Source organism: Jaculus jaculus, chromosome 3 (assembly GCF_020740685.1).
Source record: "Jaculus jaculus isolate mJacJac1 chromosome 3, mJacJac1.mat.Y.cur, whole genome shotgun sequence".
Lineage (NCBI taxonomy): Eukaryota > Metazoa > Chordata > Mammalia > Rodentia > Dipodidae > Jaculus > Jaculus jaculus.
In genome coordinates, this window is record NC_059104.1 from 64,065,122 (window position 1) to 64,129,704 (window position 64,583).

General features: G+C 43.8%; 1 protein-coding gene across 1 annotated transcript; it reads left to right on the forward strand.

Moving 5' to 3' along the window:
- Nucleotides 1-14,374: 14,374 nt before the first annotated feature.
- Nucleotides 14,375-43,685, forward strand: Serp2 (stress associated endoplasmic reticulum protein family member 2). The gene is made up of 5 exons (XM_045146037.1): nucleotides 14,375-14,420; nucleotides 20,612-20,669; nucleotides 20,905-21,022; nucleotides 27,066-27,138; nucleotides 43,244-43,685. Exons 1-5 carry the CDS (start codon nucleotides 14,375-14,377, stop codon nucleotides 43,282-43,284), a joined length of 336 nt encoding a protein of 111 aa, XP_045001972.1. The 3' UTR covers nucleotides 43,285-43,685.
- Nucleotides 43,686-64,583: the final 20,898 nt, after the last annotated feature.

Sequence of the window (64,583 nt, forward strand, 5' to 3'; positions counted from 1 at the left end):
GCTTAAATACTGATATCCAGATTTTATAATGTGAACATATGACTTTAAACATACAATTAAAGCTATTCATCATAATTTGCTATAGTACCAACATAAATTATAGTTATTGTAATTTTGGTGACCATTTTCCTCAGCAGCACCCATAGGGATTTCCAGTATCATGAGGGCAAGGCAGGTGGGAGCTACTTTCAAGGGAAAGTTTTTAAAGTAGTTTTTACAGATATTAAACTAAATCTTGCACACCGAAATCATCATAGTATGTACAAGACAAAGTAAGAGTATGTATTTTTATGTTTGGTTTGGTGTTTTGAGGCAATCTCACTCTAGCCTGGCTGACCTGGAAAACCTTATTTGGTACCAGTAGCTTTCCTTAGCAGCATTCTCATGGTCCTGGCATCTTCGTTGGGTCTCCACTGGAACCCAGTGGTTCATCCTTATGGCTCCATCAGGTCTCCATGCAGGCATCCAGCAAACCTGCTTCACACGGCCCATGGCTATTTCCAAAATACAAGACCATATTGAAAATTCAATGACCCTCTCTTTGCTGCATTTCTCATTCTCCATAATACCAGGTAGGTGCCAATTTGTTAAACCAGAGGAGAATAAAGCAGACTTTGAAGAACAAAACACTCTTTGAGCATTCAGGCCCCTTCAAAAGACTGCATTCTTTCTGTTGTCTCAATGCAGTTCTGCTGGCCCATTCTCAATGGTTGTAATCTCTCATACAATTGCAGCTGAATGGACAGCAGCTTCAGTCCATTTCTTCTATGCCATATCCCTCTGCTCCCACCAGTCCATTTTTATTCAGTGCAAACCTGAACAATGTCTTAGGACATGGGCATAACAGCAAGCCTCTCACACAAACTGCTTGTAGCCCAGTCCAGCCAAAGCTTTCTCACCCTCATAAGCCAAACCTCACAGTCCTTGGTTCTTACTGCATTCTGGTCTTTCAACCCTAACCAGAATTTTCCATAAAGCTGTATTACAGCACTGCAAGGTATCTGTTAGGCCAAAGTTTCAAATCCTTCCACATTGTTCTCACAAAATCAGCTCCAAAGGGCCAAATGTCACACACTCAGGTGTCTATCAGTAATGAAACCACTTCTTGGTACCAAATTTACTGTTGTAGTCAGGTTCACATTGCTGACAGAAATCACCCAACCAAGCACAGCTTGTGGGAATAAAAGGTTTTATTTTGGCTTACAGACTCAAGGGGCAGCTTGATGATATCAGGGGGAAATGATGGCATGAGAAGGGGGTGAACATCACCTCCTGGCCAACATCAGATGAACAACATCAGCAAAAGAATGTGTCAAAAACTTGCAAGAGGCTATAATACCCATAAGCCCACCCCCCAGCAATATGGTTTCTCTAGGAGGCTTTAATTCCAAAATGCCAACAGCTAGGGACCTAGCATTCAGAAAACTTAAGTTTATGGGAGACACCTAAATCAAACCACCACAGAGGTTTATCAGTAGAAAGAAAGCTATTTCAGGCAAGTTTAGCTTAAACTTAATGAGCAGGGCTCCTTGTTCACATGGTCGGCAATATATTGAAATGCCTTCAGTTAGCACACATTCAGTAACTCCGTGCTTGACATGACACTATGTCCTGGCTCCAGTCCTTTACCAGGGAATGTTATCTTCTGGTCAGCTTTCATATTGTTGTCAGTAGAAACTTCTAAAATCTTCTTTTCTCAAACTACCTTCCTTCCATTACTTTTTTGTTTGTTTGTTTGTTTGTTTTGTTTTGTTTTGTTTTGTTTTTTCGAGGTAGGGTCACTCTAGCTCAGGCTGACCTGAAATTTACAATGTAGTCTCAGGGTGGCCTCAAACTCATGACAGTCTTTCTACCTCTGCCTCCCAAGTGCTGGGATTAAAGGAGTGCGCCACCACGCCCAGCTCCATTACAGTTTACATCTGTCTTTGGGACTGATCTGTTCACCATGGCCCTGGCACTCCATGCACACAGACTGAATTTGCTCAACCATTCCCAATCCTGATGAATTCTTATTTGCACTCCAGTGTCCCAGCACTGGGACAGCACTTCACCGCTCCTTTCTGACCAGCTTGGCTTCACATTTATCACAAATGCATTCTTTTGCTCTTACTGCACCATTACATAAATCTTTGAAGGTTACCAAGAGGTGACGCACAGCATGCGTACCTCTTATTTCTCTCTGTGTTAAGGCACTTGCCTGCAAAGCCAAAGGACCCAGGTTTGATTCCCCATTACCTGAATAAGGCCAGATGCACAAGATGGCACATGTGTCAGGAGTTTTGTTTGCAGTGGTTAGAGGTCATGTATCATCTATTCTCTCTCTCTCTCTCTCTCTCTCTCTCTCTCTGTCTCTCTCTTTCTCTTTCTCTCTCTCTCTCACTCTCTCTCTTTTTCTCAAATAAATAAATAAAATTTTAAACAGGAAGGTGAGTGGACAAACCCCATACACACACAGACACACACATTTTGCGCACACACACACACCTTGTGCACGTGCACACACAACACATAGGCACATACATTAAAAATATAGGCATGCATGGTGGAACACACTGTAATATTAGCACTCAGGAAGCTGAGGCAGAGTTCCAGGTCAGCTTGAGCTTTGCAACAAGTCTGAGACCATCTAGCCTGAGTTACCAAAGAAGATCCTGCTAGAAATAGAGGAGGAGAAAAAAGGAAAGCAAGGAGAGGACGGGGAAGAGAGGAGAAGGAAGATAAGGGAAGGAGTAAATCTTAGGAGCTAAATATAAGAATATTTATTTTGTTTTGTACTTTCCAAAGTTCATCTATTTTATTCAATATGATCACAATTTCATAAATTAAGATAATAAATACTATTATTTTATACAGCATAAAAATAAGTGGGGTGTTCAGAAGCAGAAATGAGAGTATAATACAGATGTCCAAACTCCCTTTCTAACTTCCTTTTCAGTCTTCTCAGAAAACAAACAAAGGGCCTGGAGAGATGGCTCAGCAGCTGAAGGTGCTCACTTACAAAGCCTGATGGCCCAGGGTTACAGTCCCCACCTCCCATGTAAGGCCAGATACACAAAGTGGTACATGCATCTGGAGTTCATTTGCAGTGGCAAGAAGCCCCGGTGCAGGGCTGGAGAGATGGCTTAGCGGTTAAGCGCTTGCCTGTGAAGCCTAAGGACCCCAGTTCGAGGCTCGGTTCCCCAGGTCCCACGTTAGCCAGATGCACAAGGGGGCTCACGTGTCTGGAGTTCGTTTGCAGAGGCTGGAAGCCCTGGCGCGCCCATTCTCTCTCTCTCCCTCTATCTGTCTTTCTCTCTGTGTCTGTCGCTCTCAAATAAATAAATAAATGATTAAAAATATATATTAAAAAAAAGAAGCCCTGGTGCAACAAAACTCTCTCTTCCTCATTCTTTTTCTGTATGTCTCTTTCTGTATTGCTCAACTGAATTTAAAAAATATACTTTTTTAAAAGAAAAGCAATGAAGAGTCCTCTTGAGATGACATTATTCTGTGATATTGTATGATAGGCTTGCACACCAACTATCTTATTAGGCCTTTTGCTTTTCTGACCGTCCTCTCAACCTATGTCATAAGCATCAGTCTTGAATTCTTTTTCTATTTCTTCCCTTCTAGTTTAAGAGCTCATAAAACCTTTCTTTTTAATAAAAAAAACTTGATAATTTATCATGACAGCAAAAATTAATGTATTCATTTCCGTCATAGTCCAGCAATTTGCCTGTGTCTTCTGACATATCCTGATGAGATTACTACTCAACTTACAGTACCCTTCCTTACCACCCAAGTGAGTTCTGTTTCCCCATTAATCTGTGTTTTCATCTATCCAAGATGTCAACTTGATATCTTACTTTCCATCCTGCTTAAAACACTGGTAACAAGGTCTCTGAAACAATGCATTGAAATGGAAATCTCACCAAGAAAATGAAGTCATAAACATTTGTCAAGTAGGTCATGTGTCAGCCTTTTAAAATACAACTCAGATAGAATGATATACACCATCAAGAACATAACTGTGTTTTTACTTTCCAACCAATAATGAGAGATTCCCAGAACAGTAAAAGGAATGATTTTGATGTTTAACACATTATTGTTCTGGCCCTTTACAGTCACTCATCCATTACTTTTGTATGCAAAATTCATACAATAAAATTAATATATATTCTGTGGACCATCCAGCCAAAGCATTTGGTTACTAATTACTGGCTTTCATCCAATGCTTATTGTACACCAAGTATTATATACTCTGTGCAAGGAGAATAAGTATTATTAAACTGCTTTTTTGAAAGTAATTATGAGGCTCAGAGAACTTAAATAAACTTGATTTAAACCACACAACTAGTCAATAGAAATTCAGGATTTGAACTCAAAACCTACACCCTTAACTGCTCAGACATGAGTTTGATTTGACCAGTTCTTTCATCTTTGAAGATGGAATTGAGGATTTAGGAACCTGAAACTCATTGTAGCTTATTGAGTAGCTCTTTGAATAATTTTATTTTCACACATTCAGTAAAATGACACCATTTGCCTTTATTCTACTTGGTTCTGGAATGACCAGTGAGCAATAGGAAATATGCAACCCCCTCTTCTGCAGCCTTCAGCTGAGAGGGACACCAGCCCTAATCAAGCAGTCACACAAATAAAAGTAAAACTGAAAAAAAAAAAATAGAGAGTGATGAACACAAAATATAAACTTGGGGTGTAGCTGGAATTTATGTGCCCTCAAGGATAATCACGACTTATGGCTAAACCATCATCACTCTTTCTCTTAGTGCTTATACACACTTATCAGCCAGTGAACAAGCCTGTGAGGAGGGTGTTGTCAACACATGCCAGGATCAGGTGAGTGTCTCTGGGGCCCAACCAAGGAAATAATGCTGAGACGGTGTCAAATCCACTCTACGTCTTCTCACAGAGTACAACTCGCTTGGACATCCTGTTCTACACTTAATTCTCACAGCCACCTTTGGAGGAAGCATTGTTAGGCTCAGTTTTACAGATGGGAACACAAAGGCTTTCCTAGGTAACAGAATTCCAGAGCCCATGAATTCTGATGTCAAGTGTAGTGTTCTTTCCACTCTTACACAGCTCAAGAATTCTGCTTTGGGTAACATGAAGGGAATTCCCACAGGTGCTGGGGAGAAAGGTCATGATAGTATGAATAGAAAACAAAAATCGGTAGGGAGGGGAGCCTAGAAAGCTTTAGTGAGATATTTTCCCTTCTGCTAACAACCCCTGAAATGATGAATGAATCCTGCAGAGAACATTGCAGGGTTTGGTGTTGATACAATGACTAAAGATCAGAAGATCTGCATTTGGTGTTGATATGGTGACTACAGAAGATCTTGGTCCTCTATGAGCTCATCATAAAACTGGGGAGTAAGCTACACTGAAAAAAAGATAAGATTTTTTTTTTTTCCAAGAAAGGTCCAATCTCTATTGGGCTCCAAAGAAAATTGCACTAGAATGTCAGAGAAGCCAGAAGAGAAGTGTTACATGTTCAGGGAAGAAGATGGCACATGAACATCCTACCAAGAATGGTCTGTGCTCTGGCTTGTTTGTTTGTATGTCTGCACATTTATTTGGATCCTTTCTGGAACACAATGGGAGAAAATTTCCTTTCTTCCCTTTTACTCTCTGGAAAAAAGAAAGGAAAGATGACAAAGTACAAAATTGAATGATTACATGAAAGGCCTATCCAAGCTGAAGTGTTGGTTTAATTTTTTTAAATGCTTTATTTTTATTTACTTGAGAGTGACAGACAGACAGAGAGATAAAGAGGCAGATAGAGAGAGAGAAAGAATGGGCACACAAGGGCCTCCAGCCACTGCAAATGAATTCCAGATGCATGCGCCACTTTGTGCATCTGGCTTACGTGGGTCCTGGAGAATTGAGCCTTGAACTGGGGTCCTTAGGCTTCATAGGCAAGTGCCTAACCACTAAGCAATCTCTGCAGCCCTTAAAAGTGTTTTGAAAGGGGCCCAAAGGACCACACTCTGAGAAATGGAATCAAGCAAGGAACTTGTGATCTTTTAGAATGGGCTTTTTTCTTTTTTCTCTTTTTTTTTTGCAATAATTATGATTTTGATTTGTTTCTTAAGAAGGAATGTACCCTTAATGTGGCTGTATATGAAAATTGCTTCCTTGGGGTGTAAAATAATGTGACACAGAAAAGTTGGGGAGATGGCTAAGAGGATGAAGCCCTTAGTGGATGAGTACCTGAGTTCAAATCCCCAGACCTCACATAAAGCCAGTAACACAAATGTGTATGATCCCAGTGCTTCTATGACAAGAGAGAAGGTGGAGTCAGAGGACTCCCAAAGGCTCAAGGGCCAAATAGTCTGGCATTTGTAGAAGATCTAAAGATATCAAGATGTCAAGATAAAAGACAGAAGCTCTCAAACAAAGTAGGAGACAAAGACCTACACCTGAGCTTGTCCTCTGACCTGCACATACATACATGCAGTGGCATTCATGCATATACATACACACACACACACACACACACACACACACACACACACCAAAAAAATCACACCCCTAACTAGAAGCGCACTGGAATCTAAATCTCTATGTAAGAACTGCATAAATCCAGCCATGTCAAAAGAGATGCCTGAAATGAAAGCCAGAACTTTTCTCTCTCTTCCCTTCTGATGTGAAATCCCATATCTGCTATAAAATGGGGTCAGAGGCACAGTGAACTTCTTATTAAATGGGCCCAGGAGTTTCATTGAATGGAAATGTTCTGAAATGGATATTGGTAATAGTCTCACTACAAGGTGTGTACAGTCAATGTCATAGAACTTGTACCCTTAAAACTGATTAAAATGGTAAATTTTATGTTATGTGTAACTTTCTAAAAAAAATAAGTAAAAGGAATGTGTTTCAAAATCAGTTAATTAAGGATAAATGCATGGTGGCATTTACCTATAATCTTGTACTCAGGAAGCTGAGGCAAGTTAAAAGCTAACACCTTTTTTTGTAAACCCTTTGAAAAATATCCCAAATAAGTGGAAGGAAGGACAGAAACTTTGTAACACACAGTAAGAAGATGACTCAGACTGTGCTGGAAGTAATACTGTGAATAATTCAGGTGATTCAGGGCTGCTTCCTGAATTGCTTGAGGAATAATTCAGTTGTCCAGATGGATATACAGCAATCTAATAGAAGTACATCGGGGCTTGCAGCTAATATTTTCAGTTTAAGAAAATCAATCCTTCAAAATTACATTTCAGTACCTACAATGTACAACTCATAGACACAGAAGTAAAACAGATGTTACCAGAAGCTGGAGAAACATTAATAGATGCAAGGTTTCTGTTTGAGATGATAAGAAAGTTCTAGAAATAGTGTGCATGGCTACAAAACAATGGCTGTACTTTGTTTAAGTGTAAACTTGTCTTATTTTGTGTGATATATTTAATGCCACTAAATTGTACAATTAAAAATTATTAAATTTTTGTATATGTGTGTGTATGTATGTGTATATATATGTATATGTATGTATGTATGTATGTAGCAAAAAGACCACTCAGTCATTCAGACACTTGAAATAAAAACAAAATAATTTTTTTTTGAGGTGGGAAATCCTAAGGGAAAAGTCTACTGAAGAACTGGTGGGCTCTGGGGGAGGCCGAAGTTCAAAAATCAAGCTGCTATGGAAGTGAGGAAGTTTTAGACCACAGCTACCCAGACATGCATTCTTGGTCTTTTTTTCTAGCAAGACCCTCCATAGACAGAAGTTTCCAAGTGAACCTGTCCCTCTTCCATGGCCTCCTGGTTCCTTTCTTCTGTCTTCTTAAACCATTCAGAGCCCTCTAATTGGTCATTTTCTTCCTTTTATATTGGTGCACGCCCACGTAAAACAAATAAACCACATAGACTTGAGAGGGGTGGCAAGGGGGAGGCTCATTTCACCGAGTTAAAGCAAACATCAGTGAAGCTGTAGAGACCACAATTTGATTTAGACAAGTTCAGCTATGGAAATAAGTGTCAGACAAGACAATTGCTTCCAGATCTCAACAGGCCAGGGATGGAGAGAGTAACCATACCATTTGTCAGAGTAAGTTCACACAGGGTGCAGTTGAAGTTAAGGGAATGGATGGGGGGAAATAGAAGAGTTAAGGCCCCTTTTCATTAACTTGTCACTGAGAAAGCCAAGTGTGTAATAAAGCTCTGTTGAGTGCTGATTAGGCTGTGGGTTTGGGCAGGGAAGGGAAAAGGATATCCCAGAGAACAGCGGTGCAGCTAAGAAAGGATGACTTAATGCCAATTCTGAGTAGACACCTTCTCTATGACTCCCACTGGAGCCACAGAACGGTCTGAACAAAGGAAACACAGAGACCACACAGTCATGCACTGAGTGGCTCCAAGGCTGCCCAACTATGAGTGTCTACGGGGAGCACAGACTCAGATGGAAATATGGATCATGCAGAAATGAACTGACTGTCTCCTTGGCACTGGATCATCAGGAGAAAGAGACTGACAAGATGAATTGTGACTTTCTATAGCTCTTCACAGACATGGCAGTAGGGCAACCAGAACCTTAAAAAGTATCAGTTGTAGCTGACTGTGGCTGAGATCCACTAAGGCCTCAGCATTTGATAGAGCAGCAGAAGCCAGGCACATTGTGCATAAGTTCAGCCTTACCTTTTGAGAGCTATCAGTACAAAGGTTCAGCTCATTCCCATACCATGGAGTCAAATGTTGGCCAAAAATTTTGCCAATTTCACTCTTGTTTTTTGCATGCGCATACTATATGTGGTGTGATGGTGCTGTTGGTATGGTGTGTGTGTGTGTGTGTGTGTGTGTGTGTGTGGTACATGCAGCCATGCGTAGCTGTTTGTATGGGTTCTGAAGTTTAGAATTCAGTGGTCTCAGGCCCTCATGCTTAGGCAGGAAGCCCACCTAGTAATAGCAGAGCAGAGAATTCGGGCCACTCCACTCATACTTAACACAGGACAACTTGCTCATCAAAGCCTACATGTTTGTGCCTTTGAAAAATCTACTGCACCTTGAAAGCATTACAGGGCCACTAGAGAAAAGAAGTCATGCACGTATGAGCCAAATGGTGCACTCACAAAATGCCAGGCATAAACAAAGAAATAAAGCTCAAAAGGAGCCCCAGAGTTCTGAAAGATGCAGGGAAAACAGTTGAAATGGAAAGTCACAGTAACATCCTGGAGAGCCACTGTTACATATAAATTTGTGAAGGTTTGTAATCAATCCAGTAACTCTTGCATTACCTGTAATTAATATGAAGAGAATTTTTGCTCCTTCAGAGCAAAGAAAGAAGGAAAAGGCCCTCAGTAATGGCAGGCATATTTCCTTCCTTCTAGACTTTGTTCCTTTAGCTGCTAATTCTGTTTATGAATTTTACTAGAGAATTATAATTAGCTGTGTTGAAATGAAGAAATTTATTTTAACTACATGTCCTATATATTTTTGAAATGATAGAGAAAGCAGAGAGAAGGAGCCCCTCCCCCCACCAAACACGATCTCAAATTCATTGAGTACAATTTTTACATGTTAAATTATCACTCTATTACCAAGCAACCACTGTACTTAGGGTTTCTACTTACTGGTGGTTGTTTTGCACCCACTCTAACTGGGAACTGTACTGGACAATCTTCAAGGTCTGTTTCAGCTCCCAGTTCCCAAGAGTCCGTGAGGGATTTGGGATCCTGTTGTTAAACAGGGAGGTCTGACAAAGAGCCAGAAGTCACGCGAATCAAATCTTCACCTGATGTTGGCACTGATGTTAGACACTGTCCCTTCGTCCCTGCAAAGTAAGTCACTATGGGCAATGATGGTGGGGAGCGGTAGAGCACAGGTGAGCCAGGCGTGGTGACGCACACCTCTAATCCCAGCACTTTTTATCAAATCTTATTAAAATGCTGTGCAGACAATGCTTTAAGAAATTCCTGCCACTTTCTGCCTCACTTCTAACCAGTTTTTTGTTCCTCGGGTCCTCCTACACAGAAACTGCAGAACTCACCATCTGTGGGCTGTTAGAGTGGAATACTAACAATTCAGACCCAGCTCCCAGGAGTGGTGGTGTGAGGATCAACTAATTAAGCCCTGTAAGATGCTTTGAAGACTGGGCAACAGAACACTCTGCCTGTCAGAAAGTATTCACACTATTCCCCCAAGCCTGACCCGAGGTGGAGGCTGTAGCACATGTCACCCTTGGCTGGTATTTTGTCACACTTGGACAAAGGGCTCTGGAGTCAAAGGGCAGCTTAAACCACATGCCCAATATGAGGCTGAGAGGAATTCCTGGGAATCATTTATTGCCAGGATTGTCAACTGCCTGAATCACTTCCTTTCTTCCCACAGATTGGCTCTTTCCTTATTTCTGCTCCCAACTGAGCTGAGCTGAGCGCACATGTCTGCGGTGAGGGAGCCCCCAGCCTCACTCTGGCCCTCATTGTTCATGCTTACTTGACATGGGCTGGGTTCTGGTTTGTGGAATTTTTGTTTTGTTTTGTTTCGCTTTGGTTATCTAAGACGGGGTCTTGCTAAGTGGTCCATGCTGGCCCGCATCTTGCAATCCCCCTGCCTCTGCCTCCTGAGTGTTAGGATTAGAAGTATGAGTTACGCTTGGAAACATGAGTATTCTAATACTTCTTTCTACCATGAACTGGTAGGGACCTATAAGCTTTCTTTTCTATCCCCCTCCCCCAACTCATAACATTGCTTTGGGTTTCCTTGTGATATGCAGCCTTAGGACCACCCTCCGTGGCCCGGTTTTCCCACCATACAGTTCCCTGGGAGTGTTGTGCACTTCAAAAGCTACGGAAAGCAACTTCCCACGCACACCTGGGTTGTCCACAGATGACTGGCTCACCCTTACCCATCACTACCAACACAGTCGGCATGGAACCCTCCTAAAGCATGTTGATGTGATAGCTCTCTAGAATTATTAGATGCTGGCATCCAAGGGTGAACATGCTGACATTTGCAAAGGTTGACAGCATTCCTGCACACCTGCACAGCTCCTTTTAGTAGACTTGTGATGACGTCCTTGGATAGGGCTAGACGTGATGGGATAAAAATAAAACTATGAGCAATACATTAATTTGATCCATAGAGCCTCTATTTAATATATTTTAAAACATTAATTACTTTTCATGTAGGTGAAGGAAAAATATATATGCAATTCAACCTGCTTTGTGTATCTACTACCGGTTGACATTCTCTGAATGAATGAAATGCAAGCGCTTATGAACCACTTCAGAGCTACTTTGCGTAATGAATAGCTGAATCTCCTGGATTCTTGCAGGCTTTGTGTCATCATGTGGCCTCTGAGGACACCATGATGAACATTCATGTTCTGTATCTGACAGCCTGTCTGTGTCTTCTTCTCTGCCCCTATTGTGAATGGTGGCCTCTGAGGATAGCACAATAGTCAGTACCGTGACAGACTGTCTGTCTTCTTCTCTGTCCCCATTGTGATTTACAAACTGGGGGATAACATACCTTCAGTTAAGGATATGGCAAAGGTAACTGGCTAATGGACAAATTTATGACCTTGACCTCATAAAGCATAACACTCAATCTTAGTAGTAAACTTTATTTAAAAAGAAGAAATAATACAAGATTGTTTATCCACGGTCAAGCAGCCCATGACAAAGCAGTTATGAACACTTCAAGTACATTATAGAGGGACTATAAATTAGTGGCACTTCTCTGGAGGACAATTTGACAATATACTTTGTACTTTGATGCACACAGCCTATGAATTACCCTTGTAGTGGATTCTGCAATAAATATAGCATCCATGTATGCAAAACACATATAAGTCCATTTGTTGATTTAAATTAGCCAAAAAACCTGTATATTCATCAATAGAGAGTTGATTGGATCAGTTATAACATCTCCATACAAAGCAATACCATGCAGCCATTTTTTTAATTTGTATTTTTATTTGTTTTTTGATAAATGCATACATGCTTGTATCACTGTGGCCGCATGACAGAAGAGAATGACTCTCTTCCCCCAGCAGCCATTAACTGTCTTTAGCTCCTCAGGGAGGGGTGGGCCAGATGAGGAATGCGGACTGACCTTGCCCTGTGCAGGTCTTGTGTAGGCAACCACAGCTCATGCAATCATTTTTTTTTAAATAAAATATATCTTAGATGTAATAATATGGATCAATCTCCATGATATATTTTGTGCAAATAAAATATAACAAAACAAAAATTGGTGCATTGGGCTAGAGAGATGGCTTAGTTAACCAGCCTAGGGATCCAGGTTCAACTCCCCAGTACCTACATAAGCCAGATGCTCAAGGTAACACATGCATCTGGAGTTGGTTTGCAGTGGCTAAAAGCCTTGGCATGCCCATTTTCTCTTCTCTTCTCTCTCTCTCTCTCTCTCTCTCTCTCTCTCTCTCTCTCTCTATATATATATATATATATATATATATATATATATATATATATATGTGTGTGTGTGTGTGTGTATGTATGCATATATGACTGCCTTTTTCTCTCTCTCAAATAAATAAAATATTTTTAAAATAGATGTATATTGCTTTGAATAATATAATAGAACTTGTATATTTTATAAAGGGTCAAATATTATAGATAAATAAGCAATGATATATGTAAGTATATCATGCATATATGCTTGAAAAGTAATATTGGAGTTTAGGGACAAAAATGAGGGAGATCTACTTTTATCTATATCCTTTTGTTATGGTAATACTTGATTATTTTTGTGGTGTTTCAAGGTAGGGTCTCACTCTAGTCCAGGCTGACCTGGAATTCACTCTGTATTCCCAGGGTGGCCTCAAACTCACAGAGATCCTCCTACCTCTGCCTCTCAAGTGCTGGGATTAAAGAAGTGTGCCACACCTGGCACCAATACATGAAATTTTTATAGACTTTTTAAACAGTTGAGAAGACATACATGATAACTTGAAAAGATTACTCCCATGCCTGTGTCCAACTTGAATGGCTCCTTGGACCCACCTGTTCTTGCAACAACCCATAAGCAGTATGTAGTGTGTGTCTGAGAACCTTAAGGGAACTCCATAGTTCCTGGACTCAGGAACTGAGCCCACTTGCAGAGTTCGGTCTAGGCTGGGTTGGGTTCATTTGCTTGTTGAAATGAGGTTTCCCTGTAGATCTCAGGATGACCTTAATCTTGGCAGCAAGCAAGTTTCCTGCCTTGGCCACCCAAGTGCTGGGATTACAGGTATGCCCTAGCATGTCCCCCCCCCCTTTTTTTTTTCAAGGTAGGGTCTCACTCTAGTGCAGGCTGATCTGGAATTCACTTTGTATTCTCAGGGTGGCCTTGAACTCATTGGGATCCTCCTACCTCTCTGCCTGTGGAGTGCTGGGATCAAAGGTGTGCACCACTACGCCTGGCTCCCATTTGTTTTTGAACTTCCTTGGCAAATTACTTAACTTTTGCAAATCTGTTTCTCCAGTGGTAAAGTAGAGATTGTAATGACAGTGGTATCTGACATTGCTAGTGATAACCATTGGTACAGGCTGTTTGTTTATTACTTTCAGCATACATTATTTCATCTAATCTCTAAACAATCCTGTCTACTGTGTGTCAATGCAATCACACTCACTTTACAGATGAGAAAAGAGACTTAAAGCACAACAGCAACTACACAGAGGAGCCAGGACCAGCTGTTTGCACGATTTGTGGACTTACAGGCTTGGGTAGAAGAAGCAAGAAAGAACAGGGGAAGTGGCAGTCTTTGGCCCTCTTAGGAAATGCTAACTATGATTAATGCTTTTATTTCTTCCTTACTAGGAAGCTTTTCCAGCCATTAAAAATATTCACCTGACTGAGTGGAAACAAAGTGGCTTTTGTACTGAAGTAAGTGCTGAAATTTTAGCAGGGGCCTGGCCTCCTTGAGGTGGAACGTGTAGAAATGCCCCTTGAGTCTTCAGCCATGAGTAACCAGTTATAGGCAGTCACTGGAGAAAGTATTCTAGTGGGGAGTATTTTTCTTTCCTTTTGGGATACAATGGGTTTACTGTTATTACTAACAGATATGGGCAGACAATTACAGGCTTGAGCTAGGTAATCACATCTCCTGTTTTCAAGCTCAATCACCTCTCAGGTCAAGGAATCACACAGTATAATGGCTAAATGCTGCCATGTGCCACCATTTCACCACTGAAGGTCACCTGCAATGAGGCTTTTCTTTGCTTTGCAGGGTGCAAGTGTGCGTGCACTCCTATGAGGGATCCACCTTTCTGTGCCACCCTGGCTCCCACTCAGGCTTACCTGGTAACTTTCTTTTGACCAAAAGGGTAACCCAAAAGAATTAGTCCTGCTCTCAGCTTGGCTACAATTCCTTTGCAACTCTGAGGCTTTTACTTATTTGTGAATGCAGGGCACTCTCACAATGCGGACTTCTTCTTCCTTCTGCAAAAGGGAGGACTGCCCAGCAGGTAAGAGTGCTGGTCACAAGCACAAGGGCCTGAGAGGGCATAAGGCCACCTGAGTTGAATTCCTCAGGACCCTTGTAAACAGTTGGGTGTGGCCACGCATGCCTGATGCCTGTAACCTCAGTCCTACGGGACGCACAGCCTAGAGAATCAGAGAATCACCGGGGCTCAGGAAAACCGCAGCTCTGCATTCTGAGAAACTCATGGAACTAGGGAGATGAGCGTTAGAAGCCACTCAGCACTCTCCACTAGCCTCAGCACACACAAAGGCACACCTGCACATACAGGGGACGCACCACACAATCACCATAACTAACATGCACAAAAATAAATAAATGAGAGCAAGAAAAGCCTTAGAGCCCCAGATAGTATCTAGCATATTGCTGACTCTTAATAAACACACTAGTGAATGATAGTGCGCACGTTTCAGTGATAGCATAAGTCCATAAAACAATTACCCAGTGAGTTGAGTTGACTGCAATGCATGCATCAGGGAACATTGGCTGTCAGCATTCATCTTATTTCTGTCCATTGACTACTGAGATATCATCACGAACATTGCCAGCAGGATGTGAGTAGTATTTACAAAGAAAAACAATTGGAGATTTGCCAAATTTTCCTCTTCTCCAGCAGTATTAGACGTGGCTTGCATGAGGAAAAGAACAAAGTATTTGAAGTGTCAGTGATTGTTGACCTTAGTGAAGCAGTATGTGCCTGCCAACCACTGCCAACCATCCTAGAGGTACCCATGGCCCCTGTCTCTAACATCTCTATCCTCAGGCTCCTTTGGTGAGATAAGTAGAAGCCATTCACTGAAAACCTCTAAGTCTTCACACATGATGATCCTCCCAGATGTGGAGGAGGATCTGCTAAGGAGGCCCTCTGAATTGGCTTGTTTGCTTCAGTGTGCACCCAATTGCTTACAAATCCGCTGCAGTGACTTCATGTCTGCTGACAAAACCACAACTAGAGCTTCCACCGTGACCGCTACATCTGCCTGCCTCTGGGGACTCCTGGGCAAGGCTGAGTTAAAAAAATTCACTTGTTCTTTGATCACTTCATACATGTTTATACTTATTTTTATTATATTCACCCCATTACCCTTTCTTATTTCCTCTCCTACTTCACTGAACTCCTTCCCACCATTTACCAGCGGCTACACCCTTGAAAAGAATGGCTACTAGACCCAAGTAGCCATTAACTGCCATTATCTCCCTCATCAGAGGTGGGGACCTCATGAACCCCTCCCCTATCTGTGAGAGGATTTTGACGGGTCCATAGCTTGTTCTGGCAACCACTGCTGCTAGGTGTTCATGAATGCAATGCCATGGCATATCCAGATGACACAATTCCACAGCAACTGTCCTTACCCTCCAGTTCCTACATTCTTTCTACTCCTCTTCTGCAGTATTCCCTGAATCTGGGGCGGGGGAGTGTGATATAGATGTCCCAAATAGGACTGAGCGCTCAATAGTCACTTATTTTCAGCATTTTTACCAATTATGAGTCTCTATATTCACACATCCACTGCAAAAGAGCTTTTCTTGTTTTTAACTTTTTATTGAAACCCTCCATACATACACACAAAGTGCCCTGACCATAATCTCCTCCCTACAGTCTCCCTCATCCTCTCTGCTGAACCTCTTTTCTTTCCAGGTAGTCCCTTCTATTTTTGATTCATTTTTTTGCACTCCTCACTATCTACAGCATGTTGATGGCCCATTATTATGCATGTCTGGTGCAGGTATCAGCAGCCTCCGTGAGATCATGAATGCCATGGCCACTTAATGTCTGGGAAACAGTATTCCAAGGCACTCCTCCCCATCATTTGGCTCTTGCATTCTTTCTGCCACCTCTTCTGCAGTGGTTCCTGAACCTTGGAAGGTATAATAAAGGTGTAGCATTAGTGCAGAATGTTCAACTGTCACTTCTCACCACTTTGACGAGTTTTGATAATCATCACTATCTGAAAAGGGAAGCTTCTCTAACCAAGAGTGAGAGCAACACTAATATATGGGTGTAAACATAAAAATAAATATAAAGAAAGATCTAGAAATAGCCTGTGGGTACTTCTGCCTAAACGCTTTTTTTAAAAAATTATTTCTTAAAGTTAGGTAACAAAGAATTACATTTCTATGTGATTTATTCATAACAGCTTTAGTTTTGATTAACCCTCATCCCTTCTGGCAAAGAGCTTTTCTGACCAAGGATAACAGCAGTACTAATCTGTGGATAGAAACATAAATATTTATAAAGCAGTTTGACAACACATCCGTTTAGATAAGCAATAGTAATCTGCTCCTCTCGAGGGCCTGTGAACTCCCCAGCCATGGTTTTGGATCTGGTTTCAGTACCAGGCATGAATTCTCCCTTGTGGGGTGTGCCTCAAATCCACCTAGAAAGTGGTTGGTTAACCCCATAACAGTTCTGTCTGTACGGCACCAGTGGGCACACACAATGTTTTTTTAATATATTTTATTTTTATTTATTTATTTATTTATTTGAGAAAGAGAGAGAATGGGTGTGTCAGGACCTCTAGACATTGAAAACAAACTCCAGATGCGTGTGCGACCATGTGCATCTGGCTTATGTGGGTACTGGGGTATCAAATCTGGGAACTTTAATATATGAACTCCAGCCAAACAGGAGAGGAGTCATGAGAACTATAAGCACACTGAAGAGGGCCCCTAGGTAACAGGAGCAGGGACTAGGGGATATATATATATATAATAAAAATGTTTAAAACTGGCTACATATTAGAGTTCTCATGACAACTTTCCTGGTGTTGGACTAATTTGCTGGACTTACTCAGAGATCTTAGGGAAGCACTTTATTTTAAAGGACATGGCTGACAAAGGCTACAGATGGAAGAGGTTCATAGAACAAGGTATGGGAACACAGCCCAGAGCTTCCACACCCTCCAGGAACCTTCCTGTGTTCAGCTTGCTAGTGGCTCACTGACCCCAGCCAGTCCTTTTGGAGGTTTCATCACAGAGGATGACTGATTATATCATTAGCTCTCGGAGTCAACTCAGCCTTTAGCCCCTCTCTCCTCCCTGAATTGGACACGGGGCTGAAAGTCTCGGCTCTTCATTCCTTGCTCTTTGTGCCGATCCTTCTCTAGCGAGCTGACTAGTATACCCAGCCACCAGTCAACAAAAGCATACAGAAGACACTGCTCACTCAGACACGCCAAGGTTTTAGTAGTTTTGTGAGGAAATCTCATTAACATCAACTAGATACTTTGCAATCTTTCCCATAGGTATACTTGCATGAGTGCATACAGGTACATGTAGAGAGATAGTCAGTAGTATTGGTGACAGCCACAAAAGCACTGAAAATATCCATCAATAAAGTAGTTCAATATATTCCTTACAAAATACAACATAAAAAAATAGAGCTGATTGATAGTGGCATGACCCTGCTCTTGATACGTTAAGCAAGCAAAGCAAGTGACAAGACAGCATGATTCCATTTGTCTTCTACTTGTTTTCTTTGTGGAACAGTCTTGCTATGTAGCCCAGACTGGCCTTGAACTGGATACCCTCTGGGTCATCCTCCCGAGTGCTAGGATTGCAGACATTTACCACCAGACTTGCCATGCATACACACATGCGCACACACACATACATATGTATGTATATGCTATATATAATAGCTGAGAAGGTGACCTAGAAACTGGGAATCAGAGGAGTAGACTTTTTTTTAACTTTATTTTTATTTGGCTATTTACTGGGATCATGCCCTCTGTTTATAATTAAAACAAACAAATTAAAATGCTATAAAGTGAAAAGTAAAGCAGTAAATTGTTCAGTAACAAGCAGAAGTCAGCCCAAAACACTTCTGCTTAAAGTCCCAAAGGGAAAGGAGCTGCATAACTGCATTCTGAATGCTCTTCAGAGCCTGGCCTCTGCTCAGCTCTGGAGAACCTGCCCTGCTTCCTGTCCAGGCCTCAAGTGAGAGGGAAGAATCAGAGAGAATCAACTCCCATTTGTCATACCACTGCCAGGCTCAGCAGATGCCACCTGCAAGGGAGAGGTGCCTACTTACCCTCAAAAAAAAAAAAAAAGCCAGTGACTTTTAAAAGCATGGGACAGGCTCTGTGGTTCAGTGATGATGGTGACCACATTAGTGACCATGGCTGAGAGGCCAGTGATAGCTCCTTCTGATGAAATGAACTCTAGCGTAAAAAAGAATGAACAAATGACTGGAGTCAGTGCCAGCATGCAATTAACATCCATAGTGAGCAGTTGATCAGAGAGACCTACAAGGTTTCCAAAAAGAAGACAGATTTCTGTCAGAGCACTTGATGACCCACCAAAGGTTAGTGGTAAGACCCTACTGCTGAAGGCACCATACACTGTTGGTATGGAACATGGAATGACCTGGCTGGAAGCTAGAAGAGATACAATCTCCAGACTGTTAGCTTGTCTAGCGCCAGAAGGTGCTACATGAGTGACTGGGGAAAAATGACCAACATCTGTCCAAGAAACTCGTGGTCTATACTACTCATCAGCAAACAACCAATGTGATGCTCACACAAGTGCAATAGTGGCACACAGCCATGGTGGGTAACCAACTGCTCTTGATTTAGCTATTTGATCTGCTCAGTGGAATGGAACCCATAGCTGGAGCCAGGAAACAAGTCAGAACCACATCCAAAAAAATGAACCTGCTTTCCAATATCAAGCTCCCACCAATCATGGGCTACAAAGAGGGCCTACACCTATTAAATTCTCTCTAAAATAATAATGATTATCCCATTATCTAGCAATGACTTCACTCTCCACTGGAGAATTTTCTTCTCTTCTACAGATGAATGCAGAACCTGAGGACAGAATCAGCCCATCGCACCTCACCAGGGCCCCAGCTAAAACCATAGAGTCATTCGGAAAATGAGCAAGAGTTCTGCTTTCTTGGTGAACCTGGTACCAGCATAAGGGTGAAGGAGATAGACACAGAGAACACTCAACTCCTACCAAACCAGATATCCAGAGAAACAGAGGCTCCCAAGACCTCATCACTGAAACAGACCTAAAATGAACCCAACATAGCTCAGGGAAATTCACAGAAGAGGGGGCAAAAAGATTGTTAGGGCCACAAGTTGGGACATTATGCACAGACACATTGCCTCGTCTTCATACCTGATGGCCACCCCCTCCCCACAATGCACGACCCACGTTCCCCAACGGGGAGAGTTCCTTTGAAGGGGGGGAGGACAAGGAGGAGGCTAACAATGGTACCAACATGGCTGTATACATTCTATGTACATAGCTAATAAAAATAAAATAAAACAAAACTGGCAGGAGTGCCTCAGGTGATGAATTCTTGCTTCTGGGTTACAGCAAGCCATCTCCAACAGCTTCTGCTGAAGCTTGCATAACAAGGGTGTGGAGTAGGAAACCAGTTTATAGAAAGGTGTCAAAAAATATATCTTCCTAATTTCCCACAAACATAAGAAAATTTTGCCCATAGCAGACCCTGTGGAAGCCCTATCTTGGATGTGTGCAACAGCACCAGCCAAATGTGCTTGCCCACCTGACCCTGGACCACAGTTCCCACTATCCCAAATCTACCCGTCTCCTGAGCTTCTAAGAACTAACTCCAGTGAGAAAATGAGGCACTGAATACACCCCACTCCCAGTTTGGTCAATCTCTGCAGTCCCAATACATGGTCTAGAGACACAAATTTGTTTTTGTCCTACGGCTGGGAAACTCCCAGTGCCTGCTAGAAATCAATACTCAGCTGCCCTGGAACATGGCTGACTTGGAACAACATACAAGATACCCGCAGGCTGGGGAGGGGTCGGGGAAAGCCTGGTAAAGGTTTTTACTTTGGGGGGGGGGGTGATGACCATCATATCTGTGTGGGCTGTAGGCCTCAGACCCAACTTCCAGCGCGCAGTCCACTACCAAGGCAAAAAGGCCTGGCCCTCCTCCACCCTCGGAACACCTTGTTGGCATCTGTTGGGGAGACAGACTTCCTAACTCCCATTTACAAGTTACAAAGTGTTCCTTTACACTTCCCTAGAGAATGTCCCCTAGTGGGGCTCCCTTGGACATCTGAGGTCCGGTCATGCCCTCGCGCCCGGCGCTCCCATCGCCTACGCGCACACAAACGGCGCACAGGTCGCCCGAACCCTGGGCCCCTCCGCGTTCCACCGCGGGGCAGTGACCGCGCCCGGCTCGCCGAGGCTCCTCGCGGCTCTGCGGCCGCCCGCCTCCCGCCTCTCGCCTCGGCGGCCGCGCTGGGTAGGTAGCTGGGGGGGACCGGAAGGATAGCGAGGAAGTCGGAGATGGTTTCCTGAGATGAGAGATTACTTCCGTCCGGGCGCTGGCCTCTCTCTGGAGCCGGCTGGCTGGGTCTCGAGAGCGGGGTGCGCGGGGCTTGGGCGCGCCTTGCCACCTGCAGCGCCCGGGCGGGCCGCGGGGCCTCGGCGGGACGCGCTTCGCCCTGGGGCAGCGGCTAACCCGGGCTTCCTTGCAGGTGGGAGTCCCGAGCATCCCCAAGCGCCCAAACCATGGTGGCCAAACAGCGGATCCGGATGGCTAACGAAAAGCACAGCAAAAACATCACCCAGAGGGGGAACGTAGCCAAAACCCTGGTAAGGCTGGGGCGCCGCCCGCTCGGCCGGCCGTGCAGGCTGGACCCGGCGGGGCGGAGCCGGGCGGGCCGCGGGCACACAGCCAGGCCTCACGGGCCGCGCTCCCAGCTCGCCCCTCCTCCGGGGTCCCACGGAGTGGGGGATCCGGGCTGGGCAGGCGGTGGCGGGGGGAGCCGGGGTCCAATGCTTCATCGTGGGCAGAGAGGGCCCTGGTTGGTGGAGCATCTCCAGAAGAGAAAGGGCCACCGTCCTTGGGAAAGGCAGAAAGCCCCATCTTAGGGGGCAGTGAAGCCAACTGCATGAACATTGGGTTGGGAACATAGTAGGTGTTGTATGGGATGGATGGATGCATGGATGCAAGTGAGGTACTTACTATCTCAGGCCCCCAGACTCTTGCCAGAACTCCCTCTCTCGCATACACACCCTGTATAAGGTATTCTTTGCATCCTCTTTAGAATGCTGCCCTTGCGTATGTTGAAAACCCTCAGAGTAGCGCGGGAGACTTTCCTGTTGTTCACCCAGCCTCAGCCTGATGGTGTGACAGCACAGACCAATCAGTTGCCAGGGGTTCTATGCCCCCAAGAGCTGCAGATTAAATAAAGCCTTACAACTGGAATTTTGACTTAAGACTTGTGTTTTAGGCGCAAGGGCTTCTTTTAGTAAAGGAGATTGTCTTCAACAGAAAATGCTAGGCCCTGTGGACATTCAAAGGCTTGAGTTGGTTGGGCTGTTGGGCAGAGGTGGTTTCCAAGTCTGTGAGCAAAGCCGCCTGGAATCTATTATCCTGTACCGTTAAGTGGAAGTCCAGCTGAAGCTCCGGTTTGTCTGGAAATGCTTGCAGACTTGATGAGGCAGTGCCTTTTAGCCAAAGAAATTATATTGGTTTGATTAACTAAGGAGAAGACTGGATGTATAATCATCACCCCTAAATTCTTGCAAAACCAAGCAGAATTGTGGCTGAGAACCCTTAGATCAAACTACTCAGCTTTATACACAGCTCCAACTTTAATTAACCCTTAAAATGCACTCAGCTGGGAATAGATCATTCAGCTATGATTAAGGCAGCAAAATGTCAACATTCCATGGAATGGGGACCAGATTTTCACATAGACCTGCATTTCCCTGTTTATTCTACTCAGACAAAAAAGTTGCTGCTCACAGTCAATGTTTAAAGAGTTTTAAATTTTTCTTATTTGTGTGTGTATGTATGTACATGTGTATGTAGGTGGCATGATTTGTATATGGGTGCCCATATGTCACAACATGTGTGTGAAAATCAGAGGAGTGTTTCTCCTCTTCCACCCTCCTTTGACAGAGGGTCTCTCTTGCCAGTGCTGCTTGTGAGATCCCAGATTCTCCTGGCTCCATTTCTCATTGCCATAGGCATGTTAGGACTACAGTTTGTATACTCCTTTTTTTCACCTGGCTTTATGTAGGCACTGAAAAAGATGGTACTACTATTAGCAGACCTTCAAGCAAGTGCCCTTACCACTGAACCAACTCCCCAGTCCCTAAAATTCAATTTTAATTAACATTAGAACATGAAGGGTCTGGGGGCTGGAGGGATGGCCCAGTGGTGAAGGCACTTGCCGTCAGAGCCCAATGACCCGAGTTCGATCCCCAGTGCTCTTGTAGAGTCAGATGCACAAAGTGGCATGTGCATTTGAAGTTTATTTGCAGTGGCTGGAGGCCTTGGCGCACCTCTTGTCCCCCAGCATTGTGACTTGCAGAATAATTGCTTGACAAGGACAGAGAATTTAATAGCTTTAATCTTTGGCCAAAGTTGACCTGACATTGTCACTTTAATCTCTGCCTCTGTCTTGTAAGTGAAATGTAATGACAAGTCACCTGCTGCCATCAGTTAAAAAAATACTAATAAGGGCTGGAGAGATGGCTTAGTAGTTAAGGTGCTTGCTGGCAAAGCCAAAGGACCTAGGTTTGATTCCCCAGTACCCATGTGAACCCAGATGCACAAGGTGGCACATGGAGTCTCGAGTTCCTTAGCAGTGGCTAGAGGCCTTGTCTTGCCCATTCTCATTCATTCTCTCTCCCTCTCTCGCTCTCTGTCTCTCTCAAACAAATAAAATAAATGCTAATAAACAGTACCTAATCCCAGCACTTGGGTGGCTGAAGCAGGAGGAATGTTGTAAGTTTGAAGCTAACCTGAGCTGCAGAGTGAAACTGTCCCAAAAAAACAAAAACGGGCTGGGTGAGGAATTAAAATTTTATTTCAGTGCTGGGTATTAAACATAGATCTTTGTACATGCAAGGCAAGTGCTCTACCACTGAGCTACATCTTCAGTAATTTTTAATAAATATTTTATTTTTATGTGAGATGGAGAGACAGAGGAAGACAGAGAGAGAGAAAGAGTGGGGCCTTCAGCTAGTGCAAATGAGCTCCAGATGCATGTGCCACCTTGTGCATCTGGTTTACGTGGGGCCTGGGAATCGAACCTGGATTCTTAGGCTTCGCAGGCAAGCTCCTTAACCACTAACCACATCTCTCCAGCCCTTCAGTAATTAGTCTTTGGGATTGTTTGCCTATGTAGCCCAAGCTGGCCTTGAACTTGTCATGTAATACCTGATGGCTGCAAACTGGCAGTTCTCCTGCCTTAGCCTCCCAAGTGCTAACATAAAATAAGGGATGTTATTAAATATGAAAAGCCAGTTATAATTTACATGAACCTAGAACTTAATTGTACTTTATATATAAATAAATACCACATATGTTGGCAGTTTTAATGTACAATGATTTTTCCAGGAAAGCAAATTAAAGGAAAATTATGCTTTCTGTTCAAAACTTTACTAAAATGTGCTCAACATTTCAGAAAGTTGCATTCCCAATAACAGCACTGGTCATTTGCATTTGAAATACTAATATTTTATACCTTCAGTTTGAATGTGTGGTAATCATATCTATATAGACCTGAACATGTTTAGCCCATATTTTATGATGTTGAATATGTATGTTAAAATGTCAGCATTTTTATTGAAATCTGAAGTTGAAATTTGCTGGGTGTGGTGATATATGCCTCTAAACCCGGCACTTGAGAGGTTGAGGTAGGACGATCACTGTGAATTCAAGACCAGCCTCAAAAAAAAAAAAAAAAAGAAAAGAAAAGAAAAGAAAAACAAATCAGAAACGAGAGTTTATGATTTCTGTCACAAGTAAATGTGTCAAGATATCCACTCTACCAACATGTTGGTGACAGCATTCTGTGTGTGCTCACTAACTTGCATTGAAATGTAGTGTTTCTTTTGTGGAAGCTAATGAGGAAGTAACAAGTGAGGTGTTTCTGCTTTTTACTCACTCTCCTCCTTCTTCCTTTTCATACACTAAATCACAGCTTTTTCTGATGTCTTTTCCAACAATGTGTGTTGTTCCTTTCATGTAGTTTTAAGGAGCACCTACACATGGTCCTAAAGGTGTTGTGCATGGATTGATGGTCTTTTTTTTCTAATTATGGCTTTTCTGTATGAACATATTACATGTTCCATCGGGTTATATTTTTAAATTTTTATTTATTTATTTATTTATTTGAGAGCAACAGACACAGAGAGAAAGACAGAGAGAGGGAGACAGAGAGAATGGGCGCGCCAGGGCTTCCAGCCTCTGCAAACGAACTCCAGACGCGTGCGCCCCCTTGTGCGTCTGGCTAACGTGGGACCTGGGGGACCGAGCCTCGAACCGGGGTCCTTTGGCTTCACAGGCAAGCGCTTAACCACTAAGCCATCTCTCCAGCCCTGGTTATATTTTTATATTCCCTCTTCTCCACCTGCCCCATTCCATTGAGGACCCCCCTCACTGGGGTTATTGGTATTCACATGAATGTATCAGTCAGTGTCTGGCGTGGGATGGAGGGGCAGCAGTGCCTCAGGATACTCCTTCCCATACTGTGGCTCTTACAGTCTTTCCGCCCCTTCTTCCACAATGTTCCCTGAGCCTTGGTGGGCATGTTATGTCTCCTTTAGTGTTGAGTTCTCTGCATCCTCTGATTTTCTGCTTTGATGAGTTTTGAATCTACTCAATGTCTACCACCATCTCCTGTGGAAGGTTCTCAAGTGAGCATTGAGAGAGCAACACTCATGTCTAACACATCACTTCCTCTGTAATGTCTCTTGGTCCTTGTCAGATATGATGGAAGTGGCTCATCTCATGCTAGGCAGTCAACCATATTTTCTTCTTGTATTGATAGATATTGGTTCTTCCTGATTTTCATTGCCATCTGTAAATAACTAAATAAGTTATAAATAAATGAACCAAGCAGATTCTCCAACCAAAGAGTGAGAACAGCATAGGTTGAGGAGAATAAACATAGTTATTTAAGATATTTTTTTCATGGGTATAGATAGCCATTCTTTTTGGCCAGAGACTCGTAGAAACTTCTCTCTGGATTCTATGACCTTCTATTCATAGGATTCTTACTTGGTATTCAGTGCCAGGTATGAGTTCTCACCCACTGAAGAAACCTCATATTCAGTAAGGGAGCTGTTGATTACCCACATAGGATGTGTGCCACTATTGCACAAGATGTTTACATCTTGTCTGGCTGGTTGATTTAGTAGCTTGCAGGATCCCTCGCTTGTTTACACTGTTGGTGACTATTTTCCCCCATTATCATGCATAGCACTTTCCAACTCTAAGAGGGCTAGCCAGCATGAACTGGCTTTCCTGTAAGTTCTAGCATGACATCTCAGTGTCCTGGGTCTGTGGCCTGTGGTGGTTTTAGCAGCAGAGTCTCAACACTTCACTCTGGCAAGTAACTGAGTGCTTTGGCACTGGTTTTCATTGTTTTGGGAACCTCATGGGTCTCACTGACCAACAGATCACTGTGGAGATAATCTAGTTCTGGCACGGAATTTACCAGCCAGTGCCCATGGCTTTAAGATTAAGGTTTCTCCACCTGCTTCAGGTCTCTTCTGCCAAGATGATCCCCTCCTCCTCTATTAAGTGTTCTATCTTAGTTTGCTATGTAGGAGAAAGGTTTCTATGCCACTGATACATGCTGTCATTAGTTTTATGTATCCCTCACCATTCCTCCCTCCTATCCCCTCAAAGACCCTTCTGCCCTCTGCATTCTGCCCCCCAACTTGCTTATCAAGTATACTTTCCTCCCTCCATAGTGCCACTTTCTCCTAGCTTCACTGTAGTTCTATTTCAATGCTCCTGATGCTTACTACCATTTTGACTCAGACTGTTCCAAGTTTGGAGCCACATACAAGAGAACGTGTGGCATTTGTCTTTCTGAGCCTGTGAGCCCTTGCTTAGTATTATTTTTTTCCAAGTTTGTCCATTTTTCTGCAAATTTCATTACTTCATTTTTCCTTACTATGAGTAAGATCCACCCAGTGACACCTTCTCAACTCAGCTAGCTGGAAATCCAAGAAGTATTAATAAACTCCTGACTCTTTGAGGGGGGGCATTTATTCAACTACCCTAGTGCCCCAATTTTTTGTATCTAGAAGCATTTGAGAAAATGAGCTTTCTGGTCCTTTTGGGAGTGCGTAGATGCAAGAATGAGAGATGAATCTGTAGCGAGAAAAAAGCAGACCCTGAATGAATTGAAACCCATCTCTTGCTCATTAACAACCTTTCAATCTCAGTTTTCCAACTACAAAGCAGAAATAATAATAGTAATACTTGTTCTGTGTTACTCAGGCAAGAGATCATGGATAATAGATGTGGACTCCCTAGTAGAATGCCTGGCATTGAATATCCTTTCAACAGATGGACACAATTATTACCAATTTCATTTGTCTCTGAAATCACTGTTAGCGTATATATATAAAACCACTGGGTTTATTTAGTTACAGGAGTGTTAAGAAGGTACTTGATGATTTTTCAATCTTTTATAAATGAGTTTGTTCATTTGATACATCTGCCCACTAAGCTCTGTGATCAGGTTTCTCACAGCACAATCCCTAGCACCTGCAACAATGCCTAACAGTACTCAAAAAAATTAAATTAAATTAAATTAAATTTAAAAAATAAAAGTATGTTGAACCAACGAACCTAATTTTAATTTTTCCTGTTCCCTTACAGAGGCCCCAAGAAGAGAAATACCCTGTCGGGCCATGGCTGCTGGCACTGTTCGTTTTTGTTGTCTGTGGCTCAGGTATGGTATATAGCTGACCTTACAGCCTATTTTCTCCACTATTCTTGAAAATCCTGTGTTTTGTTCACAAACTAAATAAACAGAGAATATATTGATCTGGGATTCAAGTTAATCACTACCTTAAACCTTAATCTTAATGGGTTTTTATTTAGTTTCTCTTCCAAATAGGAATAGAGGCAGTTGACACACTATCAAATCATTATCATAAAATGATTGCACTGAGTAACTAAATGGGTCACATACGCTGTCGAGTTCAGGGGCATTGTGCTATGTAGACATAGCCTAAATAGAGCATTTGGAAGAGAAAGTGGAACACCTGTCTGCCTGAGATAAAGCCACATTCCAAAGGCAGGGAGAGGCCTCATGCTTCATGAAAGTTCTACAGAGCTCTCAGTCTGAGTCTTTATCTGGAGTCATAGATATGGGTTGCCTGATACTGCCTGGAAGCAAGTTCAGAGAACTGTGCTTCCACACATGGAAATAACTACATGTACACATGCACATATGCATGGGGGAAATAAACAAAAAGGCATCCTGCAGTTCTAGTTAAATGTTGGTAGTGGAAGCTCACTTTGATTTCTGGTCCCTATATGTGAGATTCTGCAGAACTGGTGAGAAGAAGGGACTTCTCAGTACAGAGGCATAGCTTCAGAGATCTCCATCCTCTTCCATTTTTGCTGTGTTGCTGGGGAAGGTGAGACGCTCATGTCTTCCTATGTAGGCTTAAGCCTCCCGTCTGGTCATGCTTCTGCTCTAGTAACAAGAAGCCCATCACTAACTACTGAGGGCTCAGCTTCTTTGACCTTCAAGAGGTCAGTTTCCTATGGAAACAAAAGCTCTTAGGAGAACCAGAGACCTGCAGTACTTGGCAATATTGGTGCTTGTGCTTATAAGGACTCCTTGGCTTGTAGTCACCATTTAACCCTTATGCCCAGCAGCAGCTATCAGGCTCCATCTACTTACACAGATACAAATCTGTGTACTTCCTTATCCCTAAGAATTCCCTGTTCCCACCACACATTGTTTTATTTTACTCATGGCTTCCTTCAGAATTTCAAGTTATTATATATATACTAATTTATTCATTTCCCCCACATACAAGAATGCCCAGGGGAGATAATGTTTATTTCCCATTAGTTTGTAGATCCTGGCACAGTACATGGGATGTAGTAAATGTGCAGGATGGAAGGATGAATCCAGGTATTCTCCATATTATAGATGACATCTACTTGAATTTCTTAGATCTAACATAAAGGGTCATGATACTTATTTTCACATTTTTGTTGTCAATTTGTCTATAGTATCCATAAAATTTTAGAGACATATAATAACTTACTGACACTACAATACAGTATACAATATGGTCAGTGACATTGCATGACATATTCAAAGTAGTTTTCTTCATTAGTAATACATAGTTCAAAGACCTATATAAAATTCAAGGAATATGGTACATTATTCCAGCATTTCCATCAGTACCCATCTAGTCATCTGTGATGTACTTTCTCTGATTTTTCACCCCAAATTGAAAGAAAGCATACAAACCTATTCCTTTAGTATGCCACAGGGAACAATTAACCTATATAAAACAATTATGTCCTTAGGCTTTATGACCAGTGTGTAGACTGTGGGATCTTGAACCTTGAGCTTTTATCTGATGATCCTTATTTCCCAACTTGGTAATCTCTGAAAGTATATTATACCTCCAAGTCACCGATGAAAGGTCTAGGCTTAGAGAAGCCCATGGAACATAGTAAGCTTCAGCTTGACTTTGAACTTCTAAGCCCTGTATGCACTGGACTTTGGAATGCAAAACTCTTTTGAGAGCCTGCAGGCACAGCAGGGGCTGTAGAGGGAGGCAGCGGTCAGGTGCACCCCAGGAGTGAGCACCCTGTAGTGTCTGTGGATCTGGAAGGCTTGGCCCTGTGGATGAGGGACTTCAGCCTCCCCTCACACAGGGCTGAAGACAATGCTTCCCACCAGAGCTGCGGTCTGCTTCTTGAGCTGAGTTTGGAAATAAACAGCCAGACAAAGGGTTGAGGAAGGTCATTCCACAAAAGGGAACAAAGTGTGACAAAGGGACGGAGGCTTCCCACAGTAAGCTAGGTAGGAAGCTGGTCATAGGATCCCATGTCACTATTGTCCAGGGTCTGAATAGATACAGAGCCAATATAGGTTTCTTTTCTAGCCTCAGGTTGGCAGGAAGGATATTGTAGCCCTCCCCAGGCTGTCCTACATGTAGTCTGCAGGGAAGAAACCCAATAGAGCCTTTCAGTCTGGCTTTGTCTCAAATCCATGCTGCTTCTCCAACTGCCATCTCTTCCTTGTCCCCAGCGTAGGAACCCCCACCACATTATACGTCCGAGGTTTTGCCAGGCTTCTTCATCCATATAGCAGGAACTACTTAACTCATGTCATTTGTAGACAGCATTTTTCTAGAACTCTTTCAGTACTTGCCCAGGAATCAAGCCCATTGACTATACTGGCTTTGTTACGTTTTTGATAAGTTTGCCCATGTCCCTGGGATGGGGGCCTGCATGACCTGAAGATTAGACCAAAATGGCTCAAAGAATATACCACATTATATACTGCATCCCCTACCTCCCTTAGTTTTCACTGCTCCTTATTTTGTTTACTTTTTATTTTTATTAATTAGAAACTTTGTTGTATGGACAAATCACGTATTGATCCCATTCTCCTCTCCTCCCCCTTTCCACTGAGGGCCCTCTTCCATGGAGTTACTGGTATTCATCCTGGAGTTACGGGTTATGAGTTTTAAGAGTATCAATCAGTCTTTGTGGAGGAGAGCAGTGCTTCTGGAGATTCCTTTGAACCCTTTGGCTCTTGCTGTGTTTCTGCCTCCTCTTCAGCTATGTTCCCTTCCCTGAGGCTTGGCAGGTGTGTTCTAAGTCTACTTGAGTGTTGAGCTCTCAGCAACTTCTGGGTTTCTGCTTTGTTAGGTTTTGCATGTCCTCAGTGTCTATTGCCATCTTGCTGGCGCAGGTTGTCAGGCTCATTGTGAGGGCAGCACTCATTGTTAACTCACCAATTCCTCTGGTTTCACCTGGACCCTGGCTGAAGTGAAAGAGGAGGCTCATCTCAGGATAGGGAATCAGCTTTCTTTTCCTGTCATATTGGTGGATTTTGGTTCCCCCAGGTTTTCACTGCCTTCTGTAAAAGAGAAAACAGATGAAACAGAGAAAACAATGGAGAATGAGTCATTGCTGCTTTTTAAAATTTTTATTTATTTGTTTATTTTGAGAGAGAGAGATGAGAGAATGAGGCAGATAAAAAGAGAATGGGCACACCAGGGCTTCTAGCCACTGCAAATGCACTCCAAGTACATGTACCCCTTGTGCATCTGGTGTACATGGGTTCTGGGGAATTGATCCTAGGTCCTTAGGCTTTGCAGGCAAATGCCATAACCGCTAAGCCATCTCTCCAGCCCTGCTCCTTTTTTAAGGTGCTGAAAATAAAACCAAAGGCCTCATACATCTAGACAAGCACTGTCCATTGAGCTTGGTGCTCTTCCGTTCCATTGCTCTTTTTAAATGGTGCTCCTCTAACTCATTGGAAGACCATTTTGCTTCCACAAGGAGGCTAAACCTAGGACAGGAGTTGAAATGCTTTACTTTCACTATCCCTTCTTAAGGTGCTGCCATTATCCCTGAGCACGGGTGGGCATCATCCCTTTCAAATCACAAGTCAAAAATAATGTGCCCACTCTTTCTTTTCTTTTTGCCAGTGGTAATAATGTTTATGAACCTCAATTCAAGCTTGCCATCTTCTCAAAGAAGTGTGTCATTCTTCTCCGTTTGTCCTTGGTCCTGTACCCTCCCTTCTGTCTCTGTACATGTTATTTTATAATACAACATGTTGTGAACACCACCATCTCTCCTTTAGATCTGTCCCTGTTGCCACTCCTCTGGGATTAGTCACACTTCTATTCATCTTAAGCAAGGAACTTCTCAGTAACTGGATCAGATGGCTCAGAGGGAGGATGGTATGAAATCTGCTGGACAAAGGTTCAAAGCCTGAATTCACCGGCATCTGCTGAATAACATTGGACCAATGGGTTGCTCTCTCCATGTTGAGTTTCTTGTCCAGGAAATAGAGATAAGAGCCATGCCTGGTGATGTATGTAATGTGTGCTTGATCCATTCCAATACTTGGGAGGCTAGGCAGGAGGATTATGAGTTTGAGGTCACCTGATCTGTATGGCAAGACCTGCCTCAATAAATAAATAAGTAAATAAGTAAATAACTAAATAAATAAATAAATAAATAAGAAAGGAAAAAGGAAGGGTGGGAAGAAAGGGGAATGGAAAAAGAGAAGGGAAGGGATGGGAAAAAAAGTGGTCCTTCAGATACTGTCTGGTACTGAATGGGCCCACTGCAAGCTCAAAGCCTGTCGTCACCCAGTGCAGTCACCATCACCTCCTCATGGAAAATGCCACTGCCCCGAGGGGCTGCCAGGCCTGCAGTGGGGCTGTCAGTCCCGCCATGGAACACTTAGACTTGCATTGCTTCTCTCCCTCTCAGGAATTTTATGGGCAGATGAGGCCTTTCACATTCTTGATTATCTGAAAGCCATCAGCCTGCCTATGGCCTACAAGGATGAATGAGAGCAACTTTCAAGGATAATTCTGTCCTCAGATGATAGACCAGTAGGACTCCCACATAGGACAAGGGAGCACAGCAACAGACTAAGCCTAGAGTGGCGATTTGTACTTTAAATTGAGTACGAAAAATAAAATGTGTGCAATGTGAGTTTCATTTCTTTATCACTGATACTGCTGTTTTGTATAATGATCCTTGTAAGATACAAAACAGTGGGGGTGGTGTGTTCTTTTGAGACTGTCGTCCATCTAGGACATCTCTGGGCCATATCTTACTTTGTTATGTTCCAGTTTTGTTTTTTATTAATTATGTGGGTTACATATGAAATCTAATATCTGTTTCTCAACAAATAACTGCTCTTAGTCTGAGATCTTGCTATGCTGGAGCCTGTTGAACTGGCTGGATTTGTTTCTAATTGATCTCCTGTGATCCAGGCCCGCACTGAAGCCGGAGGAATTTAAGTGCCCTCTTAAGAGATTCTGCCCTTCTTCTCTCCTCTTTTATAAAAGCATTGTCTTTCATTTCTCCAGAGTGTGGGACTCTGTCACACAAACAGCTTCTCCTGATGCACTCAGTCCAGGTTTTAAAAGCTACCCCTTTGGGGAATGATTCGGTAGGTTCTGAAGAGTGCTTGGTTTTATCTCAACACTCAGACAAGCGTCACCCAGAATGTCTGTCTGAGACTGTTCTCTGCAAAGACATGGCCCCACAGATATGCCAACTGCCGTTTTCCCAAGACACACAAACTTGAAGCCCTTCCCCAGAACATTAATCAATCTCATCATGGCTATTTGTGTCCACAGCTTGAATTCCCTTTTTGTTGTTGTTGTTTTGTTTGTTTGGTGGGGCTGGGGATTGAAGCCTCTACACTCCACCAACTACTAGGCTACATTGCCAGCCCTCAGCTTTTCTCAAGAACTTTGTCAGAAGGATCTTTGCACATTAGGGAGCAATTGATTAGTGATGTCTACAGTGAACACAGCATGGTTGCTACAGCCACATCCTCATATTTGCTATCCCTAGCCTAAACTTTTTATGTTATGCCATGATATTCACAGAACAGCTGTGTTCAGTGTTTTAAACAGAATGTTTCCTGAATTAGGTATTTTTCTTAATATGTTATTGAGGCAATTTTCTTAGAGTTAGAATACATATGCTTCTGTTGGTCTCATAGTGTTAGCTCTTCTAAGCCAACACTGTATGTTGACAGGAAACAACAATCTGAGGTATTCTCTCTGCTGCAAGGTTGTGTCCCATTCAGTCCTTATGCCTCAGTTACACCTCAGGTGGTATCAGCAGATCCACCATTTAATTCTCATCATCCTTTGATTCTCCACTGGCACTTTTTAAACATCACCAGTGACTCCTCAGGCTCTCTTCCCTCATGTATTCCTAATTTCTATTTTATTTCTCCTCTCTGGCAATTCTAATATTCCTTTCCTAATTATAGATTATGAGGATTTCAATGGTTCCCAAAGCCTGAGTATTCTTGATCGTCCCCATCAAAGGGAAACCTAGGGAATAGAATTAACTTGTGACCATTATCTTCTTCATACTTCCCTATATTGTATAAATTTGTCAGTCAGAAAAAAAAAGAGCCCAAAAATGTAGAGGAGTGGTTTTCAGCCTTTTTTCAGTCTTTCAGTCTTTGGAAGACTGACTGGGGAATCCTACTAAAACCTTGTAGGGAAATAAATGGGTGACTGCCGTGGTTGAAAGTGGTGGTAGAGGGTTGCTCTATGTGTGTTTGTATATGTATGTGTGTATATGTAGGTATGTATAAGTATGTGTGTATATGTAGGTTTCTGTGTGTGTTTGTGTATATGTGTATGTGTATAGGTTTTCATAATATATATGTATGTATATATATGCATATATATACATATAGATATATATGTATATATTCTGTCCTCAGATGATAGACCAGTAGTACTCCCACATAGGACAAGGTAGCACAGCAACAGGCTAAGCCCAGAGTGGTGATTTGTACTTTCTCTCTATATATAAACATTAATTATATATGTAATTATATATTTGTATAATATATGTATATGTATATATACATATGTGTATATATGTAATACACACACACACACATATATATATATGGTCAGGGTATGTGTGTTTAGGCTTCTGTGTCTGTGAGTGTATAGGCTATAGTTCCCTGTGTTGCTGGATATTCTGATTTTCTCAGCTGTAGAAGAGAAAGGCTTTCTGGGCTCTCTAGCCATCACATGGGAAATGTCTGTGTCACTTCAGAGTTAAGGCCTTTGGGTAAAGAGCTGGTGTTTATTTGGTACTATCCATCAGACCAGCTTCACTGTTTCTGGGCGGGGCCATTACTTTGTCAGTTGATAGACTGTACTCTCTTTGGACTCTCCAGGGGCTCCAAGGCGTTGGAGGATGAGGGGAGAGATAGCATGTCATAGACAGCTCCTTTTTCAGGACAACCTTTTTAGAACAGATGTAAATAAGTGATTCGTGGATGTTCTTGACAGGGCCTGAATGCTCTGGTGCCTGCTCATGTGTCAAGTGGGCCAGCCTTCTGTGGATGCCCTTGAAGAGCCTCATTTCTGGAAGGGCTACATCCTCACATTCCTTAAGACTGGCTGTTTTTGTTCAGAATGATGTAGAGGAGAGAAAGAATGGAGTCACTGTGTTTCAGGGACACTTGAACAGCCAAAGAACTGCTGCTCCCCTTAGTGCTTCTATCCCCTGTTTCCTCTGTGACTTCCTATGGCTACCAGCTTGGTAGTGGTATATCTTTCAGCCTAAGCTGAGAAGCCAGAATAGAACCTTTTCAACAATTAAGAAACTCTTTGTGAATTTATGACTGCTCTGTGAAATCTTCCAGGAGTACAAGATTGGAGGACAGTCTTATTTTGAGGTAGGTTAGTTCCGAGCCACAAATTGGGCATTTCCACATGTTGCCAGGGTTGTGACATAATTGCTAAGAGTTCCAACCTCAGGGCCAGAATCTCTGGACTTGAAACCTGGTTCTGCCACTAACTTGCTAGCTGTGTGGCCTTGTCCAGCTTAATTATGTCCACTCTAAGCGTTAGTTCTCCCATTCTTAAAAAGAAAGGGACTGGATCCTAACTCCTAAGATATTCATGACTCTTGTCTCCAAGAATTAATGTTTAGAATGTAAAATGTTCAGTGGTGTCATGGTGATGGTTTTGTAACTGTTGTTACCATAATGATGTATCTGCCCCTTCCTCATAGGACTTCTTCCCTTCCCGTTCCTGGGCAAAGTTCTGATCAACATCCTAAGTGTTCACAGGGAAGGAAAGATAAGGTTTCTATGTTTTTGGTAGCTTTACTTTGTGATAGTGAGAAAACTTACAGTGGGGGGCCTTGGCTCTGCGACATTAAAGAGCTTGTGTGGCCCAGACCAGCTGCACATGGATGGGGAGAAGATGGGATTGGACGATCTGCAGAGACGAAGGTGTCACTTCTTTGCTTTCAGAAAGAACTCTTTATAAAGAAGCCCACAGGGGCTAGAGACCTGCCCACGCTATTCTAGCTACCGCTGTTGAGGCCTCGTTGCAATGCCAGGTCTTGCATTCATTTTCTCTTCTAATCACATAAGCCCTACAAAGAGGTTATTACACTCTTTCTCCAGACCATTAAATGGAGGTTTCTAGAATAAAGCAGCCAGCATCCCACAGCTAAAAATTGAGACAGCTATTTCCCAAACGTTTGAGGCTCCAAACCTCATCCTCTGTCCTGAGATTTCCCTAAATGTAGCATGAAGAAAAGGTTTGTCCCTAACTTTAGGTCTGCAATCCATTACATGTGTTGAAAGTAGTCCTATTAGAACAGCCCCTACATTCTTCTGCCAGAAGTGTGTTTTCTAGAAGTTCCAGATGTCTAGTCATTGTGGGCCATTCCCAAATGGAGGGAGCTTTGCTCAAGTTACTTGTTTATCGGAACAGCAATATCCCACTCCTCTCCCTCTTCCTTGGATACTTACTCCAGGGCAGACTTAAACCCACCATGTTTGCAGGTTGACCTCACACACATCTTCCTTTCCTGGAAAATACCAGAACATTCTGGAAAATGATCCCCAGAGGGAGTCACACCAAAGACTGGAAAATGGGGTGCATGAGGACCTGGACAGACCCAGAGGACCAAGATGGATAGACTGGAAGAGATGTCTCACCATCCATCGGCTGGCTCAAGGTGACTGGCAGCTCCAGGTTACGTGCCACACTGGTGGTGTGCCCCCAGGAGCACTGAAGGTTGTATAAGGTCTGTTTATGGGGGAAAGGGTTCAGCTCCTTTAGTGTGGACAAAAGGCATCATATTCTTTGCTAATAATATCTGCTTTTCAATGGTATCTCCTGCCCTCGCCAATTTCTGCCTTTCTTTCTTCTCTGGAGAAGTTACCAGAAGTTCATCTTGCCTTTGGCTTGCTTTGTATTGCTTTTAGACAGCTTTCTGAGCCAACCTTTGCAGTGAATGCCTTGTCTCCTAACATTTTTGCATGTCTCTCAGGGGTCCTATACTTTTTTAAACCATCTTTTTCTTAATAAAAAATAACTTTGATGTGTACAGTTGTCTTACCCTCCTAAACCATATTGCATCGGCCTGTCTTGACCTCTCTTTGGGGCAACTCCCTTGCTCTCTGTTATCACCAAGTGTTTGTTTACGGTAAAAGTGGTTTGCAAAGCCTCTGTTGCCTTGGCAGGGTCCCAGCTTCTGATATTTCCTGTGGGATCTTCTGTGTAGTCCCTGTGGCCTTCTGACCCTCCCTTGTCACCAAGGTGGTTACTCCAGGGTAAGAGTGGGTTCATATGACACAGTCCCCAGTCTTGAGGAGTCAATTGGCTTGGCTGCTCCTTTAAGGACTGAACTCTTGGGACAAGTAAGTCTAAAGATAGCCATTTGATTTTTGACTCAGTTTCCAAAGTAGTCATTTGAGGTTTTAAAATTGCATTTTTTTGTGTTCTTTGCAGTTTTTCACCTCTCATTTGTTCAGTAGCTCTTTACAGAAGATCTACTTTGTGTTGTGCGTGGCCCTGCTCTCCTGAAGCTTATGCTTCAGTGGGGAGAAAGTTGAGCTAATCAAGTGTAAACCATGTAAAACCCAACCCTAAAAGTCTTGGAAGAGAACTAATACTGTGAAAGCATCCAGGGGCAGGTGTGCTCTTGTGTAAGTACTTCTCAGAGAGTCATCTCAGACCAGCAGCCTTAAATTCCTCAGTGGGCTTTCTAGAAACAAGTCGGCCACAACCCTACACCCACTGGATTAGAAACTGTGGGGATTATTTTTTTTAATGTTTTTATTAATTTAAAGTTATCATACAAAGTAATGGGTTTCATTATGGCATTTTCATATGCATATGCAATGTATTTCATTCTTACTTACCTCCCTTTGCCAAGACCTTACCTCACCTTTGCACCCTTCCTGCTGGTCCTTTTTCTGCCCTCAAATAACCCCTGTTTTGCTTTCATGTCACATATATTTCCTTACCCTCGCCTTCCTGCTCTCTTAAGATTTCTTCCCCTCTCATGATCCTTTTTCAATTTTTATCATCTACACACACAATATTAAATCTAGATTCTACATGACAAAAGAAACATGTAGTATTTTTCTCTGCATCTGGCTTATTTCACTTAACATAATGATCTTGAGTTCCATCTATCTTTATGCAAATATCATGCATTTTTCTTCACAACTGAATATGTTTGTATATATACCATGTTTTCTGTTCATCTAGATGGATATCTACTCTGATTCCACTTCCTCGGTATGGTGAATAGTATGGGCAAAAAAAAGAAAAAAGAAAAAACATAGATGAAGGGTTGGGGAGATTGTTCAATGGTTAAAGGCTCTTGCTTGCAAAGCCTTCCAGCTTGGGTTGGTCCATATTCATTCCTTAGGACCCACATAAAGCCATATGCACACAACACATCTCTTTCTCTCTCTCACTGCAAATAAATATATGCAAATATATTAAAAACATGGATGCTGAGTCACAGGGCAGTTGTTGTTTGTTCTTGTTGTGTTTTGAACCTTCCTACTTCCTTCCATAATGGCTATGCCAATTTGCACTCCCATCAGCACTGTGTAAAGATTCCTCTTTCCCCACATCATTGGCAGCATTTGTTGTCACTTGTTGTCTTTAACTGTTCTGACTGGGGTGAGATAGAATCTCAAAGTAATTTTTGTTTGCATTTCCCTGATAGCTGAGGATATTGAACACTTTCTCAGATGTTTTTGGTCATTTTTTTTTTTCCCATTAGGGAACTGTCTCAGCTCATTGATTGGATGATTTCTTTTTTGGTGTTCACTTTTTCTGCCACCTGTGTTTTAACACAGAAGATTAGGGTACACACCCAATCTTGAGTTTGTTCTAAGGGGCCAAAGAGTCTCAAGAAATACCTGAATTAGGAGGGAAAGAAGTTATGGGGTAGGGGAGTGGAGGTGTTTCAGGCAGAAAGAGTAGCCAGTGGCAAGACCAGAGAGCTTTGGAAACCATGAGTGAAAGAATCACCATGCAATGAGACAGGTGTGTGAGGCTAGAGGAAACTTGAAACACAAGGACAACACCATACAGTTTTCTCCCATTTAAAATATAAATCTAGTACCATGTGCAAAAGGGTTTTAAGAGGAACAAGAGTATACCAGTTGGAGATGGCTGGAGGGGTATAAGGGAGATGGTGGGGACTTAGGCTAAGGGTATAAGGGAGATGGTGGGGACTTAGGCTAGTGTGCTACCTAGGAATGTGGAAAGAACTGCATAGCCCACAATTCTTAGGTAAAATCCACTAGGCTTAGTCAGTCAGTTGGAGGGTGAGGAATGATTCGAGAGCTTTGAGTTCCTGCAAGGTGGATAATCACACCAGTTTTGGCAGTGGGAAGTGAGAAGGCGCTGTTGAGACTGAGGTGCTCTCGAGCCTCTCAAACACAGATAATAATTAGGGGTAGAAAGCAAGAATCTGATGCTCAGAGAAGTCATGGGTGGAGATTCACATCTGTGGGTCACCAACAGTTGAGTGTCCTTTGACACTGTCAGGACAAGTCACCCCAAGGGAAAAAATATAACAGAGAAGCAAGCCACTGGTGCTCATTGAGGAATTTCCATATTCAAGATCAATGGTAGGTGAGGGAAGATGATCTCATACAAGAAGTTTAGAAGAAAGACTCAAGGAGAAGAAACTGGGAGGCTAGGACACCCACAAGCTAAGGTTTCAGGAAAAGGTTTCAGGAGGGAGTGTCCAGTGGTAGAGATGAGGGGAGGGAGGTGAGAGAACGTTGAACATCTGTCACCATGAGGGATGCAAAAGTTACTTGTGACTTTAGCAAAAGAAGTCTCAGTGAAGTGGGAGAGCAGACACTACTATGAGGAGCATTGAAATGAAGCAGAAAACAAAAAAATGGGGGAGTGCATATGGGTTGAGTCCACATTGTCTTGGTTGCCTGATTGGAATGAAGGTGTTTTTTCCTGCTAAAGCCTAAGGACTATGTAGTAATTTCCCAAGAAGGTTAAACACCCCAGAGCTATGACCATCTAAAGTCCCCAATGTCCAAGATCCTAAACAGATGGGCAAGTGCAGAGGCCATTTGCTATGGTAGTTCCTGCTCCTGCGAGTACTTTTATAAACTTCTGTGTGTGACATGTCTAGGGTCTCATCTCTGGCCTGTATGGTCTGCCTCCCTCCCTCTCTTGGCATCTATGCTCCTTTCTTCTGTGTAGCCTGCCCTCAGCCCCTCTCCTGCAGTCTACTGGGCTGTTTTCTCAGCTTTGTTCACCCACTGTTAAGTTATTAACTTGTCAGGGTCTAGACTCCCTGCTTCCTTTCCCTCTTTGAACTCACTGTTGGCTCCCTTCCTGTTTGCAGTGTGGAAAGTCAGCATTTAGAAGGCAGGGGTTACTCTGTAGGTCAATGTTGGCAGACACTCAGAATTACAAGTAATACAATTGCTGAAAAATGTGGACGGCTTCTTAAAGACATTGAGAGAACTGAAAAAAAAAAACTGAATAATAAACACACCCATCTTAGATGTGAACTTAAAATAACTTCAAAAAAAGTCATTTATCCAAGAGGAGTTTGTGGTAAAGATCCACCTATAGTCACATTAAAAGCGATGAAATTTTTGCACGTTAATACATGATCTCAGAATCAGAAATTTAGTTTTATAGTAGACTTAGTGGGCCAGAGAGAGAGCTCAGCAGCTAAAGGCACTTTCCTGAAAAGCCTGCCTGCAAACTTCAATTCCTCAGCCACCCACTAAAGCCAGACAGGTGTTCATTTGCCACATCAAGAGACCCTGGCATGCCCATAGACAGACATACAACGTGCACATGCACACACATAGCCAAAACTTTAAAAAATAATGAGAAAGACTCAAATATACAAGTTGCTTTAATGTAAGTCTTACTACTCTAAGGCAAACAAATTCTGCCTAAAATTCTTTAGATTTGTAGCCATTCAATAAAGAGCATAAGAAACTTTATCATATCAAACTGCTGAAGTCATGAATTAACCTAATGTGGAATATGATAGTGAGATCTAGACTTTTGTATTCAGTGACCTAAGTCACACTGATCCTAACACAAAGATTAAAGAGCAAGTAACATTTCTGGGCATTAATGGTGGGAAAATCTTTTACTTATGTCCCTATATTCTTTTCCTTGGGGTACATTGAGTTACATGTGATCCATAGCTTTACACACAGAAAGAAGAGCTCAGAACTGTGAGTCGTCCCTAAAGCTCATACTGTATAAAGTTGCAGTAATACGAGTGCCAGTCTCTTGTTCAGGCGTGAACAAGCACAGTTGTTGCTATAACAATAGCAGATTCAGTGCATCTAATTTGAAAATCCAAAATCCAAATGTCCCAAAAATCCAATGTTTTTTGATGCCACAAGTGGAAATTCCACCCTTGACTTTATGGTACAAGTAGGGCAGGTCTCAGTCAAAATGCAAGCACATTTTGTATAAAATATTTGACAAAATTTTCTTCAGGCTCTGTGCATTACGTATAAATGAAACAGATGAATTTCACATTGAGACTTGAGTTCCATTCCCATCATACCTCATTATACATGCACAAACATTCCCAAATGCAAATTTTGAAAATCTGAACATGTCTGGTCCCAAGTTTTTGGGCCAGGGATATTCATCCTGCAACAGTATCAAAAGCTAGACCATGCATCACATTTTCAGTGTGTGAGACCCTTGGGTGTGATATCTCAAAATTCCTGTGACAGTGTTGTGGGTTCTGGGAGGCTCATTCTACAGAACAGGGAGCTGCATCAAAGACATCACTATTGTTCGCTCCCACAGTTATTCAGTAGTTGTGATTCAAACCAGTTCCATCTGACTCTAATCTCCCCGCTGTTTATAAAATCATCTTGTTTGTCAAGATTATGGTGACTCTTTGATCTCAAGAACAAAGTCTAAAGCATGGTGGATGTCCGTGGTTATTTTTTTATTTTTTATTTTTTTTTCCCCTAATGCTCTGGAGTAACCAGCTCCTGCCTGGTATTCCTGCAGAATGCTAATGCTTATTTCATCTTTACTCCTTTGTCAGCCTTGTTAGGGAGGACAGAAACATTAGGTATTTCTTCAGGCTTATAAGTTTTGATAGGAAACATTTTTATCTGTCTAGAGCCATACAGGGATTCAAAATTAGCCAAGTAAACCCATGCAAAGAGCCAGAATAAAATCTCAGAAATTGTTGCACGAACCCCTTCCCTTATCTGTAGCAGTCCCTAAGTATGCACAAACTATTTGGTTTTAACTTTACACATACTTCTGATGGTCTCTATTTAAGCTTAGTTTGCAAAATAAAATAACAGAAGAGAACCTAGTGCATGTGCGTGGATATAACACCAGAGATTAGAATAAGGAGACAAAACATGTTAAGAAACAGGAGTAAGAGGCGAGAAGTATAGGCAGCCAACTCATTGGCTGTCAAATCCTATGTATCTTACATAATAATATCACCACAAAGTATGACTGGCTACTGCTTTCACTGTGACATACAAGTCCCTGAATATTCACAAAGTGACCATCATATCATGGTTGGGTTCTTTAGTATAGGGAGGTAATGATAAGCATAGTGTTTCTTCAGAAATAAGAAAGAGCTCTCCAAAATGCATCAGTGCTGTATCTTCCTCAAGATGTAGCTATCAAACAATCCCAGGGCCTTCTGGTATTTTCTCTTTGTGTTCCTGAAGCACAGTTCCTGACACATAGTAAATGTTGAGTATACCTAATCCAAAAATCTGAATCTGAAATGCTTCCAAATCTGAAACTTATGGAGTGAAGATGTGACACCACAGGTGGTAACTTCACCATCATGAAATGCGCTTGGGTGTGTGTACGGGCCTAGGAGATGTAAAGCGCTGTGAGGCATGTGTAAAATGCATGTGACAGATAAGTGAATTCCATGTTGAAAAGTGGGCCCCACCCCCAAGAAATTTCATTGTACGTATGCAAGTCCAAAACCCAAAAATATGAACATCTAAGCATTTCTGTTGTCAAGCATTTCAGACAACAGATACCTTGCATGTGTCCACTACCGTTAGGTGATGTGATGTCAGATGGCTATGTCCTGAGAATTCTGGAGCACCCAGATTTATTGTGGTCACTTGGGAAGCTAAGTGATATTTTCCAGTATGGCCATATGAAGGAGAGAAGAGTTAAGACCTCTGACAGCTCAGTGTTTATTCTGTTTTACACATAGTTAAATGAGATGACATCCAGCCTTCTTTTAAAAATAAAAAAAAAGTTATTCACCTACAGTGCTGGTTGTTCTGGAATGACTATCATCATCTTCATCAACAGTGATCATTCCTGAACACTGGGGAAGATGTGAAATAAAATAAAACCTTCTTCTCCTAGGACATGTTTGAAACCCAGTAACCAGAACTCAGATAGGAGTTATTGAACCAGCTCTCCTCAGATAAGCCAGAGACTTGGGGCTACTGCCCAGCTCAGCAAGACAAGATGAATTTCTGATTGAAGCAGTGCATTTTGGTCCCAATGAAGGTGGAAGGCACATGTGTCGAGGGTCATAGGAGCCAAAGGCCTGCTCCAAGCACCTGGTCTTCCTTTCCACACAGAGCTGGTTGTTTTATAGGTCATGGACATTTTGAAAAGGCAAACTTTGACATGCTTAATTCGTGCAGTTTCTGCATGAAAGCCCACATCTCTCCCCAGCAGTCACAGAACATACCTAGGGAAGGAGGCCAGGGCTCCCCACCATGCCTGAGAGATTTTGGCTCTAACTCCTGGTGGAATTAGCAGGAGTTATCTGTAAATCCTCAAGGCATCCATCAGCAGCCAGAGCCAAGCTGTCTTTGAAGAGTTCACTGACCCCCTGTTAACTTAACCCCTTGTTAGGAAATATCTAATCAACTCCGCGCTAGCCAGCCAGGGCCAGGAGCAGCAGAAGCAGGACTCTAAGTGGGTCAGGTTTCCAATGGTGGGCTGACTGGTGTCTGAGTTGTTTGCTTTCCCTCTCAGCTATCTTCCAGATCATTCAGAGCATAAGGATGGGCATGTGAGAGAAGGCTGGGGCAACAGACGCTGCCATCCTCCTGCTGGAGAGTGGAGGACCACGGAAGCCCTTAGCAAGTATCTGTGGGAAGCCAGCAAGCCATGTGCAATAGAAACGAGGCTCCCCCAGTTGTTCCCTCCCGCTTCATGGTGGAAGCCAGACCAAATTGCCTTCTCCCAGGACATCTTCGTGTAGCCATCTCCTCCGGCGGAAAGGACATTCTGCTCTTCTGTTGGCTGGATTGGAAGCCACACCAGGCATCTGCAGCAGTGCCCACTCACTGGTTCCTTCAGATTTCACTGATATGTGCATGTAACCCTTTTAGTAACCAACCATTTACTTCCTGCCAAAACAATCTCTTCTCTGTCGGGAATTGGTTTTACAAATAAATGTCTTCATTCAACCTTATACCATGTGTGGGTTACAGACAAAAAAGTGAAGTAAAGAAAACAACAGAGAAGCTCAAGGGGGTTGGAATAGACAGGAACTTGGTTATTCTATGGGGAAAGGGACAGGGTATCTGTGGATACAGAACCTGGTTTAACAGATTCCCAGCCCGAGCTTTGATCTCTGAATGAAGCCATGGACAGCTCTGGTGACCTTATATTTGCCACACATTTGACTTTTTAAAAAACTATGTATACACATACACACACATATGTACATATATAGTATACATCATAGACAGATAGATAAATAGATATAGATATGCCTTGTTTTGGTTTTGTTCTCTCCTTTTTTATTCTTGTTTTTTTTTTTTTTTTTCAGAAAGGCACCTACAATATGTGCTGAGGTCTGGTTAGCCGCTATCTCTCTGGTCTGTGCTGGAGCAGCACAGACAGATGTTCCAAGCCTTTTGGTAAAAACCAGCTGCCCTGGGGCCCAGCAGTTAACTCCAGAGTTCTGGGTGGAGCTGAAGCCTACAGCACACTGGGTGGGCAGTGGGGGATTCCTCCTCCCCCTGTGAGCCTTCCCACCACCTGTCAAAGGATGACACTGCTGAAGTTACAGGAAGCGCCCCAGAGCTCGCAGACAGGATTGAGGATAGCCTTGCAGCTAAGTATGTCAGCAGTTACTTAATTGCACCTTTGCATTAGCAGGTTTTTTTAATTTCTTAACATTGTGAGGGCTTTAAAACAGGAAGAGTGGCCAGGCCCTCTTGAACTGTTGAAGAGGGTTTGTTAATTTGCATATTCAAAGTAGGTGTTTCAATCACTTGTCTCTTCCAGACCTTTAGTGGTATTTTCTTTTTTAAAATTACCTGAGGCTATATTCCTATATTCCACCTCCATTTTCCCCTCCCAAGTCCACCCTCTGTTGAATCCCTTTTTCTTTCCAATTAGTCTTTCTATTGAGATGTCATTTTTTTCTTCCTGTTATACAGATCTTATATAGGCAGTGTCAGCCACTGTAGGGATATGAATACCACTTTGTGTCGGGAAGACAGCATTGCAAGCAGACCTTTGGCTTTTACATTCTTTCTGCCACCTCTGCCACAGTGGTCCCTGAGCCTTGGAGGATGTGATAGAGATGTCTAACTTAGTGCTGAACACTGTCTCTTCTTCTCAGTGCTATGGTGAGTGTTGCATCATCCCAGTGGTCACCACCATCTGAAAAGCTTCTCAAAACATAAGTGAGAGTAGCATTAATATGTGAGTGTAAACATAAGTGTTTAGAGGGCAGTTTGGTGGGCATAATATGTGCATTTAGCCAGACAACAGTAGTTGTTATTCCCCTAGAGTTTATGACCTCCCTACCCATAGACTTTGGAAGTTTTCAGTACCAGGCATGAGTTCCCTCCTGTGGAGTGGGCCTCAAGTCCAACTAGTTGTTTTTCCCCATAACACCATTGCACCAGTTGGCACACTTGGCCTGGCTGGTCAGCCATAAAGCTTGCAGGGCCCATTGCTGGTTAAGATCTCTCCTAAAAAGCTGCATGCTATATAGCTCTTTCCAACATCATGAAAGCTACTAGCTCAGCCCCAACTTGATTTCCCAGTAATTTGTAGCCCAGGCTATGGAGTATTCAGCAACAGGCTCTTACCATCTAGTTCTGGCGGGCAACCAAAAGCTTTAGAAATGGCCCGTAGTGTTTTGGAGGCATGGGGTGCCTCTCTGATCAACAACTCATTGGAAGGTGTTCTACTACTGGCACTGAAATTTTTCTAGTAACAATCTGCGGCTTCTGGCACACCATTATCCACCTCCATAGGATACCTCTGTCCAGACTCTCCTATTCGTTTGTTTATTTTAGAGAGAAAGAAGCAGATAGGTAGAGAATGGGCATGCCAGAGCCTCCAGGTGCCACCTTGTGCATCTTACTTGAGTCCTAGGGAATCAAATCTGGGTCCTTTGGCTTTGGAGGCAAGGACCTTAAGCACTAAGCATCTCTCCAGGCCTCTTTAAAAAACAAAAAACAAAAAACATATAATATTAGCCAGCTAAGAGGTAGGTTTCCATGTGTCTTATTCATAATATCTTAAATTTTGATTTACCCTCCTCTTACTCCTCCTCTCCTCCAGCCCTTCCCCAGTTCTCATGTAGACCATTCCACCTCCAGTATTCTGCCCTTCTACTTCGATATATAATATTCTTTCCCTAAGCCCTCCCCTCTCCTACCTTCCCCATAACCTCTTTCTAGTTTCTGGCCTCTACTACTGACCCTAACTCCAACTCACATACAAATATAAACTTTTGTGCTTTTTTTTTTTGTTTTGTTTGAGGTAGTACAAGCTGACCTGGAACCTTGAACTCACAGCAAGCCTCCTATCTCCCTGCCTCCTGAGTACTGGGTTTAAAGGTGTGCACCACCACCAATCTAGGCTACAAGTCTAAACATCTGAAGTTAGGATACACATAGAGAGAACATGTCATCTGACTTTCTGGGCCTGGGCTACCTCACTTATAATCCTTTCCAGATTCGTCCATTTCCCGAGGCAGTATTTTTGAAGGCTTTCTGTCCTTCTACCCTGTGACTTCCCCTGCCAAAGTCCCTTTCTCCTCTCAATCCTCTCTGTCCCACCACAGATGCTAGGACTGCTCCATAGTCAGCAGTCCCAGGGCCAGCCCTGCTCCCCTTTTCCTACGGCCAGTGGCTTTGCTGGCCTCCAAGAAGTAGAAAAAGGAGCCATGTCTCCAGGCTGCCCATCCTGTCTGCCTCCTCTTCTGATGCGATCTGTCTTTCTCCTCTAGCATGTTTGTTAGAGGCACGCCACCACCCCTCCGCTGAAGCTGTCAGTGGGCCAGAGCAGTGCCAACTCTCCTGACTGAACAGTCTCTCTTTCCTTAATTCAGTTTCCCATAGCAACAACAGTTGGGGAGATGATTATGGCCATTGCAAGGAAACAGAGAAAGCCTCAACCAAGGCCAGCTCCAGAGAAACCCAGGTGAACCTCCACTGACAGGTGCATCCATCACACTACCCTGACCGCCCCCGACTCCCAGGCTGTGTAGTCGGCCAAAACTCGATTTCTATTAGTCTCCACGTAGCCTCCCTGAAGTACTTGCATGTGACACTCTCCCTGGTAACTTCTCCTATCAGCCCTCTGCAAGCAGAGACAAGAGCCACCACGAGTAAATGAGGGCCACTGCTGACGCATGCTGCGCAGATAACTCCACCGTGAACGGGGGAGGGAACACTCAGCAGCCCAGAGCACAACACACCCGGTGCAGCTGACCGCTCCCACATTTCTTTCTTCTGTAATTCGGTATTAATGCTAGCTGCTTCATCTATAGCTGATTCCATAGCCCACAGATGAGTTTCAACCCACAGTTTGAAAACCACTGAACAGCAGAAGAAACTGAAGCCCTTAGCATTAGGACAGAGAAGCAAAGCTCTGTGGGTAGGAAAGCTGCAACCCTGCCTTGCCCCTGGTGAGCATCAAGCCACATCTCAAAGAGTCAGTCCAGGCTCGCGCACACACTAAGCAGACTGGGTGGTGGGGTGCTAAGGTATATGGGCAAACCCTGCAGAGAAAGTAGGGGCCTGTGGATCTGCCACTACTTTGACCCACAGAAACCCAGTGATGTGAAACAGCTTGGTCAGAAGAAAGTCAAGAAGACGCTGTTGTATCTTTATAACTTAAGAGAGCATGGCCTTTTACTGATCTCATATTGAGAGAAACAGCATTCATTTCAGCAGTATGACAGAACGTGCTGTCATCGTAACAAGGAACACTCAGTGGCTCTGCCCAATAGTAGTGACTTCTCTGTCTCTGTCTCTGTCTCTGTCTCTGTCTCTGTCTCTGTCTCTGTCTCTGTCTCTCTCTCTCTCTCTCTCACATACACACACACACACACACACACACACACACACACACACACACATCTGATATGGCCTGGTAGGGGTTTCCTCCAAGGCGTGACTCAGTGACCCGGGTCCCACCCACTGCCACCACAAGAGAGGGTCATCTTAGCATAGAAGGAAGGGAGGCACCCAGAAATGGTGCTGTACTTCCATTCACTACTAGGCCAACCCAGTCACATGACCCGTCAGCCTGCAGGAAGCCTGGAAACACCGAGGTGCCCACGGATGGTGAGTTGTTTCTGTTGTCCTCCACTCACCGTCTCTCCTGCAGGCTGCGTGACGGTAGGTCAGTTTTCTAGCCTGCCCTTGTCCTGGTGCCTTCTAGAGTTTGTACCCCAATACAGCTCTCAACTGGTGGTGGCAGGCTTGCTATGGGCCACTAGTAGGTGACCATGTGATTGATCACCAGGCCAGGACACGTTCAAGCGTGAACATGAGTATTATTAAGAACTCTTAGACAACACCAGAACGACTAAGCCAGAACCAGCCTAGGCTCACATAGACATATGGTCAGCCAAGCTGTGACAGATGCACAGACCTTCTCAAGAGACACTGAACTAAACCAGACTTGGGAAACTTACTGAAGGTTATGCAGGTAGAAAACAGGCAAGCAGGCATTCCAAGCTAACTGCTAGCCCTCTGTATCTGTGCTCTTGGCCGTGACCCTACTTTGGGAAAGGACACCAAAGGGCAGGTTTCCTCTGTTTCTCACAGCTACACCTAAGATAGACTAGTGTCAGGAAATCAGTAAATATCTACAAAACAAATGAAAACAGATCAGCAGTCCTTTGGTGAGTACATGATGGTGGCAAGGCTCAAGCTGTAGAAGGCAGAAGAGAATAACAGAAACAGCCCAGGGCAGGAGTCCAGGCTCTGGGTTCTTGTCTGATCTCAATGTGCACAGGAGAACATTTGAAGATATCTGGCCCTTTTTAGGGTTGTTGCAAGAAGAAAGTGATAAATGCATGCAGAATTGTTTTTAAAAACTCTAACTGGGTGGATAAGCACTTGCCTGCAAAAGAATGAGGGCCCGAGAAGTTCTGATTTGTCCTGAGTTTAAGTGGTTACATGTGCCTTTAATTCTAGTCCTTTTGTGAGTGGGGCGGGGAGGCAGACACCAGAGAATCACCAGAGCCCACTAGTCAGCCGGTCTGACCAAAACGCTGCAGCTATGGAGTCTTCCCTTAGAGACTCCCTCTCTAGGAACCATGCACATGAGCAACAGAACACTCGGCATTCTCCACCGGCCTTTGCACATGTGCGTGCACCACACACACACCACACAACACATACTACACACGGGAATGCAACAAAATTAGCACTGTATAAGTTATATATGTACTTATGTGTATATAATTGCCTGTGTAATCATTGTGGGCAGTACTATGATGATCTTATGATAATCGCTACTCAGGATAGTCTCTGAGGGCTACAGAGGAAAATTTGCTTCTTGTTCAAGATCCTGCCCAACCTTAGAATATGCTGTCAGGAGCTAGAATGGCCAGAAGGGAAAATCTGAAAACAAGTCTAAGTACACACACTATTGTCAGTGCCACTGTGCATTATTCTTGTTAGCTACAGTAATTGCTGAAGACGGAGCTTAGGCACGTTGAAAAAATTGCTAAGGGCTATAGAAGTCCAAGGGTACCTAAGATGCTACCCAGCTCCTAGCTTCATTCTGACTATACGTTATTGTCAAACTTCCCAATGTGTTACAAGTGAGGGGAACATAATATGTGCAGTTGACTCACACTATAGTGGTGATTGAAAACAGATAGGAAAGAGAAAGAAAGAGGGAAGAATAGGTGAAGTAATGGAGAAGAGAAAAAGAAGGAAGGAAGAAAAAAGGAGAAAAATAAGGGAGATGGAGATCAGGGACCTTGGGGATCTCATGTACACCATAGTGACCATACTGTGTTGTGTATGGTGCAATATGCTAAGAGAACAGATCTTGAATTTATTTGAGATCTTTATTTATTTGACAGAGAGAGAGCAGGTATGCCAGGACTTTCTGCCACTGTAAAAAAAACTCAAAATGCATGCGCTCCCTTGTCATCTGGCTTTACATGGGTACCAAGGATTCGAACCCAGGCCATCAGGTTTTGCTAGTAAGCACCTTTAACTACTAAGCCATCTCACCTGCCCCCTATTTGTGTATACTTATTTTGGAGATAGGGTCTCTCTATATAACTTGGCTGGCCTTGACCTTGTAGCAGCCCTGCTTGTACCTCCTGAATGCTAGGATTACAGGCGCATGCTACTGTGCCTGGTTTAGCTAGTAATATTTTGACAAACCATTTTCAACCCAGATGAGTTGGAGATGTTGGGGAACAGGGGAGAGTAGAATAAGGTTATCTTTCTGGTGGCAGGACATGAATAGGGCTATCAGAGAGTAAGACTCATCACACAGCAAAAGGCTGTCACTGTGTGAACAGTGACATCTCAAGCCCCTCAAGCCAAACCTATGGACTGCAGTTCAGTGACCCCTTCCAGGTCCCAGGTTCCTAAGGGCTCCAGGAGCATATTGGCACCTATAGGACTTATCAGTGTTCTGAATTCCTGCCCTCCCCCCACAATGGTACTGACTACCCAATCCATTGTCTCTCCTGGGGAAGTGAAGATGATGCCAGAGCACAGGAAGCTTTCAATATGAAACAAGCCAGAATGTGTTCCTGAATGTGTCAGACATACATCTACAAGATTGGCATTTGCCCTTTCTCCAAGAAGCTTACTTAAAAAGGAGAGTTATGCCATCCAGACCCTACACAGGGACCACAGGGGCCTTCTACCAGAGAGAAACCACTGCATTTGGTCCTGGGCAGCTGGGGCTCCTGTCCAGGTGTTCTATTTTCCAGCAAATGCAAGAAGCAGTGCTCCTGTGAATTAGAACCATCACTGCCACTGTCACCAAACTTGCATGTTAGCTGTCCATGTGCCACATTAGCCCACTGTCCTAAGAGGGCTGGGGCCTGGCTCTTGGAAAGACATGGATCCTGATAAGACTGGTCCTCATCCTTCTCAGAGGTCACTCCTCCTCTTCTAGCCTGATATTTTAAGATCATGGCTGTGTGTGTGTGTGTGTGTGTGTGTGTGTGTGTGTGTGTGTGTGTGTGTGCTGGGAAAGGCTCCTGCTACTTTCCAACCTAGACTCTCCCCTGGTAGATAGAAAAGTCGCTGATGTAGTCACCCGGCTTGGGCTGTGCCGCCACTGGTTATCCACAGGGCATGGCCTTCCCCTGATAGCTAGACAGACTGAGGACCAACCAACCACAAAGTAGTTTGCACATCTTCACAGCAAGAGGGCCACCCTTGGCAGCATTCTTCTAGAAGGACTAAGTACTGCTTTTAATGTCTCTCTCTCTCTCTCTCTCTCTCTCTCTCTCTGTGTGTGTGTGTGTGTGTGTGTGTATGTGGGGGGGTCTCCTCCGCCATTGCTACTCTATCAAAACTACTTATTCTTGGGCTAGAGAGATGGCTTAGCGGTTAAGCACTTGCCTGTGTACCCCAGTACCCCTGTTCATGGCTTGATTCCCCAGTACCCACGTTAGCCAGAAGCACAAGGTGGTGCATGTATCTGGAGTTCGTTTGCAATGGCTGCAGACCATGGTGTACCCATTTTTTCTCTCTCTCTCTCTCTTTTTCTCTCTGTCTTTTGCTCTCAAATAAATAAATAAAAATAAACAATTTTTTAAAAAGCTACTTATTCCTGGCTTTGAAATGCAAACTGTGCTCAGGTTTATGGCATACAACCAGCACCTCCTCAAGCTTCATCGACCCTGCACCCTGCATCTGGCAGCCCGACGCATCCCTGGGTGGGCCAGCACCCTCTTCCCAGGGCCAGGTTGGGTGGCCCCGTGCTCTCTCTCATCACAGAAGTCTGGATCATTTTGTTCCTCACACTTGCTGATGACTTCCTACAGCTGGAAGGGTATGGTATCAATGCAGATAGTGGTTATTTGTTTTTCTTGGTGCAAAGATGTGTCAGAAGTGCAATTAGACTGCTGCCATCCACAAAGGGGGTCAGAAACAGTGCTAAAGATAGGAGATGACTGGGGCCTGCCAGTGCAGTCTTTTATTATTATTATTTTGGGTTTGGGTTTGGAGGTAGGGTCTTGCTCTAACCCAGGCTGACCTGGAATTCACTGTGTAGCTCAGACTGGCCTTGAACTCACAGAAATCCTCCTACCTCTACCTCCTGTGCTGGAATTAAAGGCGTGCTCCACCACGCCTGGCTCAGTGTGGTCTTTTGAATGAGCCCTCCAACTGTCCTCTTGTCAAGCTTCATCTAGACACCAAGTAAAAAATGGGGTTTTAAATATTAACCAAAAAAGGGTAACCAAAAAAGCCCCACTATGATGGCTGACATTGTACATCAAGCGAAATGGCATGACTTCAAACTTGGCTTGGATTAGAGCTCCTCACTAGGTTCAGAGGGCACTTGTATTAGGGAATCCTTGCAGGGCCTGAAATGACAAGGACCCATCCAGGGCCATATGGTTCACCTTTAATCTTGCATCTTGTGGAAGGAGCTCCCCTTCTGCTAAAGGTGGGTCAAAGCCCAGATGATGTACGTGGGGGTGGTCACACTGGACTTGGGAACCTGGCATGGGAGAGCTGAGCCACAACACAGCTTCTTAAGCAGGATGTCTATACCCCCAGCACCCCACGCCTGTTACCAGGCAGATTCTCTTAGCTCAGTGTGTAGGCGACTACCGGGAGCCAAGAAATTCATTCCACAATGAAGGCTGCAGTATTTAAGTTTGAAAGGACAATGGAGGAGGCAGGTGAGCAAAAAGAACTTTATGGGAGAATCATCATCAGACATGGGATCTGTTCCCAGGGCCTGCTTTTGTTAAATTGTGGAAGCTTCAAGAACAAAGTCCTTTCTCTCCGCCTCCTACCTCCCTATTCCCTCCCTCCCTCCTTCTCTCCCTCCCTCCTGCCGTCTTGCCAAACCTGCCTCTTTCTGTGTGTGTCTGCCTCAGTGATAAAAACCATGACGGCCAGTCTCGTGCTCCAGGTACCATTCCCTGCGCATTAGTTCACGTAACCTCCACAACTTGATGGGGAAGGTTTTATTTGCCTCTCTGAATCACACAGGCTGTCTCTCACTGCTTCTGCCTCTTAAGTCACACGTGCACACACACACATACACTTGCACTTCTCTCACACTCACATTCTGCATCTCGCTCTGTCTCTGTCACACACAGAAATACAGGCAATCTACTCCACAGCAGTAAGTAGATCCACTCCTCTGGGGAAGCCACCTCAGTACAGAGCACCCTCCATGATGTTCCTGCAAAGCCACCAAGTCTTCTGAGCTCCCTGGGGGCTCCATCCTGAGCTGGTGAGCATGCACAGCAAGGAGGGGCGCTTTGCGGGCTGTCCAATAGTGGGCCAGGACCAAGGCCGAGGCTAGATCTCAGCAAGAGTCTGCCCTCTCCTGCTCTGCCCAGAGGGACAGAGACAAAAGGAGAAGCAAAAGAAGACATTGTCCTTTCCCAGTAGCTGGACTTGGTGACAGCAGAGCCTGGATTCTGTCCTGGCCAGGCCGCTTCTGACCCTAGGATGTCTGGCAGGCTCTCAGTGGGTTTCTGTTTCTCCCACTGGGAGATAAATTAGGACTTTTTTTTTTTTTTTTTTTTTTTAATTTCAGGGACAGAACTGTCTTTTCCAACAAAATCAGAGCCACACGTTGTGTAAAAATCCATGACGGCAGGGGAGGAGGGAACAGGTTGTGACCCACCCACCTTTTGCCTTCCCTTCCTCAACCCTTTCCAGATTTGCCCATCTAATAAGCCCAGCGGGGACCCTACACTGGGCCTTATCTAGCGTCAAGGTTAGTCACGGGCTCACTGCAGGCCAGGAAAGGTAGCAGAGAGGAGAGAAAGACACGCAGGCAAATCAGTGCAGAATCTTGTCGTGATGATTACAGACCATGAGCAAAGCACAGTGGACAAAGAAAAGGACCTCAAATGTCGCATCTGCTTCTGGGTGTGGACTCTGAAGTATTGAGAGAAGGAGCCAAAGTGACACACACACTTTCCTAGCAGGATCAGCCACAGTAGCCAAGGCAGGAGGAGCATCGCAATCCACCAATCATCAGCAAATGAATGCATTACAAAATGCAGTCTATTCACACAGTGGACATTCAGCCTTAGGCCTGAAGTTGAACAAAATGGATGAGCCTGAAAGAAATTTGCTAAGTGAGACAAGACTGCCTCAATGAGTATAGTTCATAGAGACAGGAAAGCAAAAGGATGGTAGTCGCAGTTTGGAAGGAGACACTGGGAAGTTGTTTAACAGGGTAGAATTTCAGTTTGAGATTATGAAAACGTCCAGGAAGCAGATCTTGATGATGGTTTCACAACAATGTGAACATACTTTTTGTCGCAGAACTGTCTGTTTAAGCAAGATTAAGGTGAAAATCTTTGTTATTTATAGCTTACCACAACTGAAAATAATAGTTCTAAGTGCAGGGTCTTGGGTGGGACCACTATCTCTGTAAACTAACAATAATAACAATAATAATCACAATAATAATTATTATTATTTTGCTGTTAGTACTAGGGATCAGATCCAGGGCCTTACACTTGCTAGGCAAATGTTCTATCACTGGACTACATCCCAGAACTAATTTTTAAAAGCCATGAGTCTATATGTCAAAAAAAAGTGGCCAGGGCTGGAGGGATGGCTTAGCGGTTGAAGTGCTTGTCTGCAAAGCCAAAGAACCCAGGTTCGATTCCCCAGAACCCACATAAGCCAGATGCACAAGGGGACACATGCATCTGGAGTCTGTTTGCAGAGACTGGAGGACCTGGCATGCCCATTCTCTCTCTCTCTCTCACTCTCCCTATTTCTGTATCTCTTTCTCTCAAATAAATAAATAAAAATAAAATATTTTTTTAAAGTGGCCAAAGTTTGGCATGGGATAGAGAAAGAAAAACAATGGAGCTGCACAGACCACTATATCAGACCCTGACTTACCTCTTCCTCTGGGCCTGGAAGGTCTGTTCACCATCGTGGGCTCTGCATGTGTCCTTTCTCTCACCAGATGTGCTCTTCCTTTCCAACCCACTCCACTCTTTCCTCAAATGTCACCTCCTCCAGAGCTCTTCACTGGCACCACTCCTGACAGGAATGCTCACGACGCCCGCACACATGTACATGGATTCCTGTCTGCACAGCACTTAGCACTGTCCTACTTTCCCGTGCTGGCACATGGAAGTGAGGACAGAGTCTCTGTCTTGTCCACTCCTTCACTCGTGCCTGCCATATGGTACGTCTGGTAAACTAGTACTGGCTGGATGATCTGTACAACTGCCAAGGCTCCCTTTGGAGTTTGAGATCAGCGCCCCATCTGGCCACACATCCACCTACCTGGATTTGTCTTTTTAACATTTCTGTCTCAAGAATCTTGCAGGGAAGTGATATTTGGTTGAAGATAGAGTACATGGAATTGATTCAAAATTGCAGCAAAAAAAAAAAAAATCTGCAACCATTTTCTACCTTCTGAAAGTCTTATGGTATGACTGTGAGGAGAATGGCAAGTGACAGATCGAAAGGGGAGACTGGATTGTAGACAACATATAACTTGGTTTTGAACACAGAATTGTAGAGTTTACAGGGTATTGCTGACTGGGACTGAATTTGAAATGCTGAGGGACTGTCAAGTTATAAATGGAGCTCATAGCCCTGGCAACCCAGGCAGGCCCATGTGGCCTGGCACTTGATCAAGCACTGCACATCCTCAGGCCCCCGGCAATGCTTCTGCTAAGGAGGAGCTGCTGTGGCAGCAGGGCACAGTGAGGAAGGTGAGGACCTTTGACACGTGCCCATGATGAGCGGTCCTCTTCAGAATGGCATGGGAGCCTCTGCGCACAGCCTACCATTCCCAGATAGGAACTGTGATGTACCTGAAACTTGAGTCATTCACACACAGCTGTGGCTTGTGAGGAGGTCTAATTCCTGGCTCTTAACTTAGGCTAAACCTCTAAAAACAAACACAAAAATTTGAGTAAGAATTCTATGGAAACCTTAAAATAGAACAGCAATTACATCTGATCTTGCAAGGCAATAAAGCCAGTTTCCACTACGTGCATCGCCATCAAGACATGTTTATGCCCACTCTTTGGGTCTTAGATGTCTAATGCTGGAATGGCATGCCTCCAAAATGGGCAGAGTGCTAAGTGAAGAGGTCATTAGGCCAGTGCTTTTTAAGCTATGGGTGAAACTGGTTTGTGGGTCATGAAATCAATTTAATATGTCATAATGAGACATAATTTGAAAATTGAAATGGAGCAGAATTAATATCACATTTTGTTACACATAGTAAAGGTTAACACTGCTTCATGAAGCTTCTCAACACATGCACACACACACACTCACAAATGCATGCATACCGCATTGCAATATGAGCTATGTGTAATACTGTAAGTCCTAGTTAAAAAGAAAAATCAAAACGTTTTTCTCCTAGACCATTTTCCATATAGAACTTAGTATCCTATATTCAACCAATGTCTCATCATTCCCTAACTCCTGAATTTATTAAGTGCCCACAGTGGCACTGGTCCCGGGCAATAATGCTGAACAGAAGCCTGTGTTCAGCAGGAGCCTGGCAGCAGACAGCTGGCACAGTCTGAGAAAGGAGCGGAGAGTCAGTAAGGCTGGGAGTGGGGAAATCGAGGAGACAAAATAGTCCCTGGGCAGGACAAGGTTGGAGAGAGCAGGGAAGGAGCTGCTCTCAGAACCCACCTGTATAGAGAGGTTTGCTGTCAGAGAGGACCACTGCTTTCTGTCACGCAGGCAGCCAGCAACCAGGAACTTTCAGGGAAGTGGCTGGGGAGACAAATGGCCCAGCTCCCAGCTCTTGCCCATGAGCCACACTGGCCAAGTTCCAGCAGAAGCAAAGAGCTCAAGGGGCCAAGTAATGCAGTCCACATGGGACCAGTGGGAGCACATATGGGTGGCAGACAGAGCATAAGTGCAACAAAATCTCTGCCTTCCAGAAACTTCTGTTGGATGGAAGAAGAGGTTGCCCTCTCCAACCTTGTCTTACTGTTGGTGCCTAAAGGCTGCTCTGTCTCCTTAGATTTCTGCATAATCAATAAAGCACAGCAACACAACTTATATTGGAAGACAGGAATTCATAGAAACTTCTGGAAGAACCCAGGTAGAAGCACTCAATTCTTGAGGAAAGCCAGGGAGGGTTAGAGAAGGCCTGTACGGGAGACAATTGCTCTCCCCAGCAACCTTCCCCATGGGGAGCTGCCTCCCTGGTTCCTGTCCTCCACACAGCCCTAGGAGAGCCTCAGAGCAATACCCCATTCTTCCCTGAACAGTGTGTCATTTGTATGTGCCCTGTGCCTGGTTCTCTGGCCCCGGGTCCCATGGTCTTCCCTACGGATCTTCTGCTAGCGACAAAAAAAACTTAGTTTTTTTTTTTTTTGTTTGCTTGCTTGTTTTATTTTGTTTTGTTTGCCTCAGAAGGAAGGATACTGTGAGGATACAAAGTCAGAATGCATGGGCATCTTGCCCCCACTCCCATGAATCAGTGGAAACATTCCACTTGGGAAAAAATAAAAGAAGAGCAGAGGCTCTTTTACTGGGGTGTGCTCTCCCTTTAGGCTGCCTTGTATTTTTAGCTGTGTGTTAGTTTTCTGTTACTAGAACAAAAATACCTGAGATGACCAGCTTGCAGAGGAAAGAGGCCTGTTTTGGTTCACAGTTTTGGAATGGTTAGTGCATGATTGACTGGCCCCATTGCATTGGACCTATGATGAGAATGCAGAAAAAAAAACACTCATGTCATGGTCAGGAGGCCAATGAGAAGGCGTGAAGGACCAGGTCCCCAAAATCCCCTTCAAGGACATATCCCCAGTGATCTAAAGACCACCTGGTAGTCCCCATATCATAGCACTACCGTGGTGACCACACCTCTACATGGACCTTTGAGAAGCATTCAGTGTCCAAACGACAGCAAGCAAACACCATATTTGTGCTAATATGTTTTCTTTCTGCATAAGTGACTTTGAGCTGAGTCTCTGTCCTACTTTGCCCTGCAGAAGACAGTGCAGATACAAAAGAGGAAAGATGAGAAAACAATTGGCATACTTAGGGGCTTGTGAGGGGGAAACATGGTGAGGTTATAATGGTGGACACAGATCAGATCGTGAAAGTGCTGGAGCAGGTGGTGACAGTGTTAACTAAGAGTTTTAACAAGGAGTTTCAAATGTGCACTTCAGAAAGCTTGGCCAGAGAGCTGTGTGGTAAAGAGGTGGTGGGGAACAGTCCTGGAGGAAAGGCTAGAGCAGAAGCCTGGGGGCAGCACAGTAGGCACAAGGACTCAGCTGGCAACAGCAGAGAACACAGAGCAGTACCCAGGTCTAGGAAACACTGAGTGAAATAAGACTCTAGAATGACTAGCAAGACTTGGTTTGGGTAACAAGGTTGAATGAGACACCATATGGCTTGAGAGTCTCCTCCTCCCCATCCACCCTCCCTAAAAGTATTCGGAGCCTAGAGAGATGGCTCAGTGGTTAAAGGTGCTTGCTTGCAAAGCCTGATGGACTGGGTTCAATTCCCCAGTTTCCACATAAAGCCAGATGCACTAAGTGACTCATGCATCCGGAGTCTCTGGCTCACCCATGTCTCCCCCGCCCCGCTCAAATAAATAAAGGAAAAACAGTTTTAAAGTATTCTGAATAACTCCACCTCCTGTGTAAGAAAATATGAGGTTTATTTGGAGTCCAGTAAGTGGGGTGGAGAGAAGGTTAGGGGAAAGGCACTGTCATACACTTTTATGAACATAGCCTGTAGGGTGTAATTATTTCCTTACTGGTCATTTTCCAGTGATGACTCATGAAATTTAGTCATCCCCTTTGGTATCCATGGGTATGGCTCTAGGACCCCATACTCCGGTAGATGTCCATGGTTGCTCAAGTCCCTTATATGAAATAGGTTAGCATTTGTGTATGACTTACGCATTTTTCTGAATTCTTCAGTCGTCTCTAGATTACTGATGATACCTAATACAAACAAAATGCTAGGTAGCTAATGCATTGCTTAGGCAATAGCCACATAAAAGAGTGCCTATGTTAGAACAGAGATATTGTTTTGGCCAAATGCTTTCAATCTGTGGTTGTTTGAGACTGTGGATAAAGATCCTATAAGTAAAGATCCTATAAGTAAGGAGAGCCAAATGTGCAGGGCCATATGAACCCTAAGTATTCTCTCTCATAAGCTCTGGATTACTTTTTGATAGGCTAACAAATAGTCTTGCAAGTGAATAAATCTTTTAAAACTACCTGCAGGGCTGGAGAGATGGCTTAGCAGTTAAGGTACTTGCCTGTGAAGCCTAAGGACCCAGGTTTGATTCCCTAGTACCCATGTAAGCCGGATGCACAATGTAGCACATGCATCTGGAGTTCATTTGCAGTGGCTGGAGACCTTGATGCACCCTTTTATTTCTCTCTATCTGCTTCTCTCTCTCTAATAAGTAAATAAATAAAGTTTAAAAAAGAAAGAAGGAAAGAGAAAGAGGAAGGAAGGGAAGAAAGAAGAAAGAAAAAACAAACTACCTACAAAGGGGGCCTTCATCACTAAGATTAACGCAACTTCCTCACATCTGAGAACAGCGCACCTGCAATCCTTCAAATTCAAGAAATCAGGATTTGAAGATTCTAGAACAGGTGAGTGGAGGTGCATGAAAAGTATATGCTGTCACTGTTTCTTAGAAGATTTTAATCTGAGAGTGCGGCAAGAGGGAAAGGGAGAAGGAGAGAAAGACGTATCTCTGTGGAGCAATCACAACTTGTGAACATGAGTGGGGAGTTTTCTATGTATTTTCCCCTGTCTGGAAATCCTTCCCACAAAGGCCACCACACCATCTTCAGAGATCAGCATGTCTGCAGGTCTTTACCATGTGAATCTTGCTTGATTGCTGTCTGTCTACACTGTGGGTGACTCAGGACTAGTCACTGGCCCTTTACCTTTGTGACCTTTCTTCAAGAATGTGGCCCTTTGATCTGCAGGTTTGTATCTGCTCTGCTTTCTCTTTTCTGGGTCTGACCTTTATTTATTTCCTTACAGGAACTGGAAATGGACAGCAGGTTTTCCCATGGGCCCTTTTGCAAGTTTCATGTAAATGATTTTAAACGTGCTGTTTTCTCCGCTCCTCTCCAGTAAATTCTTGTTTTCCCCTTCATGTCTGTAGTGATTTTCTTCAGTGAGTCCTGTCTTATGATCATCTTTTTGTTTCTCTTAAATCACCATTTGTTCAATCAGACTGGCCAGGCAAGGGCTGTGGGGCATGTCCTTTCTGAATACCACAGGGATCCTCATAGATCTCAGAACAGGGAGCTAGCAGCAGATCCCTCCATCCCACCCATGTCTGCTGAGTAGCTCTTCTGCGGCACACCCTCTGAGCAGAGAGGTGCAAATCTGGGTGCTGGAGAGATGATGGGCAGCAGTTTCAGGCAGGCATAGGCTGCAAAGAGGTGGGCACTGCAGAAAGCTTCCAGAGAGCCATGCTGGCCAAGCAGGTCTCGACTACGGACACTTCCTGAGGAAGAGCTGAGCAGGGAGCAGGGGTGACCCAGCAAGGGAGAAAAGAATTCTCCTCCTCTTCCCTAGGCTGTAGAAGACGAAGGGCTGACTGAGGTCGCGAGGTAGGTGAAGGAGTCTGGACTCTATCTTAGAGCAATAGGAGGTCACTGACAAACTTAAACCCAAAGCGACAGCATTAGACTGATCTTAGCTCCACTCTTACTGGCAGTGTGGAAATGCAGCCCACTACTAGCAGCCTTGTTTGAGGGCCCAGGTATGCACTCTGGAGGTTCACTTATCCTCCCTTCATCTTTTTATTCCTCTCACTTAAGTCCTCATGTTATGCTCTGGACATCTCTGTGACCACCACTGCATGTATATAAATAAGCATGTTAGTGAATTTACTCTCATCACAGCAAACTGCAAACACTAATTTCAAGCTCCGTTTTCTGGAGAAGGAAACCAAACCTCAGGGAAACTGAGTAACTTGTCCAAGGCTTTAGAACCTCTTCATTCATTATTGAAACTTGTTCAGTATCTCACTTCCCCAACTGGTTGTAAACATAATAAAGGATGAGGCCAGAAACTGTCTGCTGTGGTCAGGAGAGTGTGGCCCACCCAGGAACTCTTAAGAATCCCCTGGGAACAGAGCCAGGACTCCCACTTCCTGCCCTCTACCACGCTGTCCCCACCCGGCCTGCTGTGGTTTCCTGCCTGCTATGGACAGTGCCTCCCTCACCTGCACACAGACATTCTTCACTTCCCTTTCCTCCACAAAGCATCTGAAGTCAGACCCCCATTTGGTTGCCTTTGGAACCCGACTTTCAGGACTGGGAGAAAGTTGAGTGTGGATTCGGATCTGACTGAAGCCTCACCTGACAGTGAACTCAGGCTCCCCTGAGTCAGTGGCTCCCCAAGGTCTCACAACTGATAACAGGCAAAGTTTGGATTTAGTTGTTCTCACATGTGCTGTGTGGCATTTAGAGTGTCACTTTGTTCCTTTAGAAACACAGAGTACATTTAATCTGGCTTGTTCAATATATTTAGCTATGGATGATGAGAATTTACTTTTAAAAGTTCTTAAACCATTTTGCTTCAATAGTGGAGCAAAAGAGCATTCTTATTGGCTCAAGGTCACAGCTGTCCCAGGCTTTTCCTTGGATTATCCTGTCCTTTATGATCTTTGACCATGGAGAGTCCCATATAGTTACAGCACTAGCTAGCATGCCTTAAGCTGTCTAGGTACACAATCCTATGTAATCCTCACTATAAACTTAATGTCATCCTCACTACAGACCTAGTAACACCTAATGGCATTACTTATCTCAAGAAGAGTCTCCAAGGGAGGGCCACAGAGCCACACCAGATCCACACCTCTCCCTCTCCCTCCAAAAACTGAGGAATAGAGAAGGAAAACAAGTTGTCCGCTTGTAGGTGATGGTACCTGAGTGGCTCTACTCCAGGTCGTCTTCATTACAACAGCAGTCTGTGAAGCTCAGCTCTGGCTAAGAATCTGTCCTCCCTCCCTCTTGAGCTCCAAATCCCATGACCAATGTCCACTGGACTTCCCTCAGGCTGTCCCATAACCAAGTCAATCTGAAGGCTGCTTCTTGCCCCATACATGGCATAGGGACCAGTCATTGCTGGGACTCCCAACTCTTTCTTGCCCCTCACATCTTGCCCACCCATCTTATTCCTCATTACATCTCAGATCCACTCCTTCCTTCAACTGACCACTGCACATGGCCAATTTCCCAAGACTCTGTGCTATAGCGTCAGCTACAGCTTTCTGCTAAGCCCCTCATCTTCAACCCACCTGGCCAACCATATCAACCTAGGATTCTGAAAGGTGTCAGAACACCTGCCACCTGCCCATGTCAGCTCTCTTGGTGTCCCCTCCCCTCCACCCTGCAGGGCCAGTTACCAGCTACCTCCCATGTTTCATGTTGCTGAATTCCTAGGATGATCAGCCTTTGACTGCAAGCCCCATTTTAAGACCGGGGCAGAGCTGTTTTTCAAGGCTCTGCTGCGAGTCTTTTCCGCTTGGAGCCTCTCTCTCCTGCTTCCTGGTACAGCTGCTGTCCCCTCCTTAGCTCCAGAACTCACAACACTCCCTTAGCACTTGCATTTGTTTATTTTTCTGTCTCCTCCCAGGCAGGAGAAACTATGTGATGGACAGAGCTACATGATATATAGAGTACATATACAACGAAAAACTCATTAGATACAGGAAAGAAAGGAAAGACAGAAGAAAGGGAGGGATAAAAGGAGGAAGGGAGAAAATGAGATTGTTTGCATATATTCTATTGGGTCAATTTCTCTGGAGAATCCTAACAGAGGCATAAAACCCTGCTGATCTGCTCTGTATGCCTTAGCCCATCTCACTCTGCAAGGGCTTCAGCCTTCTCTAGCCACCTATAGACCCATGTGGTCTCCTTACTACAACCATGACAGCCCTCTTGCCCACCATCTCCACTTTCATCAGAGCTGTGGCCCTCCTTCCTTCCAGCACCACCTGAGTACAGCCTCCGCAGAGCCAAGTCATGGGTGTCTCCCCTTGTCCTCCACATTGTACCTGAAAGGTCTCTCTTAACCAAACTGGGAAGAATAGTTGGAATATGCCTGTTAATGATGTAGCAGAGGGGCCCCAAGGGTCCGGAAGGAAGCCACCAACAATTTACTGACTGATGAAGATGCTTAATAAATATTTATGGAGTAAAGGCATGAAGGTACTATAAATATTTATACTTAAGATGCAAACAATCTCTGAAAGAAAATTTTGTAAGGCTAAAGCAAAGCAATAGGAATTTCAGGCATCTGAAGTTAACAGATGCTAAAAGGCCTATCTGAATGAATCTGTTTTCTAGCTAGAAGCCACCCATGTCCACTTTCCAGCCAGAACAGCAGCCTGAAATGGGTGGTCCTAAGAAGTAGTGGGGCTCACGCTGTTAACCACCAGGTTTCCTGAGGGTATTACTTAGGCAAAGAAGTCTCCATAGGAGGGCTCCAGGGCCATACCAAATCCATACCTCTCTCTCTCTCTCTCTTTCTCTCTCTCTCTCTCTCCCCCTCACACTCTCTTCTTCCTTTATTTCCCTTCTTTTCCTTATTCCTTTCCTTCCCTCCTTCCTTTCATCTTTATGTCCTTCCTACCTCCCTTCCCTTTTTCCTTTTGTAATTTCATTTTATTTATAATTATAAATTGTCATTGATTTCACACTGTTAGACAATGGATGTAATTGAAAGAATAGCTATTTTCACATTGGTTAAAGTTGTAGCAGGTCATTTAAATCAGTGTTTAAAAATTGCACTTAAAGGGCTGGAGAGATGGCATAGCGGTTAAGTGCTTGCCTGTGAAGCCTAAGGACCCCGGTTCGAGGCTCGATTCCCCAGGACCCACGTTAGCCAGATGCACAAAGGGGGCGCATGTGTCTGGAGTTCGTTTGCAGTGGATAGAAGCCCTAGCACGCCCATTCCCTCCCTCTCTCTCTCTCTCTCTCTCTCTCTCTCTCTCTTTCTGTCACTCTCAAATAAATGAATAAAAATCTAAAAAAATTAAAAAAGAAAAAAAAACATTGCACTTAAAAATTGTTAAGACTTGCTACTAGACCTTGTTTAATGAATAAGCATCCTGCCTAGAACTATTTAGACTATTTCTTCAAATGTTATGCTAAATGTACTTTAAAGTAAATGTTCTCTTTATGGTCTTGTATATCTTCATTTTAACTTTAAAACTTTTTTCTAAGAGGAGTTCTGTAGGTTTTACCAGACACCAAAGAAATCCAAAGCGCGCGCGCGCGCACGCGCACACACACACACACACACACACACACACACAAAAAAAAAAACAACTAAGAACTTCAAAGGAAAAAGCTAAATTTGGATTTGTACACAAATCAAACCTTGTTTTATATTCCCAGAATTTAAAAGATTTCCCTAGTTGTTAAAGGATAATAGCTTTTTGAATATTTTCTTATTTATCTTTTCCGTCTATCCATCAAAAAAACATATATTTGGTGTCTACCAACAGCCAGTCAAAATGTGAGTCATGAATGCATTCTCAAGAGGCAATTGCTGACTCTGTCAGGGGAAAGGGGCTTCAGTTTTGAGAAATCAAAGACAATGAAAATTCAGCTGCTCATTGCTGTGAATTCCAAGGACTTATCCTCCCTAAGGTATAAATTCCATCAGAATAATTAAGAGGCCCCCTCCCTGAGCTTTCACCACTGTGACTCCCACTGCACTCTGTGAAAATCCTCCACATCCCTCAACATCCTCCCTGTCACCCTTCCCAGCTGTACTTACCTCTCCTTTCCCCTCCGTCTCCCCCTCCTTGCAGATTTTAGCACTTTCACTTTTTATTTGCTTTATTCATAGGTGTCTGACTTGCCTCTGGGATCCCAACCCTTCAGGGCTTCCCAAGAGGAATTTTCTCTCCCTTCTGTAATACAGGT

Excerpts from the sequence above, each read along its gene's own strand:
- Serp2 (XM_045146037.1), top strand. The coding sequence starts at position 14,375 with ATGCGGACTTCTTCTTCCTTCTGCAAAAGGGAGGACTGCCCAGCAG. Across the intron at positions 21,023-27,065 it reads GGAACGTAGCCAAAACCCTG|AGGCCCCAAGAAGAGAAATA; the intron begins GTAAGGCTGGGG and ends GTTCCCTTACAG. Across the intron at positions 27,139-43,243 it reads TTTTGTTGTCTGTGGCTCAG|CTATCTTCCAGATCATTCAG; the intron begins GTATGGTATATA and ends TTTCCCTCTCAG.